Source organism: Onychomys torridus, chromosome 1 (genome assembly GCF_903995425.1).
Source record: "Onychomys torridus chromosome 1, mOncTor1.1, whole genome shotgun sequence".
Classification (NCBI taxonomy): Eukaryota; Metazoa; Chordata; class Mammalia; order Rodentia; family Cricetidae; genus Onychomys; species Onychomys torridus.
The window spans coordinates 82,046,841-82,118,929 of record NC_050443.1 but is presented as its reverse complement, the minus strand read 5'-3'; the positions used below and the strand labels follow the sequence as shown (position 1 = coordinate 82,118,929).

Below are 72,089 nucleotides of genomic sequence, written 5' to 3'. Positions count from 1 at the left end.
CAGAAACTAGGAAAATGTATGAATATTTATCAGTTGGTCATGGAGATACACTATAAAATTGGTAACATATTAGTCATTATACAGTATAATTTTTATTTGTATATATCTGTATGTTTTGTTATCTATAAAATATTCAGATATTCATTATATGGTACTGTATAACATAAACTGTATGCTGTCACACAGTCTACATCACACATTTACAACATCACCATCATGCTCTTCTAACCTGTCCTTTCTCACTACTCCACTTCTAACTAGTCCCCTTTACTGCACTAGGCAGTTTTGCTTCTGTTGTCTTATGATGTATACATACATGATTTTATATATATATATATATATATATATATATATATATAAAATCTAGAAACCACAACTAAGAGAAATACAATATTTTTCCTTCTGAGATTGGGTGAATTTGTTTAATATTGAGAATTCCAGTTGCATGCATTTTTCTGCAAACTATAACTTTGTTCTTCATTATTAAAAGAGAGTCCATTGTGTATATACAGCACATTTTCTTTATCCATGCTGTTATTAAACATATAGGTTATTCTATAATTTCACTATTATAAATAGTGTAGCAATAAACTTTGAAGAGGAGAGATGCATTTCTTTCCATAAAGGAGATATATAAGCTACTTAACAGATATGTCTCTTCTTCCACTTAAATAGAAACATTCTACACTGCAAAACAAAGCTAAATGATTGTTTATCTAAGTTACTGATTACAATCTGAAAATGTTCCTAATATCATGAAAAATATTTGAGGAAACAGTAATATCTCTAAAAATCTGTGGCTCATATTACTATCTCTTAACTCACTGTCTTCCTGTTTAAATCTGAAGCTAACTTTTTATACACTTGCAGCACAAGCATCAAAGTACATATTATAACCTCTTTTAATGGCATTTCCTTCATTCACAAAATGACAATAGAAAACAGTGAAATGACCATTTAGTTCTTTGCTATGCTGGAATGGAGAACTTTCAGCACAGCCTTCTGTATCTGCTTGGTCTTCACACTGTAGATGATGGGGTTCATCACAGGAGGGATCAGCAGGTAGGCATTGGCAATCAGAGTATGGACATAGGGTGGAGCTCGTTTCCCAAATCTGTGAACAAAGGACAGACTGATCAGCGGAATATAGAACACAGCCACAGCCCCAATATGGGAGATGCACGTGCTGAAGGCTTTCTTCATCTCTTCTGGGGAGGCAATGCTGAGGACGGTTCTTATGATCAAGACATAGGAAAGGATGATGAAGACAGAGTCCACTCCAGCAGTGGAGATCAGGGCAGTGAGCCCAACTGCACTGTTGATCCTGGTGTCTGTGCATGAGAGCTTCATGACGTCGGGGTGGAAGCAGTAGGAGTGGTGGAGCACATGGCTGCTACAGTAGGACAATCTTTTCAGAAGGACAACCATAGGAGTCAGTATCAGTGTTCCCCGAGTAATAATTGCTATTCCAATCTGAGCTATTTTAAGGTCAGTTAAGACAGAAGCATATCTAAGGGGATTAGAGATGGCCACATAACGATCAAAAGCCATGGCCAGCAACACTGAGGATTCCATGACAGTAAAGAGTTGAATGAAGAACATCTGGGACAAGCAGGCATTGAAGCTGATCTCTCTGGCATTGAACCAGAATATCCCCAACATGGTGGCCAGAGTGGATATGGGCAGCCCGAGGTCAGTGGTGGACAGCATGGAAAGGAAATAATACATGGGCTCATGGAGGCTGGGCTGAGTGATAATGGCAAAGAGAATCAGGCTGTTCCCTGAGAGGGCAGTTGCATAGAGAATGCAGAAGGGAATGGAGATCCAGGAGTGGAAGGCTTCCAGCCCGGGCACACCAGTAAGCAGGAAAATGATGGAAGAAGTTGTGGTATTCTGGAAAGTTGACATATTAAATTCAAACTTCAGTATTTTCAGCTGAGTGTCCTGCAACAACAAATTTGATGGTTCAAAGACTGAATATTTGCTATATGTGAGAAATTTCCATATAACATAGTCATTATGAGCAACTATGTATTATGTAAGTTTTAGAAAAAGTTTGATGTCATCATTTTTTTATTCTGTTTCTCAGACCAATTTTCTTAAAACTGCATGCTCTATATTTGATGGGTTTCAAATGTTTTGCCATGTACTAAGTTGCCAGATAACAAATTACTGAAGTGAGTGTGTCTCAGTTTCATGACCTCTATCATAATAATGATGTCCTGTGGGCTGGTCTCTGGGTCTCAGGAAGTGGCTGGGGTCTCTGGCAGATGGGTGTGGGGGCAGGGTGTGGAGATGGGAATGGAGGGGAGGGGCTGGGGGAAAGTGGGGGTGGGGCGGGAGGGGGGAGGACATGGGAACCCATGGCTAATGTGTAAAATTAAAACACAAATATAATAAATTTTTAAAAAAAGATTGAACATAACAATACCACAAAAAAAATGATAATGATGTCCTCCCCTGACAAGATTGTTATAAGGAAGAAACTAGGTAATACAAGAAAAGCTCAGGAGAGTGGCCCACTGGCATAAAGCTCTAAAAACACTAGCTCTTGCTTATTGTGACCCATCCATAATAAGCATTATAGGGGATCACCTGGATGACCATCAACAGATGGATGGACAATCAAAATGTGGCATAGTGATACACAATGGAGTTTTACATAGTCACAGAGAAAAATGAAACTACAACATTTGCAGAGAAGTAAATGAAATCAACTGCCATTATTTCAAGTGAACTAAGCCAGATTCACAAAGATAATGCCACACTTTTCTCTCCTAGGCCTAGATACATGTATGTATACTTATCTATTCATAAATAGACATATATATGTATGAAAGTTAACTATGGAAGAACTATTTTGGTGAGAAAGGAGACAAAGGAGTTAGAGAAGAAAAAGAATCAAAAGAAGGAAAAATATTGTGTTTTCTCCTCTGTGTAGAAATTAGTTTCTGTCTGTTTGCTGGAGGAAGGGTATCACTCTGTTGTCCTGGCCTGAAACTCACTATGTAGACCAGGTTGGACTCAAAATCACTGCCTCTGCTTCCCAAGTGCTGGGATTAAAGCCATGAGTTATGATGCCTAGAAGAATCTAGTTTTAATGTGTGTGTGTGTGTGTGTGTGTGTGTGTGTGTGTGTGTGTATAGAACATGAAAGCAGAAAGGGAACTATTAGAGGAAAAAGACAACTGAGCAAGGATGGAGACCATAGGATGATGTGAATGGTGCATAAAAGAAGAATGCAATGATATATTATAATATATATGTATATATATATATATATATATATATATATATATATATATATATTAAAAGGTCATAGCATGGGCCATTAGTTTGTATACTAATTAAAATTCTAATCATTTAATTTATTTCTAAAAACAAAACCTACCTAGAAAGAGCTCTCCTTAGCTGAGAGGCTAATTAACACATCTTTTAAGGATGAGCAACTTTAAGTGAGATGTCTTTATTTCCTTGTCTAATGCTTTCTTTCCCCATAATCATTAGCAATGTGAGTAATAAGCTCCTTGCATACTGTGATTTTCCTGGGTGATGGCATGTAAAGTTACAGAATTTTGGTTTGTTTCTTATTCCTTCAATTTAGGTCTATTTTTAAGTGGCTGCTGCTTTATTCCTCAGTACTAGAATTTTAAAGCTTACAGTCCAGTAACAGACATGAAAAGGCTATCTGGAGCACTCTTGCCTTTGAAACTGTTCTCAATCATTTACATAAAATATATAGACAAATATATTTTTAAATAAAATGAAACAAATATTTATTTTTTTTATTTTAAATTCTTCTTTCTTTAATTTTTTCTTCTTTTTATTTTTTTATAATTTAATTTAAATTTACATATCAGCCATGGGTTTCCCTGTCCTCCCCCCTCCCACACCCGCACCCTCCCCTGCCTTCCCGCCAGGCCCTCCCCTCCATTCCCATCTCCTCCAGGGCAAAGACTCCCCTAGGGATTCAGCTCAACCTGGCAGATTCAGTTCAGGCAGGTGCAGTCCCCTCCTCCCAGGCTGAGCAAAGTGTCCCTGCGTAAGTCCGAGGTTCCAAACAGCCAGCTCATGCACTAAGGACAGGTCTGGGCCCCACTGCCTGGGTGCTTCCCAAATAGTTCAAACTATTCAACTGTCTCACTTATCCAGAGGGCCTGATCCAGTTGGAGGCTCCTCAGCTTTTGGTTCATAGTTCATGTGTTTACATTAGTTTGGCTATTTGTCCCTGTGCTTTTTCCAATCTTGGTCTCAACAATTCTTGCTCATACAATCCCTCCTCTTTCTCGCCAATTGGATTCCTGGAGTTCCATATGGGGCCTGGCTGAGGATCTCTGCATCCACTTCCACCAGTTATTGGATGAGAGTTGTAGCGACAGTTAGGGTGTTTGGCCATCTGATCACCAGCCTAGGTCAGATCAGACTTTCTCTCGACCATTGCCAGTAGCCTACAGTGGAGGTATCATTGTGGATTTCTGGGGACCTTCCTATTCTCATGTGGTCTTCATTTATCATGGTCTGTTATTCCTTGTTCTCCCTCTCTGTTCTTGATCCAGCTGGGATCTCCTGCTCCCCTAGGCTCTCTTTCCCTTGAAACTTGCCCTTCAGTACCCTGACTCACATCCAGGTTGTTCATGTAGATCTTATCTATTTCTCTGTCATTGGTCAATCCCTGTGTCTTTCTTAGGGTCCTATTTTCTAGGTAGACTTCCTGGAGTTGTGAGTAGCAGTCTAGTTATCTTTGTTTTACATCTAGTATCCTACTATGAGTGAGTACCTACCATGTTTGTCCTTCTGAGTCTGGGTTACCTCACTCAGGATGATTTTTTCTAGATCCCTCCATTTGCCTGCAAACCTCATGATGTCATTGTTTTTCTCTGCTGAGTAGTACTCCATTGTGTATATGGACCACATTTTCTTTATCCATTCTTCAGTTGAGGGGCATCTAGGTTGTTTCAGGTTCTGGCTATTACAAACAATGCTGATATGAACATAGCTGAGCAAATGACCTTGTGGTATGATTGAGCATTCCTTGGGTATATGCCCAAGAGTGCTATAGCTGGGTCTCGGGGGAGATGGATTCCCAATTTTCTAAGAAAGCACCATATTGATTTCCAAAGTGGCTGAAACAAATATTTCTTACCCTTCCTTTACTTATGCTTCTTCCTCTCACTCTCCCACTCTGGTAGTGTAGACAAAGATGTGAGCATATAACCTAAAACTGGCCTTGTTTCCCAACACCAAGACTTTTGGTATGGTATCTTTATACTTCTGTTCCATCACCACTGCTTTAAAGAGCGCTCATGCTCATCTCACTGGCATTGGACTATTCCAATGATGATTTAAATAACTTGTCTGCCCTATAGCTGAAAGGTTTCTAGACTTTTTCTGTATTGATTCCAGTGAGCTCAACAGAAAATCAATCACCATTTTATTCCTCAAATGCAGCTCTTTGTTGCCCTCATCATAAACTCCAGCTTTTTATCTCTGTATCACAATATAGGGTCTTCCCGAACTGTCCAATGTCCAATTTTATTGTCACCTGCTCACTTCTCTACCTCCAGAATCCATCTTAACTAACAGCCTGGATGTCCCCTTCACTAGAATATCAACTAAGGCAAGTTCCCTCACACAGATATACTTTCCTCAATTCATGTGGCTTCCTCTTCTTTGAAATGTAACTAAATTTCTTGAACTCCTTTTCTGATACATCATGCCATTTGTAATTTAGGAAGCAGTCAGCAATACCATCTTTACTAAACAACAACACAAGAAATTACTACTGGTGCAATTGTTTTCTCTCTCTCTCTCTCTCTCTCTCTCTCTCTCTCTCTCTCTCTCTGTGTGTGTGTGTGTGTGTGTGTGTGTGTGTGTGTGTGTGTGTGTGTGTGTTACAGTTGGGATATTTGAGTAGAGATGCAGTATTCTTTCCTAAACAGAAGCCTAGCATGAATATTCTCTCCCATTTATTAACACTAATCTTATGTGAAGATACTATCCCAAACCCACATCAGAGCAAGCTGCTAGTTCAGTGCTGAGATGCTTTCAGTCTCTCTCTGACTACTGGTCTTTAACATTGGTGTGGTGTCAAGTAAACCTGGGTTGTATTGCTGTTCAGCCACCAATTGGACTGAGCTCTCCCAAATGAGCACCTTATAACAGATGCCACTTCTGTGACCTTGAGAATTCAAAACTAGGATGTGGAAAATAAAACTGAAAGCATTTGTAAATAACCTAGCATGCTCACTAGTGTGTAGGACATAATAGACACTTGGCAACAGTCAGTGAAGATGGTGGCAGCAGTAGATAGAGGTGACAGTGACCACTGATTGTAAGTGACGGTTTTTAAATAATACTAACCAGAAACTAGAGTGACAAAAGCTCTTTAGACTTCCCTAAGGAGCAGAACAGAAAGACCCTGCAATAACTAAACACCGCCTCATACAGAATAGAACACCCAGAAATTATATACTGTACAAAGAAACTTTCCAGTTTTCATTAGGGATCAGGGACCCCTTTGAAGTTACTGAAATCTTTAAGATGCAGCCTGGGTAGAATCTATTGTTTCCCTGAATACAGTACTTTACTTACAAATCACACAGATGTGTTCTTTCCTGCCTTCCTTTTCAGATGTGGGTTGAGGAACTGGGGAAGTGGTAGGGAGCATATATCAGGAGTTGTGTCTCAGATTCTGAAATCTCCTTGTTAGAAAACTCCTCAAGGAGAAGACACAGACCCCAGAGAGTGAGACTTCCCACACACTGATGACAGAGGACCACAGAGGGTGGGGAATCCCAGGGGCTCTTTCTATTTTCTGGTTTCCTTTCCATCTACTTCATTTCATAGTTTCTTTGAAGAGACTAGTATTCTAATTATTTCACCCATGCTCTAAGAAAATGTCCCCAAATAAGGACAGAATCTTTATCTACCACCTCACTCACTCCTCATCCCCACACTACTGCCCAACCCAGCAGGTAAATGTATCTTCCTCTTGTATTAAATTCAATTCTATGATTTTGTTGAAACTTTTCACTTCTTTTTTACCTGCAACCAATTCATCTTTTTCTATTTTTATTATTTTTAATTAAAATGCAATTATCTCATTTCCCCTCCTATTCCTCCCTCCAGTTCCTCCCACACACCCCTCCACTTGCTCCCTGTCAAAATTATGATCACTTTTTCATTAATTGTTATTATTTCACATAACTATATGTATGCCTGAAAATATGAATACAATCAGAGCATTCATTCATTGTTACTTGTACATACATGATTTCAGAGTTGACTGTTTGGTGTTGGAAAAACTATTGGCACACTCATCACTGAGAAAAACTATTTCTCAAATTCTCAGAATTTCTTAGTTGCCTGTAGCTGTCTATGGGTGAGGCTATGTTAGCTGTCTATTTCTCCCTTTTGTGCAACATTTCTATTGGTACTATACTTTTTATTTAGGCAAACATATTGTTGAAATGTGTATTGTGGGTGAGTCTTTCTGGTCATTTCTGACAGATATAGTCTCATAGAAGATTCCTTGTTTTTCTGGCTCTTACTATCTTTCTCTTCCTCCACAAATATCCCTGAGCAGGATGCAGGAAACAAATAATCTTTATTAATTCTTTCATAAAACACTGTAAGTATGTACATGTTAATTGCAGAGATTAGCCCCGATAATATAGGAGGGGGAAACAGAATCTCCTACTCATAGCTTTAAAACCCCAGAGGGCAAACAGATATCAAATACAAGCATTATAACAGACAGACACACTCTTACTGCTTATTGTCCATGCGTGCACCTGTAGGATTCAATGTCATAATTCAGAATATTTATATGGTGATGTGTTTATCTAATTATCTTTTATCAATAAAAAATCAGGAGCCAGATATTGGGGTAAGGACCTGAATGATCAGAGAAGCAGTGGAGAAGCCACCAGTGACCTCCAATCTCTTCTATTCCTCCATCCAAAAGGGCTGAGATCTCAATCTAAAGAACACAGTGCCCACATTCCCAAGAGGTGGAGTGTGTAGTTTTTGGTCATTGAGTGAGTTATAGATATTTGTCATCATTTTGGGGGGGAGGGGTTGGTTACAAAGTTGTTATTAGTAATGATCAGGAAAAAAGCTGAACACAGGAGATTAGATTCAGGGATCTCATTCTGAAAAGAAAAAGAGGGGATACAGAAATAATAGTATAAAAGGGTAGATTGTTGAATCTAATTTTTTAAATTAAAAAAAACAACTACTAGTCTTAAATATTTTATATTGGTATGGATTTTTGCATATTGATACAAATTTGAGGTTATACTGTATATGTTTCTACTTTTGTCTAAGATATTTTTGTATACTGATATAGATTTAAGGTTATTTGTGTTAGAACATACTACACAGATATTTCTACTCTTGTTTAAGGTATTGTACCTATGCAGCTCATTTAACAAAGTAATATAAATTTTAGTCCTTGAAAGTTAGGATAGTAAAGAAATACAAGTCGGTAGTTAGTCACTTATTACAATCAAACTTGTAGCCATGTTAGGTATGTTTTCAGGTCAAAACAAGAGATATATTTTAGATAGACAGGTGGCCTTGAAACACTTCTAAGATCTACAGAATATGATATTTAAGATGTTTTAATAATATTAGACTTTTATTGTAGTTGGAGATCTTCTCTCCAGGTTCCACCAAGCCCCCACAGTCCCACAACCCAGGTATAAAATAATCACTCAAACGATTATATTACTTATAAACTGTATGGCTGTGGCAGGCTTCTTGTTATCTACTTCTATCTTAAATTAACCCATTTCTATTAATCTATAACTTGCCACATGGCTCATGGCTTACCAGTACCTTACATCTTGAATGTCATGGCGGCAGCTGGCAGTGTCTCCCCACCTCCACCTTCCACTTCCCAGACTTCTCCTCACTCTTTGTCCCACCTATACTTCCTGCCTGACTCCTGGCCAATAAGTGTTTTATTTTAACCAATTAGAGCAACACATTTGACATACCTGAACACCCCACAACAGTTTATGGCAATGAGACATGTCTGCCTATGGCAGCACCAATCTATTTCAGAGAAGATATAGGCATTGAAGAAATCCATATGGAATTTACTTTCTTTTTGACAAAGGTTAGCCACTGGGCAAGAAACTGCCCTTGACTCAACTGTTGACAGCATGTTGTCTAAATTGGACAAACAGAACACAAAAGAAAATGACTGCCAAGTCCTGCTTCACAGATAAGTCTGTCACATATTCTAGGACTGTAAGCCAAAGATGGATGGCCCAACATTATAAGAAACCATGAATGACTGTACAAGCAACTGTTTCTGTCATTTCTTAGTATTGGAAGTTGTTTGCTTTGAACTTCATATTTACTCAGGTAATATTCACCATAAGGAATAGGTTCCAAACAGCCAGCTCATATGCCAGGGACAGATCCTGGTCCCACTGCTAGGGGAACCACAAATATACCAAGCTACACAACTGTCACCCACATGCAGGGTGCCTATTTCTATTGCATGGAGGCTCCCTGGCTATCAGTCTAGAGTCTGTAAGCTCCCGCAAGCTCAGGTCATCTGTCTCTGGGTTTCCACTTCGTGATCTTGACACCCCTTGCTTACATAATCCCTCCTCTCTCTCTTCAATTGGACTCCAGGAGCTTGGCCCAGAGCTTGGTTGTGGATCTCTGTATCTGTCCACCAGTTGCTGGACAAAGGTTCTAGGATGACAGAGTAGTCACCAATCTGATTACAGGAGAAGGCCAGCTCAAGGACCTTCTCCACTATTACTAGGAGTCTTAGCTGGGGTCATCCTTATGGACTCCAGGAAGTTTCCCTGACACCAGGTTTCTCTCTATCCCCACAATATAAAAGGCCTTTCTCTTATATATTTATATTTATATCTATATATTTATATAAATATATCTATGTGTTTATATTTATATAAAGATAGTCATATATTTATACCTATATAAATATATTTATAAAAGTATTTAAGGAGAGGAAAGTAGATGAGGTCCTCCTGTTTCCTTTTTAACAACTCAAGTCTATATCCATGGAAAATCCTCTTTTCACTCATGACAAATGAACTGTAATAAGGAAATACCTCTTCTTCTGAAGTTGGGTCTTGACTCTAGATGACCCATTATCTAAGTCCCTGAAGTACAAGGATGGACCTGACAATAACATACAATTACAGGATGTAGCCTTAGCTCTGGGGAAAATTACTATTAAAAGATCTTAATGATGCTAAAATCTTCACTTTGTTCTCAAAGAAACTATAGAGAAGAAACATCCCAGTTATTATTTTATTGTTTCCATTCCCTTTGCATTTTTTTTGTCCTCTAATGCCTGCTGTCCAATGTGTTGAATTAAATAATCCCTGTGTTCATCAAGGATACGATTTCTACCTTCCAATCTAAACTCTCAGAGATATACTCACTAACTAAAATTTTTCCTGGAGAAGGATCCAAAACAAATACAAAATGCATATGAAAATTATTTTTCTCCTGCCCATCAATGTCTGAGGCAGATGGGAGAGCTGGCCTTGTGGTCATAAGAACAGGAGAGCTATCCCTGACCCCCACCAACTGCAAAAATCGGGAGAACGGGACCTGTACCTTGCCTGGGCAACACAATGGAGTCCTTGTTGGTGCAGTTGTGGGTGAGCCAGCTCCGAACTAGTCAACAAGGGAGAGCTGTCACCATCATCCATCTATCCTGTAGTGGCATGGATGGGGGAGAGCTTCCCTACTCTCCCTACCATCCATTAATGCGTGAGGCAGGTGTAAGAACTGGCCCTGAAGCCACCAGAGCAGGAGGGCTGTCCCTGGCCCTCACCAGCTGCAGCACTAGGAGAGTGGCCTCTGTACCTTACCGGGGAAACACAGTAGAGCTGACCCTAATGGTGTAGTTGCTGGAGAGCCAAACCTGAGAGGGTGAAAGCAAGAGAACTGGCCCCACCCCTCGCTCATTGCTGCAAGAGGTGAATTAGCCCGGACAATGCTAGAGAGCTCAACCAGGTGTTGAAGACAAAGAACTGGTGAGCAGACCAACCCTGCAGCTGCCCAGGCCCAGAACCAGGATTATAACTTGGCTGGCCCCAACATCCACCCCACCTATGATCTGCTAGAGCATGTGAAGGGACCTGACCTACAGACCCAAAGCTGTAGGATCTCCACAATACAGGGCAACAACAGGATACCCAAAAAGAGTCCCAGTGAGGGCTCAGCATCAATAATGTAACAGAAACCAGAGGCGTCGAACCAGACCAATGACTCTTTGCAATGAACATTTGTGAGTACGCAAAGTGCACAAGGGGGTTTACTGCGTGACTCACTGTGTCACACAACAGATTCCATGAGGAGGTTTTTAATTTTCCCGGGTTTTTTTTTTTTTTTTCCTTTTTTTCTATTAAATTTTGTTTTATTTTGGGGGAAATGCAGGGCCAGAGGACAGATGCCAAGGAACGGGAAAATGAAAGATCAAGATACACGATGTGAAAGACCCACAGAATAAATAAAAAGAAAGAGAAAAAATATTTTTACACTTGTTTATTAGGTCATATAATATTACAATTGCAACTAGATAAATCTGCCTTTGTCTTGGGTAAAAATCATCTCCAAATAATTTACTTTTCTTTGATGTCTCAAAACAACCTGAATGATCTATCTGAACTTCTGGTCTTCTTCCCTTTAACAGAGCAGTACTGGGAGTGCAGGGGTATACACCATACCCAGTTTATGCAGGGCTGTGAATATAAACTATATAAAAGAGTTGAATTTAAAAGTTATTTTTCCTTTATTTTTCATCTTCAAATAAATATCTTTCTTTTGTATTATTAAGAAATTTTCTATTCATTTTATATACCAACCACAGATCCCCCCCTCCCTCTTCCCACCTCCAGCTACCCCCACAACCCACTCTCAATAAAAGTTATTTTTCATAGGTGGCATACATAAAAATCTTCTCTGAAGAGATGAAAATATGAATGTTTGACCAAAATGTTACATTCCTGATGGCAACATTACCTGTTCAATAAGAGGACTGAGACTCATAGAAAAAGAGATAAAGTAGAGGTATTTATACAATTAAGTAATAATGGACAAGCCTGGGCATCAAGTTATATCTAGATACTTAAATTTGGTAATTTGGCATGATAACAAATATTATTCTCACTTATGAATAGATATGATGCTATTTCTCTCAGTAAGGAAGAAATTTAAGTCAATGAGCAGACACATTCCCTCTTACAATTTAAAAAAATAAGTGATAAATCCACATTGGAAGTCTTTAATGAGACATTGGTTATCAACATTATTGAAAGCTTTCACTCTATGAAATATCACTAATATGATGGCATTTTAGGGAACACTGATATATTGAAAATCTGAAGTTTACCTTAGTCTTTCTTGGATCATACCATCTTTCTTGCAAATAAATCTATGGCTTTGCTAACTCTCAACACAGGCATAGCTCTCAACATTGTAACCTCTTTAAAAGTCACTTTCCTCATCCTCAAAGTGACAAAGAGTAAAAAACATGTGTGAAACAACCAGCTAACTCTTTGCCATTCCAGAATGTAGAATTTTCAACACAGCCTTGCGTATCTGCTTGGTCTTCACACTGTAGATGATGGGGTTCATCACAGGAGGGATCAGCAGGTAGGCATTGGCAATCAGAGTATGGACATATGGGGGAGCTTGTTTCCCAAATCTGTGAACAAAGGACAGACTGAGCAGTGGAATATAGAACACAGCCACAGCCCCAATATGGGAGATGCACGTGCTGAAGGCTTTCTTCCTCTCTTCTGGGGAGGCAATGCTGAGGACAGTTCTTATGATCAAGACATAGGAAAGGATGATGAAGACAGAGTCCACTCCAGCAGTGGAGATCAGGGCAGTGAGCCCAACTGCACTGTTGACCCTGGTGTCTGTGCATGAGAGCTTCATGACATCGGGGTGGAAGCAGTAGGAGTGGTGGAGCACATGGCTGCTACAGTAGGACAATCTTTTCAGGAGCACTGCCAGGGGAGTCTGTATCAGGGTTCCACGCGTAATGATTGCTACTCCAATCACTACTATTTTAACATCAGTTAAGACAGAAGCATATCTAAGGGGATTAGAGATGGCCACATAACGATCAAAAGCCATGGCCAACAGCACTGAGGATTCCATGACAGTGAAGAGTTGAATGAAAAACATCTGGGACAAGCAGGCATTGAAGCTGATCTCTCTGGCATTGAACCAGAATATCCCCAACATGGTGGCCAGAGTGGATATGGACAGCCCGAGGTCAGTGGTGGACAACATGGAGAGGAAATAATACATGGGCTCGTGGAGGCTGGGCTGAGTGATAATGGCAAAGAGAATCAGGCTGTTCCCTGAGAGGGCAGTTGCATAGAGAAAGCAGAAGGGAATGGAGATCCAGGAGTGGAAGGCTTCCAGCCCGGGCACACCAGTGAGCAGGAAAATGATGGAAGAAGTTGTGGTGTTCTGGAAAGTTGACATATTAAATTCAAACTTCAATATTTTCAGCTGAGTGTCCTGCAAAGATGTATATACTTATTTTTGATGCACTCAGCCCAAAGTGGGTCCCTTCCCTAGTGAACATTTCTGAAGGTAATAGCTGTTGAAATGGCTTATTTAAAATGGAGTAAGAGGGGTTGGAATTTAACTCAGTGGTAGAACGTTTGCCTAGCAAGCACAAGGCCCTGGGTTCAGTCCTCAGCTCTGAAAAAAAAAAAAGAAAAAGAAAAAAAGAAAAGAAAATAGAGTAAGAAAACTAAGGGACCAACCGCAATAATGCCTTAAGGGACCAGTCATGAAATGAAGAATTACACTAGGATGATACTTTATTAAAAATAATAATAATAATAATATACTAAGTGAATTAAGCCAAATTCAGAAAGATGCAAATCACATGTTTTCTTTCCCTTGTGGAATCATTTTAGAAGCATATGAAAACATAAGAATGAGCATAAGGCTATGTGTTTTAGGAAAGTATGACTAATACACCAGCAAAAGTGATAAGAACAGATAAAGAGAGAATATAAAAATACACTGTATTCCTGTGTGACAATACCATGCTGAAAGCCTCTATTTTATAGAAATAATACAAATAACAATGTAAAAACAATAAAGGCATTCCATATTATTTATATTCACAAATTTGATAAACAATGAATGAGATGTTTGCTTATTTCTTCCTAAATAAAATTAGCAATAAATTAATAAATATTTAAATTTGAAATAGGTGAAAATGGTTATGGAATTTCATATGTGTAGTGAACAGTATATGCAATGATTCTGAGATGGTCCATTTACAATGTTAAAAGTTCATCTGTACCTGAGCAGTTTCAAACATAATGTATGTATGAGGAATTAAGACACACAACCAACCAGAACGGAGTATGGAGCATTCTCAATATAAATATAACTATAACACAGTATTAAAGAGTCTATGCTGAGCTATATCTTGAGTCGTCTCCTCCCTGGCTAATGATTCACCAAAACTGTTAGAATTCTGGGCAATCCTAGGTCCCATGAAACTTTTGCCATCAACTACACTAAGTTTTCCAAATGAGTACGTGACATTCCACTTTTAAGAAGTTTGGTAGGTCAGCAATTGTACGTGGGGGTTAAAAATGGCAGCATTTGTAAAGAATCAATGTGATAGCAAGCAACAGAATATGGGAGGTGTATGATAATGGCAAAGGAAGATGGCAGTGATGGGAGCAGTGCATATAGGGTAGGAGCGCAGCTGACATTAGATTCAGTTTTGAATGTTCCAAAACTACCCAGAAAACTCTGAATTGTAAGAGAGCATTTACCTGTACAATGCAGCAAGACAATTGTGACGTAGCACAAATAAACTCAGAATAGATCGGGCAAAGTTACAAATTTCTGATTTTCCTGGATTTCCTTAGGAATCAAGAAGACTTGCATGAAGTTAACAGAATCTTTTAATTCTTACAAGAAATCTCAGAGGTAAAGTATATTGTTTTCCTGAATGCAACAGCTTTACTTACAAGCACACAGGTTGTTCTTTGGTGTCTTTCTGAAGAAGATGGCTGAGGAGTGGAGGGCTTCTTCTCAAGGATACAGAGCATATGTGGAAAGACCTGCCTCGGGCCTTCTGAAATCTCTTCATTAGAAACCCCAGATGGAGATGATGTAGACCCCAGAGGATGAGGCGCCCCATGGGCTCATTCTACTTCATGGTTTCCTTTCCCTGGGATTCACTGCATACTTCTTTAGTTTCTGTGAAGAAACTCATGCTGTAATTCTTTCTCCCCATGTCTGAGAACCATCCTATAAAAGCACATTTGTAAAAGTCCCCCCATCTATGCTGGAATGCTGTGTGTCCTGAGTTTGTGTAGGTCTAGTGCAGGGAAACATAGCTGCTGTGAGTTCATGATTCTGTAAACTTCAGAAAGATGTCATCATTACTGGCCCATAGACAACCAAATAGCTATGCTAATTCTTTCAAAAAGCACTGTAAAGATTTAATATATTCCAAAATTTTCACTACAGTAATACAGAGAACAGAGAAGTCTTTCTCCCACAGAATCCACAGCCCAGTTAGAAAATAGATATCAAAATCAGACTTTATCACAATAATTAGTTTTCATTAATCATTTTAATTAAGATATTATAGGGTACAGGATGATAATTTAGTATATGTACCCAATGCATAATGATAAAATTAGGTTAGCATTTTGATCTCCTAAATATTATTTTTAAATTTCATATTAAGCTGAAATACTTGTATAGTTATGTGATACAATGTCTGTTTCTTTGTATAACTCCATTGTGTGATGGCCAAATCAGTAGAAGTTTCCTTATAGATCCACTTTAGACAATACATCACCATATCTTGTAAGATTGAAATACTAATTTATTTAACAAAGAGAGCTCAAGGCTTATTTTTTTATTTTATTTAAATAATATTTTTTTCATTTATTGTAACACTGACCTCAGTTCCCCCTCCCTCATTTCCTCCCCATTCCCCCTTACTTCACATCTACCCCCCCACCCTTTCCACTCCTCTTTCATCTCTATTCAGAGAAAGGAAGGCCTCCCATAGGCTTGAACAAAGTATGGCACATCAAGTCAGGCAGGACCTAGCTCCTCCCCTTGCCTCAAGGCTGGGTAAGGTAATCCAGCATGGGGAACAGGTTCCCAAAAGCCAGTGAAATGCCAGGGACAGGTCCTGATCTCACTGCTAGGAGCCTTACAATGAAATCAAGCTATGCTACTGCCACACACATGCAGAGGACTTAGATAGGTCCCAAGGCTCCATAACTGTTGGTCCAGAATCCATAAGCTCCCACAAACTCAGATAAGCTGTATCTGTCAGTTCCCCTGTCATGGTCCTGACCCCACACATATGCAACTCCCCGGCTCATACAATCCCTCCTTCCTTTCATCACTCCAGGCATTCAGCCCAGTGCTTGGCTGTGGATCTCTGCATCTGCTTCCAGCAGTTACTAGACAAAGTATCTCTGATGACAATTAGGGAAGTCACCAATCTGATTACAGTAGATGACCAGGCCAGGCACCCTCTCCATTATTGCTAGGAGTCTTAGCTGGGATCATCCTTGTGGAATCCTGGGGGTTTCCCTGGCACCAGGTTTCCCCCAACCCAAAAATGGTCCCCCTATCAAGACATCTCTATTGTTACTCTCCCCCTCCTCATGCATCCAACCCACATCCCACACCCAGCCTATGCAACATGCTCCCTCAAGTTTCCATCCTCCATCACCCCTTCTTTGCCCCCAGTTTACCTGGAGATCTCTTCTATTTCCCCTTCCCTGGGAAATCCATGCCTCCTTCTTTGAGCCCTCATTATCTAGCCTGGCTATTATGAATAATGCTGCTGTGGACATAGTATGTGTCCTTGTGGTATGACTGAGCATTACTTGGGTATATACCAAGATTAGTATAGCTAGGTCTTGAGGTAAATTGATTCCCAAATTTCTGAGAAACCACCATATTGATTTCCCAAGTGGCTGTACAAGTTTGAAACTTCCACCATCAGTAGAGGAGTGTACCCCCTTACTCCACATCCTCTCCAATATAAGCTGTGATCAGTGTTTCTCATCTTAGCCATTCTGACAGGTGTAAGATGGTATCTCAGAGTTGTTTTGATTTTCATTTCCCTGATGGCTAAGGATGTTGAGCAATTCCTTAAATGTCTTTTGGCCATTTGAGATTTTTCTGTTGAGAATTCTCTGTTGAGATCTATAGCCCATTTTTTCAATTGAATTATTTGGTATTTTGACATCTATTTTCTTGGCTTCATTATATATTTTGGAGATAATCCCTCTGTCAGATGTGGAGTTGGTTAAGCTCTTTTCCCATTCTGTATGCTGTAGTTTTGTCTTAACTTATTAACATTAAAATGTTTGCCTTATAGAAAGTTTTCAGCTTCAGGAGATCCGATTTATTAATTGTCAACCTCAGTGTCTACTGGTATTCTATTTTGAAGTAGTCTCCTTTGCCAATGTGTTCAAGACTACTTCCCACTTTCATTTCTATCAGGTTCAGTGTAACTGGATTTATGTTGAGGTCTTTGATCCACTTGGACTTGAGTTTTGTGCAGGGTGACAGATATGGATCTACTTGCATTCTTCTACACGTCAACATCCTTTATGCCAGCACCATTTGTTGAAGATGCTTTTTTTTCTAATTGTATAATTTTGGCTTCTTTGTCAAAAATCAGGTGTTCATAGGTGTGTGGATTTATGTCAGGGTATTCAATGCAATTCCATTGTTATATGTGTCTGTTTTTATACCAAAACTAATCTGTTTTTAATACTATAGCTCTATAGTAGAACTTGAGGTCAGGGATGGTGATACCTCTGGAAGTTCCTTTATTGTATGGAATTGTTTTAGTTATCTTGGTTTTTTTTTTCATATGAAGTTGAGTATTGTTCTTTTGAGGACTGTGAAGAATTGTGTTGGGATTTTGATGGGTATTGCATTGAATCTGTAGATTACTTTTGGTAAGATTGCCATTTTTACTATGTTAATCCTACCTATCGATCAGCATGGGAGATATTTCCATTTTCTGATATATTCTTTTCAATTTCTTTCTTTAAAGACTTAAAGTTATTGTCATATAGGTCTTTAACTTTTTTAGTTAAAGTTACACCAAGATATTTTATATTATTTGTGGCATTGAAAATGGTGTTATTTCACTGATTTCTTTCTCAGCCCATTTATCATTTGTATATAGGAGGACTACTGATTTTTTTTTCCATTAATCTTGTATCATGCCACACTATTGAAGGTATTTATCAGCTGTAGGAGTTTCCTGGTAGAATTTTTGGGGTCACTTGTGTATACTATCATATCATCTACAAATAGTGAAAATGTGACTTCTCTTCCTTTCCACTTTATATCCACCTGATCTCCTTTTGTTACTTTATTGCTCTAGCTAAGACTTCAAGTACTATATTGAATAGATATATAGAGAGGGAACAGCTTTCTCTTGTTTCTGAATTTAGTGGAATTGATTTGAGCTTCTATTTAGTTTGATGTTGGCTGGTGGCTTGCAATATATTGTTTGTATTATTTTTAGATATGTTCCTTGTACTCCTGATCTCTCCAAGACCTTTATCATGAAGGGGTGTTGGCTTTTGTCAAAGGCTTTTTCAGCATCTAATGAGATGATCATGTGTTTTTTTTTTCTTTCAGTTTGTTTATATGGCGGATTACATTGACAAGATTTTTGTATGTTGAACCATCCCTACATCTCTGAAATAAAGCCTATTTAGTCATGGTGGATTCTTTTATGTACTCTTGGATTCAATTTGCCAGTATTTTATTGAGTATTTTTGGATCAATGTTCATGAGGGAGATTGATCTATAATTCTATTTTTTTGTTACATCTTTGTGTGGTTTGGGTATCAGTGTAACTGTAGACTCATTAAAAAAATTGGGCAATGTTTCTTCCGTTTCTATTGTGTGGAACAACTTGAGGAGTATTGGTATTAGCTCTTCTTTGAAATTCTGGTAGTATTCTGCTCTGAAACCCTCTGGCCCTGAGCTTTTTTGGTTGGGATATTTTTAATGACTGCTTCTTTTCCACGGGTGTAATAGATCTATTTAAATTGTTTATCTCATCTTGATTTAATTTTGGTATGCAGTAATAATCAAGAAAATTGTCCATTTCTTTTAGATTTTCCAATTTTGTAGAGTACTTGTTTTTGAAGTATGACCTGAGGATTCTCTGAATTTCCTTAATGTCTGTTGTTATATCCCACTTTTCATTTCTGATTTTGTTAATTTGAATACTCTCTCTGCCTTTGATTAGTTTGGATAAGGTTTTGTTGATCTTGTTGATTTTCTCAAAGAACCAACTGTTTCATTGACTCTTTGTATTGTTCTCTTCATTTCTATTTTATTGATTTCAGCCCTTAATTTGATTATCCTGCCATCTATTCCTCCTGAGTGAGTTTGCTTCTTTTTGTTTTAGAACTTTCAGGTGTGCTGTTAAGTGGCTAGTGTGAGATTTCTCCAACTTCTTTATGTAGGCATTTAGCACTATGAACTTTCCTCTTAGCACTGCTTTCATGGTGTTCCATAAGTTTGAGTATGTTGTGCATTCATTTCCATTGAATTCTAGAAATGCTTTAACTTCTTTCATTTTTTTCCTTCCTTGACCCAGTGGTAATTCAGTTGTGAGTTGTTCAGTTTCCATAAGTTTGTAGGCTTTCTGTAGTTTGTGTTGATGTTGAATTCTAATTTTAACCCATGGTGATCCTATAAGATACATGGGGTTATTCAAAATTTTTTGTATCTGTTGAGATTTGTTTTGTGACAGAGTATGTGGCCAATTTTACAGAAGGTTCCATGAGGTGCTGAGAAGTTATATTCTTTGGTGTTTGGGTGAAATGTTCTGTAGATATCTGTTAAGTACATTTGAGTCATAACATCTGTTAGTTCCCTTATTTCTCTGTTAAGTTTCTGCCTGGCAGACCTGTCCATTGGTGAGAGTGGGGTGTTGAAGTCTCCCACTATTAATATATATAGTTTGATTTTTGATATAAGCTTTAGTAATGTTTCTTTTACAAATGTGGATGCCCTTGAATTGGGGGCATGAATGTTCATTTTGATGGATTTTTCCTTTGATGAATATGAAATGTCTTTCTTCATCTCTTTTGATTAATTTTAGTTTGAAGTCTATATTGTTAAGAGATTAGGATAGCTACACCAGCTTGTTTCCTAGGTCCTTTGACTGGAAAAGCTTTTCCCAACCCTTTACTCTGAGGTAATGCCTGTCTTGGATGTTGAGGTGTGTTTCTTGTATGCAGCAGAAGGATGGACCCTCTCTGTTAGCCTGTGTCTTTGTATAGGTGAATTGAGTCCATTGATATTAAGGGACATTAATGACAAGTGATTGTTAATTCCTGTTATTTTTTGTTTGTTTGTTTTGGTGGTGGTGGTGGTACTGTGTGTGTGCTTCCTTCTTTGGGTTTTGTTGGTGTGAGACTACATATTGCCTGTGTTTTTATGGGTGCAACTAACTTCCTTGAGTTGGAGTTTTCCTTCTTGTATTTTGTGTAGGGCTAGATTTGTGGATAGGTATTGTTTAAATCTGGTTTTGTCATGGAATATTTTGCTTTCTCCATCTATGATAATTGAAAGCCATGCTGTGTAATTGAAAGCCATTCTGTGATCTCTTAGTGTCTGCATAATGTCTATCCAGGACCTTCTGGCTTTTAGAGTCTCCACTGAGAAGTCAGATGTAATTCTGATAGGTCTACCTTTATATGTTACTTGGCCTTTTTCCTTTGCAGCTCTTAATATTGTTACTTTATTTTGTATGTTTAGTGTTTTGATTATTATGTGGCAAGAAGACTTTTTGGGAGTCCAGTCTATTTGGTGTTCTGTAAGCTTTTTGTACCTTCATAGACATGTCCTTCTTTAGGCTGTAAATGTTTTTTGTCTATGATTTTGTTGAATATATTTTCTGGTCCATTGAGATATTCTTCTGTCCTTATTATTCTTAGGTTTGGTCTTTTCGTGATGTCCCAGATTTCCTCAATGTTTTGTGTTAGGAAGTTTTTAAATTTAACATTTTCTTTGACCATTAAATCTATTTCCTCTATTATATCTTCAACACCTGAGATTTTCTCTTCCATCTCTTGTATTCTGCTGGAGATGCTTATATTTGTAGTTCCTGTTTGCTTATCCAGATTTTTCTTTTCCAAAATTCCCTTGATTTGTGTTTTCTTTATTGCCTCTATTTCAATTTTCAGGCTCTTAAACTGTTTTCTTCACCTGTTTGATTGTTTTTTCTTGGCTTCTTGGTTTTCTTTAAGGGATTTATTGATTTCTTCCAGATTTTTTGTTTGCCTTTTCCTCAATTTCTTTAAAGAAATTTTTCATTTCCTCTTTAAGGACCTCTATAATCTTCATAAACTTATTTTTAAGGTTGTTTTCTTCTGCTTCATCTGTGTTGGGATGTTCAGGTCTTGCTGTTGTAGAGCCACTGGGTTCTGGGGTGGTGCCATATTGCCCTTTATGTTGTTGAATGTATTTACATGGCCATTTACCCATCTAGGTTTGGGACAGTTATAGGTACAGGTGTTGATTCTTGTGAAGTCTTTGTAGGATGGATTCTTTGTTCCTTTATTGTCTTTTGGTCTGAGTGGCCAAAGGGTTGGCTGGACCTCAGGTCCAGTAGGGTTGTCTCAGCTGAGGTTGGTGGAGGTTAGGGTGCCTAAATGTAGTATATCCTCCAGTTCCTCTTGCTTGTGTGGGCTTTATTTGTGCTAGTGGGTCTGTTTTTCCTACTGGTGTAGGTTGTGCCTGTGGCAATAGAGACTGGTCTTCCAGCTTGTGTAGGTGTTGCTGGTGCCTATGGGGGCTGCTGCTCTTCCAGCTGGTGTGGGTGGCCATGGTACCTATAGGGGCTGCTGTTCTTCCAACAGGTATAGGTAGTGCTTGCATCTATGGTAGCTTCTGATGTTATGGTAGATGGTTGGCCAATGGAAGTATGATGTGGCCAGTGGTATAGGTAGTGGAGTGGGTCATAGAGGTTATAGAATCCAGTGAGTGTCCAGGTGGTGGTGCAGCCTGTCCACAGGTTGCCTGTTGGCCAGATGCTGAGGACTGCTCTGTAGCAATGGAGATCCACCAAAGGCTTATTTAAAGAACTAGAAATGTACTCATTCCAATTGCTTTTTTTCTCACTGATTAATTAATGATTCTACTATTTCATCTTATTCAACCATGAATATTTGATTAGCAATAATCATTTTAGCAGTATTATGTTAATTATACAATTACTGAAATACATATTTCTTAGTACCTGTATTATATAAACCATTAATAGATACATTATCTAGAGGCCTAAAATCAATTTAACAATAACCATAAGATTAATTTAACCATATTGTACCAGGTACAGAAGTAATAATAAGATAATAACTATACAACATGATATCGCTGTCATTAGGGAAACAATGGTCTAAAATTTTGTAGACAGGAAATTACAAGATCATCAGAATAAAAAAATTAATTAATTAACAGGCTCTTTCAAGCTACAGAGTAAATCACATGAGTGAATAATCAAGTATAGAAATTCAAGGAAGAGTTTTTTAATTTTACTTATTTATTTTTTCATCCCGACCATGGCCTCCACTTCCTCCTCTCCTCCCACTGCAATCTCCACTTCCCTTCTGCCCTCCCTTAATCCATGCTTCCTCCATATTCCCTCGGAAAAGAGCAAGCTTCTGATGAGCATCAAAAGCATGGCATATCAAAGCTGCCATAAGACCAAGAATTCTAAAATTACCCTAAGATGGTTTAATGAAGAAAATCTTAAGCATAGTCTTGCGAATTTCTTTGGTCTTCAAGCTATAGATTATGGGATTCATTACAGGAGGAATGAGCAGATAAACGTTGGCAATTAGAGTGTGCACAAATGGAGGAGCATGCTTCCCAAATCTATGCACCAATGACAAGCTGATCATAGGGACGTAGAAGATGGCAACAGCACTGAGATGGGAGACACAGGTGCCAAAGGCCTTTTTCCGCTCCTCCTTGGATGCAATACAGAGCACAGAGTGGATGATCAGAACGTAAGAGAGAAGGATCAAGACAGAGTCCAAGCCTGCAGTAGAGATGACAGTGGCCAGGCCAAAGGCACTGTTGATCTTGGTGTCTGAGCATGAAAGCTTCATCACATCAGGATGAAAGCAATAGGAATGATGGAGCACATGACTATGACAAAAAGACAGACGCTTGAGGAGCAGGAGTAAAGGAACAAGAGCTGTGGTTCCCCTAATTACAATTGCAAAGCCCACCGCAATGATCCGTGAATTGGTTAAGATCATAGCATATACCTCAGGGGGTTCCAGATGGCAATGAAGCGGTCAAAGGCCATCACCAGGAGGACTGAAGATTCCATGAATGTAAAGCCGTGGATAAAGAACATCTGGCCAATGCAGGCATCAAAGCTAATTTCTCGAACATTGAACCAGAAGATACCCAACACAGTTACCAACGTGGAAAGGCACAGACCCAGGTCTGTGAAGGACAGCATGGACAGGAAATAGTACATGGGTTCGTGGAGGCTTGACTCAGTGATGATGACAAAGAGGATCATGCTGTTCCCAGAGATGGCGATGGCATATAGACAGCAGAAAGGGATGGAGATCCAGGCTTGAGAGGTCTCAAGACCAGGAATTCCAGTGAGGAAGAAGACTATTGGGTGGGCAGTGCTCTGGTTGAAGGGTGGCATAGTGACTTAAGGAAGCAGATGCTCTTGGGGGAAAGGCACACATCCTGTAATGACAAGAACAGAAATGCTTCCAATCTCTACTACATACCATGCAGTTTAGAAACACTAAAAAACCAGTTCCTGTCCCTCATCTTCAATGGAAAGGCTAAGCCACTTACTGTTGTATTAGATGTCAAATTGAACACAAATGAAGTGGGGGAAGAAACAGCAGTAACATCTGTGAAGAGACCCAGGTTTTCAGAAGATCTATATTGTATTATGTATGTCTGTCTGTGTACTGACATTAAAAAGGAGACTAAACTAGGCTGGCAAGATGGCTCTGTGGATAAAGGCAAGTGGAGTCAAGCCTGTTGACCTAAATTCAATGTAAGAACCCACAGGGTGGAAGGACATTACCTACTTCAGCAAGTTGTCATTTGAACTTCTTCCACATGTATGATACATGTTCAAGTATACAAATACATGTGCACACATACACACACACACACACACACACACACACACACACACACGACAAACATGTAATAAAGTTTTCAAAGGTAGTAAAAGTATCTTCTGGTTCTATGGCGTTAGACATAGCTGACAGAGTATCTCTGCGCAACAAGCTAATTTGACTTCCTTTTCACCACTTCTCAGTTTCTGATCCAAAATCCTAGGAGCCATTACAGTTTGCCAGTCCATTAATGCCCAGGGAAACAGGAGAGTAAGACCATATTAAAGCTTTTTTACAGTCGTGATTGAATACATATACAACAACTGCCAATGTAAAAAAAAATCTAAATGTTTGAAAAGAACCAATAAGTCTACACAAGCAAACCACCCTGGGTGATAGAAGGAAAAGGTTTGTTTACACAGGTAGCAATTGGAAACCTAATTATGTTTAAGGAAAATTCTGCCTGCAGAAAGATGATTTAGAGATGACCTCACTAAGAACTAACAACTCATTGGAAGCCTGTGGAAAATCACTGAAGCAGAATCACCTTAGCAAATGCCATGGTTTCCTACTTTTCAAAGGAGTGTTAATGTTAGAGTGAGGAGGAGTCTCCTTTCTCTGTAGAGATGTAAATCTGAAGGATTGAAGGAACTGCTTTAAATTGCTTCTGAAGCTTTCTATGGTCACATTTTTTTCTTCAGCATGCTTGATTTTAATGTAAGTGAGTGCCAATTCCATTCATTGATGCGTATGTTAGTGTCCACACATGTGATGGATATGAGTTAAAATCAGACATGTCTCAGCAATAAAGCCTGCAAATGACCCTGAGAAAGGAAACATTGGAAAGGTGTGTCTGTAGACTTAAGCAGAAGAATCAGCTACAGGTGTGACATTTCTATGATCCTGGAGTAGAGGAAATGATCAAAACTGACAGCCTTTTGAGTATTGTGATAATTGCCTTTCCATGAGGTTTATGAAGAAACGAGGTTTACCTAGGCTGTTTTAGAGGTTTCAGTCCAGGGCTAAGCACCTGTGTTGTTTTAGTACCGTGCTCAACATAGTAGGAGCATTTCATGAAAAATAAGCGAGAATCAAAAGAAAATGGGGGAGGAATACTCTATGATCAGCCTTAAGGACATGTCACTAAGACACAAATCCCTCTTGCCACAGCCCACACCTTAAAGTTCCTACCACCTCCTATGAGCGTCAAGCTGACACCCTACAGGATAGTTCAGGTCTGAACACAAATCTCTCCATCTCTCTCTGTCTCTCTCTGAGGAATCATAACATAGAGGCAAATTGAGTATTCAGGCTCTACTGTTATTTTTCAGAAGCAATTCATTCGTGTATTTGACAAGTGCTGTCATAGATCTTGTCAGGCATCTTCAAGGGCTTTAGGTTTAGGTCTGAGGAAAGAGGTGACTGTGTGTCCCTCAGTCATTTTCATCTTGTGACTCTGCAGTTACAATAGAAAGTGTTTCTTTTGCTTTTTCCTTAAATTCTAAACCTTCCCAGTGCTCTGCTCCCAGTGGTTATATGACCATTTTTCCCACCAGTCCTGTGACTCAGGCCAAATCAATCACTTTGGCAAATGTCAAACACTGAGAGCAGGGCAGAAATTACTTCCCCTGGTATTCAAGGATAGGCTCTTGTCTATCAATTCTTCCAGGAAAAGTTGCAAATAAAAATGACACACAAAAAAATAAATAAATAAATAAAAATAAAAAATAATAGCCATCAAAGAGAACTCTTAAAAATTGTGATAAGGCATATCAAGTTGAGGCAGGACAAGCCCCTTCCCCCTTGTATCAAGACTGGCGAGGTTTCCCTCCATAGGGAATGGGCTCCAAAAAGCCAATTAATGCACTAGGGATAAATCCTGCTCCCACTGCCAGTGGCTTCACAAACTGCCCAAGCCATACAACTGTCACCCACATTCAGAGGGCCTAGTTCAGGTCCATGCAGGTTCTCCAGCTGTCAGTCCAGAATTAGTGAGCTCCAAATAGCTCAGGTCAGCTGTGTCTGTGGGTTTCCCCATCATAATCTTGACCTCTTTGCTCATATGATCCCTCCTCCCTTTCTTCGACTGGACTCCAGGAGCTCCATCAGTGCTTATTAGCTGGATCTCTGATCCTGTTTCCATCAGTTACTGGATGAAGGCTCTATGATGACAGTTAGGATAATCATCAATCTGATTACAGGGGAAAGCCAGTTCAGATGCCCTCTCGACTATTGCTTGATATGCCAGGATTGGTTGACTCCCCATGGGAGACCTTACCCTCTCTAAGGGGTAGATGGGGGTGGGGTGGGGGGAAGGTAGTGAGTGAGCAAGAGGAAGGAAGGGAGAGGGAACTATGGTTGGTATGCAAAATGGAAAAACAATTCTTTTAAATGAAAAAAATTGTGATAAAGATGCTGAAGTGTAGCCCTCCACAACTGATAGCTTACAGTAGGGTACCAGTGGAGAAAGACGCAGTTTTTTATAAGGGGCTAGCCACTGGGAGTTTGACAATGTCCCAGTGAGTATGTAGTCATCACAAATTGGACTTGTTTCTTCTTCCACTTCTTATTCTTGTGCTTATTCTTTTGAGGGGAGGTTGAAAGGGGGGGAGTGGACCTGGGAGGACTGGGAAGTGATTGTGATGGAGGTACCTGATGTGTGAAATTCCCAAATAATCAATAAAAATATTATCTTTCATCTGATGTCAAAGACCCTGAAATCCACAGATATTTGTTTTGATTGGCATTACCTCTCAATTCAGCATTCCCTCTCTCTCTCTCTCTCTCTCTCTCTCTCTCTCTCTCTCTCTGTCTGTCTGCCTCTCTGTGTGTGTATGTGTGTGAGAGAGACAGAGACAGAGGGAGACAGGGAGATCTTCATTTGTAAATATTTATGGAAACTTATTGGAGTATTTGTAGGCGGGAGGAAAGTAAGTTTTCAAACTACTTTCAAATTAAGATTAAGACTTCACTTGGACTCAGACCTGGAAAGAAGAGCTATTATTTTCTTAGAAAAAGTGGAGATATTTTAAGGAACTTAAAATTATGTCTACTTTGTTTTAAAGATGGTGAATTAAAATCTCAGTTCTTGTTTTCTTTCTTTTTTTTTTTTGATTCTGTGGTTTTCTCACTTGTTTACTTTTTGACAATTATTTGATTACTATTCAGAGAACTTCATACATGAGTACTGTGTTTACATCATTCCCACCTCACATTTGCACCCTTCTAAATCGTCCATGTTCCCTCCCAATTTCATAACCTCCTCTACAGTAAATGATTGAGACCTCACTTACAATTGGCATTCAGAAGACAGCACACCGTGGAGATGCTACTCCTCAAAAGCACAGGCAGCACATTCCTATCATCCCAGAATTTAGGAAGTGGGGACAGCAGGATCAGAAGTTCAAGGTTATCCTCAACCATCCAGCATGGACTAGAGATTCCATTTATAAAACAAAAGATAAAAACAGGTAAAGAATTTGTAATCACTGCACATAATTGGAGAAAATGTGAAAAACATGCACTCTTGAGAGAAATATTGTAGAACTTTATTATAAAACTAAAATGATAACTCCTTGAGACTGAGTAATCCCACATCTCAGTGAACAACCAGAAAAAAGTAGACGTTGAGGAGACATTTGCATTCCAATGTTCCTTTCAACATTATTTGTAAATAGCAAAATATGGAGACATCCAAATGCCCATTGACAGATAAAGGAATTTTTAAAATACAGCATACACCATGGACTTTAAAAGGTAATAAAATTCTGAAACATGCTACAATGTAGAGGGACCTGGAGAACATTATGTTTGGTGAAATGAGCCAGCCACAGGGGGGATAAATATTGCAGGATTCTACCTACAAGTGAGGTGTTGTAGTTATAGTCATAGAAATGGAGTGTGGAATGGTGGTTACCAGGGTCTGGAGACATAAAAAATGGGAAGATTTTGTTCAGAGGGTATAAACATGCAGTTGTTCAAGTTGAATACTTTTTAGATACTGTTGATTTTAAGAATTCTAACCACAATTAATAACACCCAAAATATTCTATGTGTGTAGATTTCCTATGTAGTGCCATAGCTAAAATAAAAATAATAGGATGACTATGCTGTAGACACTAAAAACACATAAATAAAATTAAAGTGTGAAAGACTCCAATGGGTTATATAAGCAGTCAAGCTATATTTCTCCCTAACAACAATGGTGATAATATTTCTGAAAGCGTTGTTCTTGATGTTTGTTTGTGGCAAGGTTTTATTAAGCAGGCCTAGACAATGTCATTTCAAAATGCTCTACCACTGCTTTCCGACTGCCAAGTTCACAGGCAGTACTATAATATTACATAGTATTATAAATAATATTATAAATAATTCCTAAATTCCAAGCAATTTACTTCACTTAATTTGAAGTATTTTTATTCTAGTGTGAAATCCTTGGAGTGCTAAAATCAAAGATAAGCACAAAGGAATCTATTCGCAAACAAGGAAGGAAGAATAAATAACTTTTGGGGAAAAAATTATGATTCCTAATTCACTTCTAGAACAAATGAGAAAACATTAAATAGCTATTCTTTCTAAATCTCGTGAATTTTTATTTATGTGTATGCATGAATGCCTCTGTGAATTTCTGTTCGCCACGTATATACAGATTCCCATAGAGCACAGAGGCTGTAGAACCCCCTAGAACTGGAGTTATAGATGGTTGTGAGCTAAGTGCTTTTAACCACTGAGCCCAGAATAACTATTTTAGGACATAATAAAACATCTCCCCTATACCAAGAACCCCCATGACAAGGACTCTGAGTTAAATCCCCGTCTAATCAGACCACCAGGAGCATCAAGTGGACAGCCCTTACCACAAAGCCTTACACATATCACTGTCCCAACAGTGTCAGTGAGAGCTACAGCTCCTCCATCTTACAGATGACAAGGAGATCTAGGCTGAGAGGAGCCAAGTACTTTTCCACATTCACCCAACAACCTAATGGTAGATAGACCCAGAAAATGAACTCTCACCTCAATGGCTCCAAACTCCTTGGTCTCGCATCTAGCTTTTAAAAAAAAAACGGTTTATTTAATTTGAATTATTTTATTTTAATTATTCTTCTTAAACCTTACAAAGTAATAAGCTTCTGTATGGGGTTTTCATTTGGTTGATTCCATCTCCCCTCACGGTCCAGTCCCCTTTCCTCACTGTACCCTTTTGTCCAAAGTGTGCCCTTTTCTATTTTGTTCTATTGTCTTCTCCGTTCCATCCCTTACAGTCTCTTTTTGGTCCAGTCACATGGGATCCTTTCACGTTTCTTCTCCTTTACCTCCACCTGGATCACATGCTTAAATGTTAGCCGCTAGACACACATATGAGGGAGAACATATGTTTGTCTTTCTGAGCTGAGGTTACTTCACTTGGTAGAACATTTTCATGAAAATTTATGATTTCAATTTTTTTTCTTTAAAGTTCTAATTATAGGCTGAATTAGTAAGTATTTAAAATTATAGTCTATATTTGTAGTAACTATTTTGAGTGTTGCATTTTTAAGTTGACATAACATATTAAGTTGTTATACACTATAAGTTACTGAGAACTTCTGGGTTTTTATTAACCATTCCTCTAAACAAAATAAGTTTTTATAAATAATCTGAATAATATACATTGCCTGATGGATTCATAAAGTCTTCATTACTCTCAAACTGTGACATCCTGTACACAGTTTTCAGAGTGGGTCTAGAATGGAAGCATTGGCCATGCTACCTGGTCTTTAAAGAATCATCAGAGAAGAGGGGAGAAGAGATGAGAGGAGAGGAGAAGAGGCAAGTCAAGAGGAGAGGAGACAAGAGGAAAGGAGATTAATCTCAAAACTTACAGGCCAAGGTGTTCTTCTGTATTAAGGGTAGAGGATCAATCCCAGCACTGCCTTCTGACACTGGTTCCAAAATGGTTCTGTTTTTCTAGAAGAACCCAAAAGAGAAAAATCTTGCAACATGAACACTCTAAGGCTTGAGATGGGGAGGTTTTATGAGGATTCCAGAACCTGTTTGATGAGAGCCCTTTACCCAGCAGAAAAACATGAATTCCTGGGAGGAAACTCTGCAGAGCTGTGTCCTGCTAACCCTTTGTGCTCCAGATGACAAATTGATAATTAAATATGCTTTTAGGCTAACTTTACTCTTACTTCTTCAAAGCCCCTGTAGATGAGTTATAATTTCCAAGCTCATTCAAGATCAATGTGAGTCCCAAGGAACTATAGTACAAAGCTCTGCATAAGGCCATAGCCTAGGAGAAATGGTTTAATGGCCTGACCATGAGTCTGTCATTCACCTGTTTCATAAGCATCATGAGACACAGAACCCACATAGAAGAGGATCTGTTAAATAACTATGGTTACTGAAGGCAAGTATAGTGACTTGATTAGAAGTTCAAGTCTTTCCCTGTGTATTCAATATTACTTTGAAATTATGAACCATGTGCACAGTGCCACTGAAAAATAATAATTTAAATTGAAATAACTAAAGGAAGACCACAAAATTCTGTGATCCCTCTGTGTATCATTTGTCAGTTTTATAAAAATGATCTGATAACTTGCCCTAATCTGTTATTAGAATATTTACCATTATGGAGAATGTCCTATATGAAGACAAATACTTCTTATTTAAAAGTGATTCTTGGTCCAAGCCCACACCTTCCTTGCTAGTCCCTGTCCCCCTATTGGGCTTCCCCCCAGCCCCAGAAGACTTCCACTAAGCAGACCCAGGCCACACAGGCCAGAACTGGTGAGTTACCTGCCTGGCCATGGAACTATACCCCTCCCTGGATTCTGTCTCCCAAGACCCTTCCCCAAGCCAGTGCCATCCCAGCTCATCCCTAGCCTTACTGCTATTGGGCCCTACCTGAGGCACAGACCATACTAGCCACAACTGTCCTCACCAGTTGACAAGCAGCCCTTCCACAGAACTCCAGAAGATTCTATAGGCCCAGATACATACCATATCGGTTGAAAGAACATAAACCATAGCCCCATGTAGAGTCCACACAAGTCTTAAGAACAGCCCCAGCACCTCCACCAGAGGCCAGGCTGGTCCTAGATACCACAGAAGAAGACTCAGGCTTTACCAGAGGATCTAGATCTAGAGGCCAAATCTAGAAAGCAAAAAAGATTTTACCAGAAGCCAGACCAGATCAATGGACCCAAGACTCCACAAACCCCAGTGGAGACACACTACTGCACCTGAAGACTCACCAATCACCAGAACCCTTTGCCACTTAGGCCAGAAGACCAGAGAGGAAACAGAAACCAAGGAACAAAACACCCAGCCAACAAGAACAAACAAAGGAATCAATACCTAGACTTATTGTCATCCCAAATCCAAATGTGTAAACACCAGTATAAGAACACAATCACTAACAGAAATGGCGATATGTCACCACCAGAGCCCAACTATCCTATGGCAGCATGACCTGAATATCGCAACACAGCTGACACACAAGAAAATGAGTTAAAAATAACTTTCTAAAGATGATAGAGGGTCTTAAAGAGGTAATGGAAAAAATCCTTAAATAAATGGAGGGAAAGACAACCAAAAATTTAGAGGAAATCAATAAATCTCTTAAGGAATGTCAAGAAACAAAGAAAAAAACAACCAAACTGTTGACAGAAACAAAGCTGTTCGAGATCTGAAATAGAAATAGAAGCAATGAAAAAAAAAAAACTGAAGGAATTCTGGAAATGGAAAACCTGAGTACATGAACAAGAACTACAGATGCAAGCATCACTAAAAGAGATGGAAAAGAGGATATCAGGCAGGTATTGAAGATGTGATAGAGGAAATAGATTTAACAGTCAAAGAAAATGTTAAATCTAAAAACTTCCTAACACAATGCACCCAGGAAATCTGGGATGCTACGAAAAGACTAACCCTAAGAATAATAGGAATAGAAGAAGGGGAAGAATCCCTGCTCAAAGGCCCAGAAAATATATTCAACAAAATCATAGAAGAAAATTTCCCCCACCTAAAGAAGAACATACCTCTAAAGGTATGAGAAGCTTTCAGAACACCAAGCAGGCTGGATCAAGAAAAAAAGTTGCCTTGCCACATAATAATCAAAACACTAAACAGAATAAAGAAGGACTAATAAAAGTGGATCTGGGAAAACAAACTCATATGACTTGGCTTTACCACCTGAGTGATGTTACTGGTCCTTTTGGATATTTGTAATGCATTTTCTGAGTCTATTGAATTTGTGATGTTCTCTGTTTTTATACAATTTTATGTGTCACAATTGTTTTTTATAATATTAAGCCAACCTTGCATTCTTGGAATAAATTCCATTTGCTCATGTAATATCACAATTGAAATTTATTAAATGTATTTATAACCTTAAAAGAAAGCAAAGGCAAAAGGCCAAATAACAAAGAAAGGCAGATGTATTAGAATTATACCTGACTTCTCAATGGAGACTATAAAAGCCAGAAGAGCCTGGACAGAAGATGTCTTGCAGACTCTAAGAGATCATGGATGTGAGCCTAGACTACTATATCCTGAAAAATTTCAGTCACAATAAATGGAGAAAACAATATATTTTATGACAAAGCCAAATTTAATCAATATCTATCCACAAATTCAGCTCTACAGAAAATACTAGAAGGAAAACTCCAACCAAGATAGTTAACTACACCCATGAAAACACAGGCAATAGATAATCCCATACCAGCAAAGCCAAAGAAGAGAACCACAAACACAACAACAACAACAAATAACAGGAATTAACAATCATCAGTCATTAATATTTCTCAATATCAATGGACTCAATTCACCAATAAAAAGACACAGGCTAACAGAATGGATATGAAAACAGTATCCATCCTTCTGTTGTATACAATAAACATGCCTCAACATCTAAGACAGATATTATCTTAGGGTAAAGGGTTTAAAAAAGATTTTACAATCAAGTGAACTTAAGAGACAAGCTGGTGTAACCATCTTAATATCTAACAAAATAGACTTCAAACCAAAATTAATCAAAAGAGATGGAGAAGGACATTTCGTATTCATCAGAGGACAAATGTACCAAAATGATGTTTCAATTCTGAACATCTATGTCCCCAAATACAAGGGCAATCTCATTTGTAAAAGAAATATTATTAAAGCTTAAATCACATATCGAGCCCTACACATTAATAGTGGGAGACTTCAACACTCCATTCTCACCAATGGACAGGTCATCCAAATAGAAGCTAAACAGAGAAATAATACAACTAACAGATGTTGTGACTCAAATGAATCTAGCAAATATTCACAAAACATTTCACTCAAACGCCAAAGAATGTACCCTCTTTTAAGTACCTCATGGAACCATCTCCAAAATTGACCATATACTCAGACATAAAATAAGCATTAACAGAGACAGAAAAATTGGAATAAAGCTGATAGTTGAGCAAGTGTCCTTTGGTATGATGTAGCATCCTTTGGGTACATGTCCCGGAGTAGTATTGCTGACTCTTAAGGTAACTTGAGTCTCAGTTTTCTGATAAACTGCCATGTTGATTTCCAAAGTGACTGTACAAGTTTGCACTCCCACCAGCATTGGAAGAGTGTTCCCCTTGCACCACATCCTTCCAGCATAAGCTGTCATTAGTGTTTTTTATCTTAGCCATTCTGACTGGTGTAAGATGGAATCTGAGTCATTTTTGTTTGCATATTCCTAATGGCTAAGGATGTTGAATAATTCTTTAAATGTATCTTGGCCATTTGAGATTCTTCTGTTGAGAATTGTCTATTTAGATATGTACCCCCATTTAAATTGGATTATTTGGTTTTTTGATGTCTAGTTTCTTGAATTCTTTAGAGGGTTTGGCAATCAGCTCCCTGTCAGATGTGGGCTTGCTGAAGATCATTTCCATTCTGGAGGCTGTCATTTTGCCTTGTTGACAATGTTTTGGGCATCATCTTGGCTAACAGTAACACTCCTTCCCTAGACAGTACTTCAACAGATAGTAAGGCATTTTCCCAGATTTTGACAAATATACCAAGAAATGCATGACACTCCATGGGAAAAATGTACAGTTCAAACGGTTGCTTACAAGACACTGAACTAAAAAGAGATGCCTAGACTGTTACAGGACATAAATGTGAAAAATCTTACTGCCCTGCTGAATACACTAATCCTGAGAGAACAGTTGTAGGGTATAGAATACAGTAATCAAAATGCCAAGATTTATTTCAGTACAAACCACAAAGATTGAAAGTATTCAGTAGCTGAAGAAGTTACATGAGTAGGCACCCAGACAAAGGACACAGTGATTACTGTTCATTTTGACAAGATAAGCCTCTATTTAAACAGCCTGTCCCAGGATTTGAATGTTTTGAATATGGCCAGTACATAACAAATTCCCCAACACATTTAGCCATGGGAAAGAGTAAATCAGACTGAGATTCCACATCACTGTCAGAATGGCTGTCACTTAAAATCAAATAACAGTAAGTGTGGCAAGGATGTAGAGGAAAATAAGATCTTATACACGGACAATGGTGATGTAAGGTTCAGTAACTATGGAAATCAGTATGGAAGTTCAAAAAGAACCTAAAAATACAGATAGCACATGATCTAGCTACATCATTTCTGTGTATACTCAAAGGAGCCTAGGGACACACACTGCAGAGAAAGCTGCTCGTTCATGATTACCATAGCACTAAGCATGAAAGCCAAATTATGGAATTGATTTGGGTGTCCATTAACAGAAAAATGGAAATGGAAAATGTGGCTCATATGTATCCACAAAGAAGCTTAATTCTGTCCTAAAGAAAAATGAAAGTATATCATTTGCTGGAAATGAACTGAAGTTTCATCTTGTCAACAAAAGTAATCTGGGCCAAGAATGATATGCATAGTTACAAATTATATAGATTATAGGTGATAAGTGATAAGTAGATAAATGATAGACAGACAGATGATAGACTGATTGATAGATAGATAGATAGATAGATAGAAAGGAAGGAAGAAAGAAAGAAAGATAAATAAACATTAACATAGAAAGGTAAAGGGAAAACTATTTGAAAAATGAGGATGGACCAGTAGAAGGGAGATAGAGGGCAGAAGACAATGACTTAATATGGTCAAAGTATATGATTACTCTTGAACAAAAAATTGCCAAGGAACATACATGATAAAAATTGTAACTTGTGAACACTTCATTAAGTTACAAACTTAACTATATTAGGTTAATAATACTTTATTAAGTAATAAGTAATTTTTAAGTTTATAAAAATATTTGGCAGAAGATAGCCTTTATCCAAAACTTAGCCCTGTCATCTATCATGTGACCATGGGCTAACAGGGTTTCTGAACTTCTATTTTTATATTCTAATACAGTGAAATAATTATATATGTTTTATAAGTATATTTTGTAAAATAAATAAGATGTTCTAATATATATCCATGAGAAGGTCTACTCAACTCATTCAAAACATGTTACTAATGACTGTGTTATTACCTATTATTATTTCATGCCTATAGTTCTCAATATACCAATTAGGTAAATTATAATCCATTGCCTATTACATATAAAATTCTGTGTTCCTGACTTTTGAGGAAGATATAGCATATACTCTCAAGAAGTGCATAATTCCAAGAGATAAAGCCACCATCATATAAAAGGCAAATCTGGTCTGTACATGACTGTTTTCAATGCTTTGTCATCCTACAGTCCTTGTAATTCTGACCTTGTAGCCTCTCAATATCTCCTTAGAAACACTGGGGAGGTATCTGCTTTGTTCACTTTTATACCCTCAACATCTTTTCAATATAAAATATGAGGTGGGGCCAGGTTATTCTGTGTATCAGTATGGACAGAATTGAGGGCCTACTAGGGGCTAACCCAATTCTGTAATGAGAAATAAGCTTTGTTCCTTGAATACACAAAGCTTGGTGAGAACAGAGAGGAGATAGATGGAATATTCAGAATAGCCACTAGAGGCTCATGGAAGAGGGAAGTGTGGGCTATGTTTCTATATGCACTAGAACTGCATGGTCACTGCTGGCTAGAACAATAGCAGAGGAAATCCTCTAATCATGCAACATGGCCCGATGGAGGGAAGGAGATGGATTGTGCTGCTCTCAGACGAGGAGCCAGGAAGTGAAGAGAGCTTGTATTTTTGTAAATAGTGGGCTAAGTGGAGAGGCTTTTGTTACAGTAACCAGTTTTCATTGCCGTTGTCATTTAATTCTACAATTTAGACACATTAAATCTATATTGTCCAACTTGCCTTTGGAGCTTGGAACATGATTCTTATTTCCTGATCTGTCACAGCATCTATATGATCAGTCGTGCATGAAGTTTAAAGGTGGAAGAGGACTGACTAGCAGTAGTTTATATTTTCCATATATTGAAAATTTTACTTATACTTTGATTACTATAATTAATAATACTGTATTCAATGTTCCTGTGCATACAATCTAGCCTGCATACTTTTTGTGTTTTCTCTTCAATAAATTTTTAGAAATGGAACAGATGGGAAATTTAGAACAGTAGTAACAACTGGAAAAAAACCACTCTTTATTTATTTATTTATTCTTTCTATGTGTTTTTCACATCATGTATCTTGACCACATTCATTCCCAGTCCCTTCCCATCCTCCACCCCTGCAATCCCTCCACACACCAAATGAAACAAAATTTAAGAGGAAAAAATGAAGAAAATAAAATGGGAAATATTTAAAAACAAAAATGGGAAGAAATTGAAAATCTCTTCATGAAAGCTGCAGGGCAACCTTATAAGTAACACCATATAATCCTTGATCCGTGTTCCTGCAACTACTTGCACGTGTTCATTGTAAAGAGTCATTGGTCTGCTTTGAGGACCCTGGTCTCCACTACACTTTCAATGCTGGGCCCCTATTAGGACTCTTCCAGGATATCTCTCTAGCACCCTGTGTTGTGGCAATCCTGCAGCTTTGGGTCTGTCATTCAGTTCCCTACACGTGCTCCAGCAGATCATGGATGAGGTGGATGTTGGGGCAGGCCAAGTCATAACCCCGGGCCTGAAGTGGGGCAGCTGTAGGGTTGGTCTACCAGATGGGAAATGGGGACAACTATGCCATGCTCATGATTTTGGGGATGGCTCACCCACACCTCCACTAACAGGGTTGAATCTGCTGTGCAGCCCTCGCGGGGTAAAGGACATGCTCTCCTGAGTGTTGTAGCTGGTGGGGTCAAGATCAGCTCTCCTGCTCTTATGACCCCAAGGCCAGCTCTCTCACTTCCCCCAAGCATTGATGGGGGGAGGCTTTGCTCCCCTGCCCATGCTACCACAAGACAGATAACAAATGAGGGGGGCTCTCCTGTGCTCACAACTTCAGGGTTGGCTCCTCACCCCTGCACTAACAGAGTTGGCTCAATCATGCTGTCCTGGCAAGGTGCAGGGCCTGCTGTCCAGAGTGTTGCAGCTGGTGGGGGTCAAGGAGAGTTCTCCCACTCTTTTGACCACAGGGTCAGCTCTCACACCTGCCCCAGGAGTTGATGGGCAGGGAAGAGGGCATCTTTCCCCAGCCCATTATGCCATAAGACAGATGAGAAATTCGGGTCACTCTCCCATGCTCCCAACATCAGGGCTGGGCTACTACACAGTGAGGTCCTGTCTCAGAGACAGAGAGACAGACAGACAGAGACAGACAGACAGAGATAGAGAGGGGAAAGGAGGGGGAAGGAGGGAGAGAGAGAGAGAGAGAGACTTTTGTAAGGGAATTTTAAATCAAGTATAAGACACTGTCTACTCCTCGAGTCTGCCCACAGGTCTTGGCTGATGGACTCCTTTTGTGATCTCCAATAGCAGAGAAGAGGGTGAAAAGCCCTTTGTATACAACCATCTGTTCAGTTCTCTATTTTCAATGGTTATACAAATAGATTAGGCCAACCCAAAGGACCTCCTCCAAACCTTTTAACTTTCATCACAATCTACAAAGCTCAAACTCCCTTTGACATGTAAATTATCACACGCAGATTCTAGGCATTAAGATATGGGCATCAGGGGACATTACTCCATCCACAAACACTAGCCACAGCATCTTTGAAAAATAAGACCCAGTAAAATAGTGTAGTTAATATTGTTTTAAAAAAACTTATTTCAAATGAATGAATAAATAAATAAATAAATAAATAAATAAATAAATAAATAAAAATAGTATCCCAGGATAAGATATTTTGGTGGTGAAAATATTTGGTGGAAGGCAAGAATGAAAAAGGGGGAAGAAGCTGCTCACATTGGGCTAGTGAGTACAAAATAAGACTTAGTAAAGGTGGCACTTGTGGAGAAGATAAGTAAGAAACAAGTTCTACAGACATTTTCAAATATAGAGAGATTCTATAAATATAATGGATACAGAATATAAGAGGCAGAAACCAAGAATAACTGAAAAACCTATAAACCGAAAAGTGGTCCAGAAATGGTGGGACTGCAGGAGCAACTAAAGAAGCCATGTATATAACCAATGTGGAGGAAATGCTTACCAAAGACTGAGGAGGGCAGTAGTCAGCCCCCCATAGATGACATCATTGCCTAAAGACATGGCCTACCTGCCCTGATTCCTCAACAAAATAGTCTCATAACTGGAACACAGTACAGATGCCCCAAAATTATCCCAGTTATTCCCCACATGGTCAGTTTCCATATCACACTAGGAAGTAAGTAAAATTAGACAAAAAAATAAACAAAACGGTATTTATTTCCTGTGTAGCTCAATTATGGACTGAGACATTTTACCACTGTGTTTACCAAGCACCTGCCTTATGCTTGCTTCTAAGGTAACTTTGTCATTGATTAGCATGTGAAAGCCACTTAACCTGTCTCTCTCCTAAACGAAAAGTCGGGGTAGTGAGGTTTATTGCTGTCTTCTTCTTCTTTTTACTAACTTCTAGGACTTATAGTATAGTTAGAATATACAGTGTCATTAGGAAATATTTACCAAATATATGGATGGATGTACAAGTGAGTTCTAAAGAAGTTGCTAGTGCACCAATGCATTCTCAGTAAGCTAATGATCCAGTGCTACTGTGAGTAAGGCCAGATTCTAAGGGGTTAAAATGTTACAGAGTGAAGTATACCTTATAGCGGGAAATGTTTTTAAACATACTATATTTTATTTTTTAATCAATTCAAATTACCTTATAATGGTTATGGCATTTTTGAGGTGATGAAATTTTCTAAATTGGATTGTGATGATGGTTACTGCATAATTCCATGACTGTTCTAAAAAGTATTGAATTATACACTATAAATGGATCAATTTTATTGTATGTGTACTATATCTCAATAAAGCTGTTTTTTAAAAAAAACTCTCCAATGAACTATCACAAGGGTAAAATTTTACATCAGCCCATAAAGCATGTAGCCATAATCACATTCTGGAAGAGATATAAAAAGCTTGTATCAGGCAAGTCAAATCCTCTGGGAGTGTCCACACCCTGGAGGCACAGTAAATTAGCTCTGCCACAGGGAACTGGTCCCTCCACTCTGTGCTTATCCTCAAACAAGCTGGATGAGACTCAGCATAAGCTCAGCCCTCCTCTGGAATCTGAAGCTCCCTACACCTTCTGAGTTAGCCTGAGAGAGACTCATTGCTGCTGGATGGGATCTGTGAGTAAAGCTGTGTTCAGTGGAAGGTCCTGCCTCTGGGTGAGCTGTGCTGTCTTAGCAGTGAGGAAGGATTGCATTGTGATGTGCAGAATTAGATAAGATCATGGAGTAGAGGGCTGTAGAAGACTGGAAATTTTGAATTATGGGTTCCCAGGAAGCCTGCAGAGAATGAGTGCTTTGTTCTGACTGCTAGGGGCCTAGATAACCTGTCTTCAAAGTCAAATGCTTTAATTAGTGTTTTGATACATTTATCATGATCAGTTAAACTCATTTCTAAGTCCAATGACTCATGCAAAAAATGAAAGTTTGTAGTTGGTCATAGTGATACACGTCTGCAATACCAGCACTTGGGATGTAGAGGTAAGAGGATCAGAGGCTCAGGGTGACCAATGGCTGCACACTAAGCTCAAAGTCAGCCTGTAATACACGAGACTCTGTATCAAAAAATTTATGTGAATAAATCAGATGTAATTTAAAATAAAAGTGAAATTACTTGTTGTGAAGAGATTTTGACTGACAGAGCTCTATTAAGTAGTTTCTTATCCAGTCCTATAGTTGAGTAAACTAGATGAAAGGAAGTTTACATAGCTTATCATTTTCCGTGCGATAAGCCTTTTTTGAGAATATGAACATTGGAATTAAAGATAACTGGGTTCAAAATATCAGCTATAGTACTCATTAGCTCTATGTGACCCTGAATATGCTTCATAAACTCTCTCATATTTGTTTTTATCATTTTCATTAAAAAATAACTTTAAATCTGTTAATGCCTATTACTTGTTGATACAATAAGAACCTCAAGCTAGAACACAATAACTCTTGCTGATCTGATATATATGATATATCAGTATGAATAATTTGTACTGCTGTACAAGCTTCCAAACTAGTGTTTCTGAGCACAGATCCAGTCCTGGCCCACTACACGCTATAGACCATGAGCAGCAGCTTGGAGAATACTGATGATGCCACATGGTCTAAATCAGCACCTAAAGGCAGATGGGCTGCAGCTTTCATTATTGCAGGGAAAACGAACATTGTCTAAATAGGAAAGTCCACACAAGAAAGAATGAAGTCGTTGGAGAAGGTGAGTCTCACAGATCTGAGAGTGAGGGCACACTGAAGACTTGTTTGGAAGAAGCAGAAATGATGAAGAAGACTTGTGATCTTGCCGCTTAGGAGGCCAAGGCAATAGCATCTTGAATTCCAGGCTAGCTATGGGATACATAATAAAATCTTGCCTCAGTGAGTACTAGCATCTGAGACATTGGAGAACTAGAGTCAATAATGAATAAACAATAAATGAATTTTTTGCAGAAAAATAACTTTTATTGTGTTGAAATTATGTAATTGATTCCTAGCATTACAAAAGAAGTATATAAAATGCAAATTTATTCACAGTGGTCCAACTAACTGAGGCCAGCTGTGCCAAGGAAAGCTAGACATTGTTTGTTCTGGGGCTCTTTTTGTCCTCCCCATCCCCTCCAAAGGCACTTCCCATCAGTCAGTAAATCCAAACAGGATCCTAAGTGTCAATAAGATGTAAAAAACAAATAGATAAATAAATAAAAATGATTCACAATTTATAGATGCCCGCAGAGAAAATGTTCCCAAAAGTTCATAAAATTTTAATCTATCAAAATGAAAAGTGTAGCTACTCTATAAAACATGTTTTTGTTAAAGTCAACCAGTATTTTATCAGAGAAGTAGAAGTGTTTTTTAGATCTTAGAGATTTGAACTGATGAAATTTTAGTGTGCTGGCACAACATATGTGACAGGGCAGTCTGGAAGGAGAGAGAAGATATTGACTTTGTGGAAGGAAGAATTAACTGGGACCTGGAGGCTGAATCTGAAATAATGGGGAAGAATAAAAATCAACATTAGTCTCCCACCACTGATCCCCTCACTTGTGGTCGAGGTTTTCTAGATATGGAGCTGGAACCTGTCAGCATAGAACCAAACCTTAGACTTGCCCAGAAGCAGGCAAAGCTGAAGGGAATGTTCAGCTCCTGCCTGGTGCTGGTCATCTGAGCAAAGACAAAAGCATGCACATGAATGACCTCCCATTGCTGGGCTCAACACTATCCACCCCCAAGTGTGAACTGTGACTCCTACTGACCTCCACCTTCCAAGCCCCGAATACCACCTCTTGAAGAGCCCATAAGTGAATATTCTAATGGAACAAGAGAGATATAAGACAAGGATGAGAGAAGGTGATAAATTTTAATTAGACAATTGCTAGAAACCACTTACAGATATGTGAAAGAAACAGGGAGTAGCCAGGTCTGGAATAGTGAGGAGATGAGTCTGTTGCAGTCTCTGAGGAATGAGATGATATCTCTCAGAAACAGGTTTGTATTCACTTTGATTAGCACTGGAGGCAAGGAGCTCTTATTTGTTCTCCAAACTGTGGCTTGAGTGTCTCTAAAACACAGATTTCACTACGTTACTCTGTCCCATGTTTCAATGTTGCCTTCATGTTTAACCCTTCCATGATTCTGCTAACTTTCAAAATACAGAATTAGGAGACGCTATCATTAAAGAGTAGATTCATGAGTCAGGTGGATGTGTTTGTTTAAAGCTGTGGTCATAACTAGGTCATCTCAAGGAGAGGATGTGCACTGCCAAACTTTCTACAACACCACAGTTAATAAGACAGAGAACAGTATTTTCTGAAAAACGGTGGACAGGGATATCAGAGGAACCATCACTGAAGCAATTGAAAGGGAAAGTAACAAGGAAGAGAGAATCAAATTTTGAGGTAAGGGAGAGAACACACATCTGGAATTTATACAGAATATTTAGAAATTCACTAGTCCCTGAGTTGAAGGATTTTCTGGGAGTTCTCAATGAGGGAAATATCCTGCTTGTTACCAAGGGTGAAGGAAAAAATAAACAAAAGCAGATTGTTCTTCAGATTCTTTTTCTTTGCTCATTATAAACTATGCAACAGAAAACTGAAGGAAGAATGGTATTTATGACTGATCCCTCTACTGTCTAAGCACTGTGGTTGATAATGACAGATAGATGAGTCCTCCTAGTTGAGATGAGTATTTTGGAAACATCCTCAGTAAAGTGTGTAAAGCTTTCATTATTGAGTTGTGGTGGAACTTGTGAAAAGGAACCAATGATGTCCAGAAAAATACTAAAGAAGGAAAGGAATCTTGCTGGAGATAAAAGAGATAGAGAATGGCCTGTTTGCTTATTCACAAAATATTCGGAAATGCCTGGCTCTTGATGCTTTGCAGTGCAAAATCTAACACATTATCTTTTCCAAGAAACCCGAGATTCTTATGCTCTCATCTACTTATTTCTCCTTCAGCACCCAGACTCATAGTAAGACCCTTTTGTGTGATCTTTCTTATCGTTACCTATTTCTCTTCTCACTTCTCATGTTATCTATGTCAAGAGCACAATTATCTTGTTTTCACCATTGTAAACTCATATCTACTCATCAAAAGATTAGTTCAATTCATCTACTTTCTTTATATTCCTTAGAATTAATTCCTAAATACTTGACACAGACCCATTCATATATACAAAACACAGACACTGAGAGACTGCTGCCCTGTGCTTTCTCACTTTTATCTCCTAGACATCTCCTACCTTAGCGCATTCTACAATTAGTAGCACATCTCTTTGTCTATGACCCTACGGTTCTCACCACATATATACAGTATCTGATATGCCATTCATATTCAAAATTAGTCAATTTTAATTGTTAATAAGAGTCCTGGTAATACAGAGCCCTGATAATACAAAAACAAAACACATTTGATAATATAGAAAACAAACTGTCTTCTGTCCATCAGGTTAAAAATCCAGAGGGCAAGCAGATTATCAAACACAGGCATTACAACAGACAGACAGACTTTTACTACTTATTTTCCGTGCATGTACCTGTAAGATTCCATGTTATAATTCAGTATATTTATATAGCGCATTTTATTCTAATATCTTATAATGATTATATATTTTTATGTTACAGGGTCAATTTCAATAAATGCCCCTGTTATACTTATATCCATTTAGGGTAATTTTCCCTTTTAGACACATATTCATACAAATACTGACCTCAGTGACCTTAACAATTAGAAATGTATTCTTTTATTCACAACATAATTGATTTATTAAGTTTATTCCCAATCCAATTAAACTATAAACAATTTATATTTGTAATAACAAATTATTCCATCAAAATTATGAATTAATAAAACTTAGACTTTACCCAGGGATGTAACTATATTAAACATCAGAGGGATATTATATTACATTCTAGAGTCAATAAGATGCCCATGACTGGAAAGAGTGATTTAATTTTTCCATGCTGAAGGGACATAGGTCTGTATTATACCAGGCACAGATTCATCAGAGGGAACAAACTGCACAAGATGTTTCTGTCTAGGGCTGAGCATTCTATAGTCTCTCATTCTCTGCACCTAGGCCCCTTGAGGAGTCTCTGTGTAATCATCAGCTACTGCAAACAAAAGATTCTCTGATTTGGGTTGAAAGATGCATCAGTAATCTTGGGCATAACAATGAGTGATTTAGAGTCAGTTTACTACTGTATCCCTTTAACAGAATAAAATAGTGGGTCCTTCCCTAGGGCCTGTGACCTATCTATCCATTTATTCTTGGCCTCATGATTGTGCCAAATAAGGGTTTTATTTTATCTGGAAGAGGCTGGTGGAAGGATATGAATGTGAACAAAACACATTGTACAAAATTCTGAAAGAACTAATAAAATACATTTTAATTAATTTAAAAAGGAATCAGGGACACTTTGCTCAGGCTGGAAGGAGAGGACTAGACCTGCCTGTACCAAATCTATCAGGTTGAGCTGAATCCCCAGGGAAGTCTTGGCCCTGGAGGAGATGGGAATGGAGGGGAGGGGCTGGGGGGAAGGTGAGGGGGTGAGAGGGGGGAGTACAGGGGAACCCATGGCTGATACGTAAAATTAAAACACAAATATAATAAAAAAAGGAATCCAACTTAATACTATAAAGATAGTAAATTACTGAATCATCAAAAGAGATAAAAAACACATATTAGCAAAGTATAAAAAAATTATAGTATACTATTCACACTAGTGAATGACCAGATTTGAGCCAAGGAACACCTAAAGATGGATGACCTAAAACTTCCTAAAATATCTTGTGAAGGGAATTTTTAGCACAGCCTTTGATTTTCAAGTCTATTATGGTGTAAATTATGTTTCATTACATGAAAAATAGATAGGAGACAGACATCCACAATGAAAATGTACAAAAAAGGAGCATCATGCTTCCCAAATCTCTGCACCAGAGACAAAGAGATGATGCAGGTGTAGAATATGGCAGCAGCCCTGAGATGGTACCAAGTACCTTTCCCCATCTCTCTCTGGATGCAATGCAGGGTATAGGCTGGACAATCAGAACATAAGAATGATGACGCATGTGACTCTGGCAAGAAGACAGATGCTTGAAGAGCAGCAGTAAAGGAACAAGAGCTGTGATCCTCATGATGACATGTGCAAAGCCCACTGTGATGATCCGAGCTGGTTAAGATCATGGCATACCTCAGTGAGTTGCTGATGACAGTGAAGTGGTCAAAGACTATCACTAAGAGAACTGAAGATTCCATGAAAATGAATACATGGATAAGAACGTTTGGACAATGCAGGCATCAAAGCTGACTTCTCTTTCTTGGGGCTCCTTTCCCATTCATGTTGTAAGTTTGACTTGCTTGATTTTATGTAAGTTTTATGCAAGTACCCATAGTTCCAATGCATTGGTGTGTGTGATAGCCATGTCCTGTCCATCATTCATACCATTCATCTTCATCAGCCAGCTCTTACATTCTTTCCAAAGCTAGGAGGAAGTAGAGCGCTTGGAAGCAGGTGGTACTAGATGGATATGATCAAAGGACATTGTATATATATACAAATTTTCCAAAAAATTAAATATTGTTTTTAAAAGGATAATTTCTCAAGCCTCAAACCAGATGACAGCCAGCACAATGATTAACACAGCACAGATCCAGGTTTGTGAAGGACAGTATGGGTAGGAAATAGTACATGGGTTCACAGAGGCTTGACTTGGTGAGGATGACAAAGAGATGGTGAAGGCATATAGATAGAAAAAAAAAGTATAGATATTCAGGTGTGAGAAGTCTTGAGACCAAGAATGCCAGTGAGGGAGAAGAATGTAGGGAGGAGGGCAGACAGTGCTCTAGTTGAAGGATGGCATAGTGATAGAAGGAAGCAGATGCCCTTAGGGGAAAGGTACACATCCTGCAACAAGAGAGAACAGAAATGCTTCCAATCTCTGTTACATACCTCACAATTTAAGAACATTAATGAACTAGATACTACCCTGTTCTTCAATGGAAATGCATGGACTTTGCATGGTTTTTCTGCTGTGTCATGACATATAAACTAGGGAAAGAAACAAAAGTGACCTCTGTGAAGTGTCACATTCTTTCAGAAGATCCACAGTGTACTCTATCTAGGCCTCTGTGTATTTATATGAACACACTTAAAAGAAGAGATTAAATAGGTTATAGAAAATATCATCCAGTTCTATGATAATTGGCACAGCAGACAAGATATCTCTGGGCAACAATAAACCAGCACATAAGACAATTTGCCCTGCTTTTTACTACTTCTAAACTTCTGAGACCAAAAATTCTTAGTCATTGTTATTTATAAATGATTGTGTAAATGAGAATAGGTGAATAAAATAATATAAAGTAAGTGCTTATGGTTGAACAAATACATAGGAACTGCTAAGCAGAAAAAAATCTAAATACTAAGATGAAATGTGACCCTAATTAGTCTTATTTTTAAAAAAAACCTGGAGTCAGATATTAGGGTGTAAGCTGAAAGATCAGAGAAGCAAAGCAGCAGCTTTTTTAGAGACATCTTACCTCTACAAAATCTCTGACTGAATGGGCAATCCTGTCTCAGATTGAATGGGGGGGAAGGGATCCTGTCTCTACAAACCCTCAGACTGAACAGCAACAGATCCTGTCTCTACCCTCCTTATGTTCAAGTTTCCACCAACATAGTGCTGTGATTAAAGGCATGAGATCCCAAGTGCTGAGATTAAAGGTGTGCACCACCACCACCCAGTTCTGTTTCTTTTTAGACTGGTTCAGTCTAGTATATCCAAGGGTGTTCTTGAACTCCTGATCTTCCTGCTTCCTTATCCCAAATGTTAGGATTAAAGGTGTGTGCCACCACTGCCTGGCTTCTCTGGTTAACTAGTGGCTATCTCTGCTCTCTGATCTCCAGGCAAGCTTTATTTGTCAGAATACAAACAAAGTATCATACAACACTAAGTCTCTGAAAATAGACCACACCAATTAATAAGAGGAAAAGTTTTGTTTATAACAGGTAGTGGTTAAGAACCTGATTCTGTTGAAGGGAAATTCTGCCTTCAGAAAGATGACTTGAAAAACCGCCTCAACAAGAACAAATCAACTCATTGAAGTTGGTAAGGGGGAAAAAAATCAATGGAGCAGAATTATCTACACAGCTTTCTTGATTTTCCATTTTGGAAAGGTTGGTTGATATTTAATTGACTAACAGATGGATCTCTCTCTTGTTTTTGTAGATGCACACACCCAAGTTTAAAAAAAAAAAAAAAAAACTTAGTATTGAAATTTCTTGATATTGGTTCTTGTCTCAAATTTGTTGACTTAATTTTTAATCTACAAAAAGAATGCTTGTTTATAATACATGTCCATTTTCAGTGGAATCATTGCTGCTTCTATTTATTCAACAAATATTTAACTATCAGCATTGTGTCAGTGCTTGCAACAGACAAGAAGTGGTACTACAGGATGGTCCATGTATAATATCAAGAAAGTTTTATGGGAGTTAAAGTTCACTTGTAATCTTCATTGATGGTAATCTGAAAATGAAGGAGCATTAGGTTAAATTTCACTATGATAAATGGTCAAACAGAAAGGTGTTTTTCAAATTGCAAAAGAGTAATATTGTACAAAAGACTTATATGGTACTCCTCAAAATGGCTGGCTATGATGGTATATTCCTGGGATCTCAGCACTTGGGAGGTAGAGGCAGAAGGATCAGAGTTCAAGGCCATCCTTAGCTACATAGCAAATCTAAAGCTAAGCTGGACTGCATAAGTTTTTGTTTTAAATACCAATACAGTTCAGGCTTTCTCTCGACCATTGACAGTAGTCTACAGTGGAGGTATCATTGTGGATTTCTGGGGGCCTCTCTAGCACTTTGCTTCTTCCTGTTCTCATGTGGTCTTCATTTATCATGGTCTGTTATTCCTTGTTCTCCCTTTCTGTCCTTGATCCAGCTGGGATCTCCTGCTCCCCTAAGCTCTCTTTCCCTCAAACCTTGCCCTTCATTACCCCAACTCACATCCAGGTTGTTCATGTAGATCTCATCCATTTCTCTGTCATTGGGCAATCCCTGTGTCTTTTTTAGGGTCCTATTTTCTAGGTAGCCTCCCTGGAGTTGTGAGTAGCAGTCTAGTCATCTTTGTTTTACATCTAGCATCCTCCTATGAGTGAGTACAAGCCCAAACTGACCTAACACCCTAACAGTCGTGCTGGAAATCTTATCCAATAAGTGATGGAAGTGAATGCAAAGATCCTCAGCCAGGCTCCAGCTGGAGCTCCAGGAGTCCAATTGGCGAGAAAGAGAAGGGATTGTATGAGCGAGAATTGTTGAGACCAAGATTGGAAAAAGCACAGCGACAAATAGCCAAACTAATGGAAACACATGAATTATGAACCAAAACCTGTGGAGCCCCCAACTGGATCAGGCCCTCTGGATAAGTGAGACAATTGAATAGCTTGAACTGTTCGGGAGGCATCCAGGCTGTGGGACTGGGACCTGTCCTTAGTGCATGAGCTGACTGTTTGGAACCTGAGGCTTATGCAGGAACACTTTGCTCAGCCTGGAAGGATGAGACTGGACCTGCCTGTACTGAATCTACCAGGTTGAGCTGAATCCCCAGGGGAGTCTTTGCCCTGGAGGAGATGGGAATGAGGGGGAGGGGCTGGGGGGAAGGCAGGGGAGGGGGCAGGAGGGGGGAGTACAGGGGAACCCATGGCTGATATGTAAAATTGAAACACAAATATCCTATTAAAAAATAAAATTTGAAATTAAAAAAAATACAGAATGATCAAATTTGAAAAACATACATACAAGTAACATACAGACTGAGAAGGTTATACTCCTGTATTTATGAATATAAAATGTATATAACAACAGTTAATGAAAAATAGTGCTCACAAATTTGAAAGAAAGCAAAGGTGGGTATATCAGATGGTTTGGAGAGAGGTGAGAGAAGGGGAGTTGTATAATTATTTTATTATCTCAAAAAACAAAAATAATTTTAAAAGCAAAAGATAAACAACAAAAAAACTGTACATTCATTAACAAAGCAAGAGAGCATGGAAAAGTCTTAACCAAAAGAATTTAAACACTACATGGCCATTAATGTACCATTGCCTGGATGTAATTCTAATTCTCAAATAAAAAGGGGGTACTACATCACACACACACACACACACACACACACACACACACGGAAATCTGAGTGATAAGCACTAATGAGTTCCTCTTGCCTTCTTAATGTGTAAAGTGTCCTTCACTGATACAAAACCACTAATGGTCAGGGAGATGGGTGTTGAGCAGTAGGGACTCCCATTGTCTCTAAACTTCTAAGTTTATTTTTAAAATAAATTTATTTTTCAAAATACAGGAATGCCCAGGAATTTGAGACTAGATAGTGCCACAATCCATGGCATATTACAGTGGGTGTCAACTGATATTCATATGGTCCATCCACCAGATGAATAACTCTCTCATGGGCGAACCTCATCAAGCAAGACTTATAGGCCTATGAATGACTGTTTGCTTCTCTCTGTAATTTTCTCAGACACCACTATATTTCTTCCCTAAAAACAGCTATGGATATTTTCCCCACTGCCTGTATGTTTATCTCATGAAAACATTGCATCTACTGGGCACACATATATCTGTGAATGTTCAGGAAGATGATTTCTTCTTAAGCTGTATAATTTTGATCTTAGACTAGGATATTTTTTATAGCTCAGGCTGACATAAGAAAATAACAGTATTCTCAACTCCAAAGATAGCTTTTTACACAATTAGCTGATTTAAAGACTTCAGGGCAAATTCAAAATAGACTAGTTGCCTCTGCAAATGAATTGCACAGGGACAGAATCCCAGGTGTCTGGTTGTTGAACCAAGGTCAGGCATAAAGCAACTTTAGTGCCAGTTCTTTGCTTGCAAAAGTCTGGCTGATAACATTAAAGACATGACACCCTGTACAAATTCTCTCAGCAGCTGACTCTCTGCACAAACTCCTAACCACTCAAGGTTTAGTCAACTAACTGTTTATTGTTCAGGGCCTGAATTTCAATGTCACTCCCCATTAGAAAATGCTGAGCATTGGGTGCTACATGCCTCCTGCCCTAGCTTTACAGGGAGTCTGGCTGACAGCCAAGTGTTGACATGGTTACTCACTCACTGGTCAGCATAAACATTCCAAGTCCAAGAGAAACTGTGTGATTTCTCATGTGTTATCAGAATGGCTCTGACCTCAAAATGTAACTCATCTATGGTCCAGAGGTTTTCTGTTGGAGAAAGATATAACTGGAGAGACAGACAGATTGTCAGAAGAGATTTTTTAAGGTGAAGTAAAAGAGAAAGTTACCATAAGAATGCATGTCTTCCTTTCCTAATGTGCCTCAGACAGAAAAGTTTATCCCTCACTAAACTTTTTCTTTTTTTAAGCTCTTTTAAATCCACAATTATACTTTTCAAATTTTTTCTGTGAGTTTCCAGACACATAGGACAAACCCATGTTACTACAGCACGTATACATTATTGAGTTTTTGATAGCTAGTGAGTTGTTTAGATGTGTGTGTGTGTGTGTGTGAGAGAGAGAGAGAGAGAGAGAGAGAGAGAGAGAGAGAGAGAGAAAGCACATCTGTGTGTCAGAGGGTGGGTTTGAGTATGTGAGTACAGATGGCCACTGAAGCCTGCAGTGACAGATTCCCTAGGAGCTGGAATAACAGTCCAGTGAGTTCACAGAACATTGGAGCTGAGAACTAAATCAGATTCTCTGCAAAGCAGTGTATGCCTGCAACTGCTGAGCCATCTCTCCAGCACCACAAAGGAGTTTTCTTCAGCCACAAAGAATATAATTACGTTATTTTTAAGGAAATTGGAAATTATCATGTTAGAAAATAAGACAAGTTCAAAAAGACAAAAATCACATTTTTTACACTTGAAACACATGCAAAATAAATACACATACGATTATTTTCGTGTTTACTTTTGTTGGATTTGTGTGTGTGTGTGTGTGTGTGTGTGTGTGTGTGTGTGTGTGAGAGAGAGAGAGAGAGAGAGAGAGAGAGAGAGAGAGAGAGATACACAAAGGGTTTTCTGTGTAGCTGTCCTGAAACTCACTATGTAGACTAGGCTGGCCACAAACTCAGAGACCTACCTGCCTCCCAAGTGCCAGGATTAAAGACGAGTATCATCACTGCCAGGCATATGTAGATATGTGTAAATGTGTTTTATGTATATATGTATATACATTTCTAATTAGAAAGAAGCTGTCTGCAATACAAAAAGAGAACCAATGAATATGAGCAAAGTACAATGATAGTCACATATGAAAACATCACAATGATAACCACTGTTCTGTAAGCATATCTTTAAAATCAAAGAACTGTTGCCTCTTTGCAGAGAGCACTGCTATCTATCTTCCCAATTAGCTTCGAATGTGGGTTTAGTTTGATAGCAAATATCAAGGAACGTAATCTGTAATTCATATAAGAAGAAAAAAGCTAATCACATGCTGATCCTGCCCTCAAAGACAGGAAAAATTGGGTTAAGTTATAAGCAAATGTATATGCAAACAAATAAAAATGCAAGGATGCATACAGTGATGGGAATGCGTTATGAACTCAGCAGTTGTAGACGAGAGAAAGTTTCTGAAGAAGCATCAAAAGGCTTCACTGAGTAAAAGAAAATATTTGTACAGAAGCTGTTAGGTTAAAATTCAGAGACAGTGGACATTTAGATGGTTTTAAATACCCTTAGGGTGTAAGAGATACAATATGCCTCAAGGGCAGTATATAAGAGATGAAGTTTGAATCAATCAATGGGACCTGTTGAAACTGAGAAGCTTTTGTAGAGCAAAGGACACGGTCAACAAGACAAAGCGACAGCATACAGAATGGGAAAAGGTCTTCACTAACCCCACATCTAACAGAGGGCTGATATCCAGAATATATAAAGAACTCAAGAAATGAGACATCAAAATGCCCAACAGTCCAATTAAGAAAGTTCAATTAAACAGAGAATTCTCCACAGAGGAATTTCAAATGGCTGAAAGACATTTAAGGAATTGCTCAACATCCCTAATTATCCAGGAAATGCAAATCAAAACAACTCTGAGATACCACCTTACACCTGTCACAATGGTTAAGATCAAAAGCACAGAAGACAGCTTATGCTGGAGAGGATGTGGAGCAAGGGGAACTCTCCTCCACTGCTGGTGGGAATGCAAGCTTGTACAACCACTTTGGAAATCAATATGGCGCTTCCTTAGAAAATTGGGAATCCATCTCCCCCAAGACCCAGCTGTAGCACTCTTGGGCATATACCCAAGGAATGCTCAATCATACCACAAGGGCATTTGCTCAGCTATGTTTGTATCAGCATTGTTTGTAATAGCCAGAACCTGGAAACAACCTAGATGCCCTTCAACTGAAGAATGGATAAAGAAAATATGGTACATATACACAATGGAGTACTACTCAACAGAGAAAAACAATGACATCAGGAGGTTTGCAGGCAAATGGATGGATCTAGAAAAAATCATCCTAAGTGAAGTAACCCAGACTCAGAAGGACAAACATGGTATGTACTGAATCATAGGAGGATACTAGATGTAAAACAAAGATGAATAGACTGCTACACAACTCCAGGCAGGCTACCTAGAAAACGGGACCCTAGGAAAGACCCAGGGATCACCCAATGACAGAGAAATGGATGAGATCTACATGAACAACCTGGACGACAGTGGGAGTAATGAAGGGCAAGGTTTGAGGGAAAGAAAGCTAAGGGGAGCAGGAGATCCCAGCTGGATCAAGAACAGAAAGGGAGAACAAGGAATAACAGACCATGATAAATGAAGACCACATGAGAACAGGAATAGGCAGAGTGCTAGAGAGGTCCCCTTAAATCCACAATGATACATCATCTGTAGACTGCTGGCAATGGTAGAGAAAGCCTGATCTGATCTAGTCTGGTGATCAGATGGCCAAACACCCTAACTGTCGTGCTGGAACTGTCACCAATAACTGATGGAAGTGGATGTATAGATCCTCAGCCAGGCCCCAGGTGGAGCTCCAGGTGTCCAATTGTCGAGAAGGAGGAGGGACTGTAAGAACATGAATTGTTGAATCCAAGATTGCAAAAAGCACAGGGACAAATAGCCAAACGAATGGAAGCACATGAATTATGAACCAAAGGCTGTGGAGCCCCCAACTGGATCAGGCCCTCTGGATAAGTGAGACAACTGAATAGCTTGAACTGTTTGGGAGGCATCCAGGCTGTGGGACCAGAACCTGTCCTTAGTGCATGAGCTGGCTGTTTGGAACCTTGGGCTTACACAGGGACACTTTGCTCAGCCTGGAAGGAGGGGACTGGACCTGCCTGTACTGAATCCACGAGGTTTAAATGAATCCCCAGGGGAGTCTTGGCCCTGGAGGAGATGGGAATGGAGAGGAGGGGATGGGGGGAAGGTGGGAGTGGGGGCGGGAGGGGGGAGGACAGGGGACCCCATGGCTGATGTGTAAAATTAAAACACAAATGTAGTAGTAATAATAATAATAATAATAATAATAATAATAATAAAGAAAAAATATATCACGTTCCAACAAGATAGCCATTTAGTTACCTTTCTTATAGTAATTAAACAAATCCATGAATTATAAATAAATAAATAAATAAATAAATAAATAAATAAATAAATAAATAAATAAAAAGAAAAAAAAAGGAGACTAAATTAGGCTGGCAAGGTGGCTCTGTGGATAAAGGCAAGTGGAGTCAAGCCTGTTGACCTAAATTCAATATAAGAACCCACAGAGTGGAAGGACCTAACCTACTTCAGCAAGTTGTCATTTGACCTTCTTCTGTATGTATGGTACATGTTCAAGTATACACATGCATGTGCACACATGCAGACACAAATATACACACATACATACAAAGTACAAAACCATAATAAACTTTTAACTAAGTAATAGAAGTATCTTCCAGTTCTATGGTGTTTGACACTGCTGACAGGGTATCTCTGGAAAATAAAAGTTAATCTGCCTCACTTTTCACAACTTCTCAATTTCTGATCCAAATTCCTAGAGGCCGTTACAGTTTGCCAGTCCATTAACACCCAGTGAAAAATGGGAGAATAAGATAGAATTGGAGATTTTTCTAACCCTGGCTAAATAATTATATAACAACTGCCAATGTAAAAAAAAAAAATCTAAATGTTTAAAAAGAACCAATAAGTCTACACAAGCAAACCACCCTGGGTGATAGAAGGAAAAGGTTTGTTTACACAGGTAGCAATTGGAAACCTAATTATATTTAAGGAAAATTCTGCCTGCAGAAAAATGATTTAAAGATGACCTCACTAAGAACTAACAACTCATTGGAAGCCTGTGGAAAATCACTGAAGCAGAATCACCTTAGCAAATGCCATGGTTTCCTACTTTTCAAAGGAGTGTTAATGTTAGAGTGAGGAGGAGTCTCCTTTCTCTGTAGAGATGTAAATCTGAAGGATTGAAGGAACTGCTTTAAATTGCTTCTGGAGCTTTCTATGGTCACATTTTTTTCTTCAGCATGCTTGATTTTAATGTAAGTGAGTGCCAATTCCATTCATTGATGCATATGTTAGTGTCCACACATGTGATTGATATGAGTTAAACTCAGACACGTCTCAGCAATAAAGCCTGCAAATGACCCTGAGAAAGGAAACATTAGAAAGGTGTGACTGTAGACTTAAGCAGAAGAATCAGCTACAGGTGTGACATTTCTATGATACTGGAGTAGAGGAAATGATCAAAACTGACAGCCTTTTGAGTAATGTGATAATTGCCTTTCCATGAGGTTTATGAAGAAACGAGGTTTACCTAGGCTGTTTTAGAGGTTTCAGTCCAGGGCTAAGCACCTGTGTTGTTTTAGTCCCATGCTCAACATAGTAGGAGCATTTCATGAAAAATAAGTGAGAATCAAAAGAAAATGGGGGAGGAATACTCTATGATCAGCCTTAAGGACATGTCACTAAGACACAAATCCCTCTTGCCACAACCCACCCCTTAAAGTTCCTACCACCTCCTATGAGCGTCAAGCTGAGGCCCTACAGAATAGTTCAGGTCTCTCTTTCACAAATATCTCTCTCTCTCTCTGGTGGCTGAGAGGAGCCAGGTACTTTTCCACATTCACCCAACAACCTGATGGTAGATAGACCCAGAAAACGAACTCTCACCTTGATGGTGCCAAACTCCTTGGACTTACAACTAGCTATTTAAAAATGGTTTATTTAGTTTGAATTATTTTACTTTAATTATTCTTTTTAAACCTTACAAAGTAATAAGCTTCTGAATGGGGTTTTCATTGGGTCGATTCCATCTCCCCTCACAGTCCAGTCCCCTTTCCTCACTGTACCCTTTTGTCCAAAATGTGCCCCTTTTTATTTTGCTCTATTGTCTTCTCTGCTCCATCCCTTACAGTCTCTTTTTGGTCCAGTCACATGGATCCTTTCACGTTTCTTCTCCTTTACCCAGATTTACCGCCACCTGGATCACATGCTTAAATGTTAGCGGCTAGACACACATATGAGGGAGAACATATGTTTGTCTTTCTGAGCTGAGGTTACTTCACTTGGTAGAACATTTTTGTGAAAATTCATGATTTCATTTTTTTCTTTAAAGTTCTAATTATAGGCTGAATTAGTAAGTATTTATAATTATAGTCTATATTTGCATAACTATTTTGAGTGTTGAATTTTATGTTGACATAACACACTAAGTAGCTATATGTTGTATGTTGCTAGTACTGCTGGGTTAATACTAACCAGTTCCTCTAAACTATATAAATTGTTATAAAAAATCTGAAGGATATACATTGCCTGATGGAATTCTCACGTCTTGCTGCTCTCAAACTGTGACATCATATACAGAATTTCAGAATGGGTCTAGAAGGGAAGCATTGGCCATGCTGCCTGAGCTTTAAAGGCTCATTGGAGAGGAGAGGGGAAAGAGGAGAGGAGAAGAAAGGAGAGGAAAGAAGAGGAGAGGAAAGGAGAGAGGAGATGAAGAGAGGAGATGAAAAGATATTAACTTCAAAACTTACAGGCCAAGGTGTTCTTCTGTATTAAGGGTAGAGGATCAATCCCAGCACTGCCTTCTGACACTGGTTCCAAAATGGTTCCGTTTTTCTAGAAGAACACAAAAGAGAAAAATCTTGCAACATGAACACTCTAAGGCTTGAGACGGGGAGGTTTTATGAGGACTCCAGAACCTGTCTGATGAGAGCCCTTTACCCAGCAGAAAAACATGAATTCCTGGGAGGAAACTCTGCAGAGCTGTGTCCTGCTAACCCTTTGTGCTCCAGATGACAAATTGATAATTAGATATGCTTTTAGGCTAACTTTACTCTTACTTCTTCAAAGCCCCTGTAGATGAGTTATAATTTCCAAATTCATTCAAGATCAATGTCAGGGGGTTGAGGATTTTGCTCAGTGGTAGAGCGCTTACCTAGCAAGCGCAAGGCCCGGGGTTCGATCCTCAGCTCCAAAAAATAAAAATAAAAAAATAAAAAATAATAATAATTTAAAAAAATATCAGTGTCATCCCCAAGGAGCTGTAGTACAAAGTTCTGCATATGGCCAAAACCTAGGAGAAATAGTTTAATGGCTGACCATGAGCCTGTCCAGCTGTCATTCACCTGTTTCATAAGCATCATGAGACATAAAACCCATATAGAAGATCTGAGGAATAACTATGGTTACTGAAGGCAAGTATAGTTACTTGATTAGGAGTTCAAGTCTTTCCCTGTGTATTCCATATCCCTTGGGAATTGTTGACAATATGCCCAGAGGCACAGAAACGAACAACATAAATAGAAATAACTAAAGAAAAGACAGCAAAGTTCTGTGAGTCCCTTGTGCTCACTTGCTAGTTTATAAAAGATGGTCTGATAACTTGCCCTAATATTAGCATATTTACCATTATGGAGAATGTCCTATATGAAGACAAATACCTCTTGTTTAAAAGTGGCTTTTGGTTTTTGTGTGTTAGTATTAAAGCTTTTGATGTTTAATATCAGCTTGGGGATTCAGTAACTTTATAAACAAAAGATATTATTTTGAAAATACACCTACTATTCAGAAGAATATCTCTGTTAAAGCAACTGTAAAACAGATTTTTAAAAGACCTTCTTAAACTCCCCTTTTTGTCTAGATCCCTGAGAAAGACTGTGAAAACATGTTCTTTATTTATCTTGTTCATCGTGGACCTAAGAAAATATGCTCTCCTTTTTGGGCATCTACTTGACTAGCAGAAACACTCCTTCCCTTAGACAGCATTTCAGCAGATGGTAAGGCATTTTCCCAGATTTTTTTAAATGTGCCAAGAAATGCATGACACTCCATGGGAAAAATGTACAGTTCAAACAGTTGCTTACAAGATACTGAACTAAAAAGAGATGCCTAGACTGTTACAGGACATAAATGTGAAAAATCTTACTGCCCTGCTGAATACACTAATCCTGAGAGCACAGTTGTAGGGTATGGGATTTATTTCAAGATTTATTTTGCCAAAATTTATTTCAGTGCAAACCACAAAGATTGAAAGTATTCAGTAGCTGAAGAAGTTACATGAGTAGGCACCCAGACAAAGGACACAGTGATTACTGTTCATTTTGACAAGATAAGCCTCTATTTAAACAGCCTGTTCCAGGATTTGAGTGTTTTGAATATGGCCAGTACATAACAAATTCCCCAACACATTTAGTCATGGGAAAGAGTAAATCAGACTGAGATTCCACATCACTGTCAGAATGGCTGTCACTTAAAATCAAATAACAGTAAGTGTGGCAAGGATGCAGAGGAAAATAAAATCTTATACACGGACAATGGTGATGTAAGGTTCAATAACTATGGAAATCAGTATGGAAGTTCAAAAAGAACCTAAAAATACAGATAGCACATGATCGAGCTACATCATTTCTGTGTATACTCAAAGGAGCCTAAGGACACACACTGCAGAGAAAGCTGCTCGTTCATGATTACCATAGCACTAAGCATAAAAAACAAATTATAGAATCAACTTGGGTGTCCATTAAATAGAAATGGAAAATGTGGCTCACATGTATGCACAAAGAAGCTTAATTCTGTCCTAAAGAAAAATGAAATTATATCATTTGCTGGAAAATGGATGGAACTTCATCATGTTCACAGAAGTAATCTGGGCCAAGAGTGATATGCATAGATACAAATTATCGGGATAGAAGATAGGTGATAAGCAGATGGATAATAGATAGACAGACAGATAGACCGATAACATGAAAATTGAACGGTAGAAGGGAAACTATTTGAGAAATGAAGATGGACCAGTAGTAGGGAGACAGACAGCAGATGACAATGAGCTAATATGGTCAAAGTATATGATACTCTTAAACCAAAAAAAAAAAAAAATGTCAAGGAACATACATGATAAAATTTGTAAGTCATAGACACTGTATTGACTTACTAATACTGTATTAAGTTATTAGGAATTTTGTGTACTAAGCTAATAAAAATATTTGGGAAAAGACAGCTTTTATATAAAACTTAGCTCTGTCATCTATCATGTAACTGTGGGCTAACAGGGTTTCTGCACCTCTATTTTTATATTCTTATATAGCAAAATAATTATAACTGCTTTATAAATTTATTTTATAAAACTAAATAAGATAGTCTAATATATATATATATATATATATATATATATATATATATATCCATGAGAAGGTTGTAACATATATTCTATTCTATTCATTTAAAACATGTTACTAATGATTGTGTTATTGGTTGCTATTATTTTGTGCCTATAATTCTCAATATACCAATTTAATAAGTAATTCTCATTGCCTAGTCTGTGCCACATACCGTTCCCTGACTTTTGAGGTGAAATAGTATGTACTCTCAGGAAGAGATAAAGCCACCATCATATAAAAGGCAAATCTGGTCTGTACATGACTGTTTTCAATGCTTTGTCATCCTACAGTCCTTGTAATTCTGACCTTGTAGCCTCTCAATATCTCCTTAGAAACACTGGGGAGGTATCTGCTTTGTTCACTTTTATACCCTCAACATCTTTTCAATATAAAATATGAGGCCAGGTTATTCTGTGTATCAGCAGGGACAGAATTGAGGGCCTACTAGGGGCTAACCCAATTCTGTAATGAGAAATAAGCTTTGTTCCTTGACTACACAAAGCTTGGTGAGAACAGAGAGGAGATAGATGGAATATTCAGAATAAACACTAGAGGCTCATGGTAGAGGGAAGTGTGGGCTATGTTTCTATATGCACTAGAACTGCATGGTCACTGCTAGCTAGAACAATAGCAGAGGAAATCCTCTAATCATGCAACATGGCCCGATGGAGGGAAGGAGATGGATTGTGCTGCTCTCAGACGAGGAGCCAGGAAGTGAAGAGAGCTTGTATTTTTGTAAATAGTGGGCTAAGTGGAGAGGCTTTTGTTACAGTAACCAGTTTTCATTGCCGTTGTCATTTAATTCTACAATTTAGACACATTAAATCTATATTGTCCAACTTGCCTTTGGAGCTTGGAACATGATTCTTATTTCCTGATCTGTCACAGCATCTATATGATCAGTCGTGCATGAAGTTTAAAGGCGGAAGAGGACTGACTAGCAGTAGTTTATATTTTCCATATATTGAAAATTTTACTTATACTTTGATTATGATAATTAACAATACTGTATTCAATGTTCCTGTGCATACAATCTAGCCTGCATATTTTTTGTGTTTTCTCTTCAATAAATTTTTAGAAATGGAACAGATGGGAAATTTAGAACAGTAGTAACAGCTGGAAAACACTCTCTCTTAAAGTTTATGCAAACACTGTAAGAAAATGCTCAGCCCACTGTCGCACAGCAACAAAATATTGTGCATTGTAAGTTTTAAAAATTCACTGACACAATAAGCAGGAATATCTTATTGTTTACTGCAGTAAAATGCTGATACTAAGTAAATGGGATTTTTCTCAGGTCTGGACAGAACATTTTTTTCATGTTAGAATTCAACTTTCCAGTTTGAGTTACCAAACTTAAGAAACACATTATGAAGTCCAAAGATGGTGCAGACTACATGCTTCCCAGATTCAACAGCATTGTTGATAATATACTAATAAAATGTTTTCTGGTCATTTTATTGATGAACCTTGAGATCCATTTTTCAGAAATCTTAATAAAATTACCATTGACAGTTTTGTTAAACTGATATGAAAACGAGACAAAGAGGCAAGCCCTGTTTTGAAGTCTGTACCAAGGTATGTGTATATCCTTTGCCAAGACACACACTGTTGTTAAATGTATGTATCACATGCTACCTTTGCTGTTAAGTCTGTTGTTTTGGGAGAGCAATTTCAGCCATAGAAAACATAAATGAGATTTTTCCAAATTACTATCTGAGACTCATAGGAAGATAGTCTGAGCTCTAGAATCTGTGCAATGTGGTATAGAAAACCCCTTCGAAGTTCCCAAGAATCTCTCTATAAGGACACACATGAACACACACACACACACACACACACACACACACACACACACACACACACAGTATATGTATATGATACTTACATGAGAGAACTAAGTAGGCTACTTAAACGGAATAATTCTTTGAAACTGCATAAATCATACTGATACTGAATTTTTCCACCAAAGATATTTGGTGTGTAGGGCATAGGTTTATATGATTAGTTCTCACTGCACTAAAGTCAAGGATTCAACAAGCATCATTCTTTCATAAAAGATATAGAATGAAACACTACAGAATTGAGTGTGGAGGATTCTCAAAAGACAAAAACAGGAATTACCATATGACTCAGCTATACCACTCCTGAGTGTATTCCCAAAGGACTCCATATCCTACCACAAAGATACTTCACACTCATGCTTATTGCTGCTTCATTCATAATAGCAAGGAAATGAAATTGACCTAGCTGCCCATCAACTGATGGATAATGAAAATGTGATAGATGATAGATGATAGATAGATAGATAGATAGATAGATAGATAGTGATAGATAGTGAGATAGTGAGATAGTGAGATAGTGAGATAGATAGTGAGATAGATAGATAGTGAGATAGTGAGGTAGTGAGGTAGTGAGATGATACAATGATTGATAACAGTGATAGAGTGATTTTATTCAGGAAAAATAAAATTAAGAAACTTGAGTTTGCCTTGACTCAGAAAGACAATAAAAAATGTTCTGTTTCACATGCAGATATTAGCTTCAAATTTTATGCATTTTTATTTAAGTGGAAGCAAGTGTGTATAGAATGTAGGAAACTACAAAGAGAACCAAGAAAAAGGGGGTCGTCTTTGAGGGACAGTGGTGGCAAAGGTAATAAAACATATGTGACATAAAGTAAGAGTGGGAAGACTGGGGTGAAAGCATCTAAGGAGGCATGGGAGCAGAGAGACAGGAGAGGGCAAGGAGATTGTAATAAATAAAGAATAAGTATATATGAAATATGCCACTTAGCTACTTAGCCAGGCATGATGGCACACATCTTAATCTCAGTACTCAGGAGGCAAAGGAGCATGAGTTTCTATAAATTTGAAGCTAGTATGGTCTATATAGCAAGTTCCAGTGCACTCAGAGCTACACAGTAAGGCCTGTCTCTGAGACAAATAGAGAGACAGAGACAGAGAGACAGAGATGGAGACAGACAGAGAGGGAGGGAGGGAGGGAGGGAAGGAGAGACAGAGACAGAGAAGGAGGGAGAGAAAGAGATGGAAGGAGGGAGAGAGGGGGGAGGGAGAGAAATCTTTGTAAGGGAATTTTAAAACAAGTGTCAGACACTGTCTACTCCTCAAGTCTGTCCACAGTTCTTGGCTGATGGACTCCTTTTGTGATCTCCAAAAGCAGTGAAAAGGGTGAAAAGCCCTTTTCACACAGTCATCTCTTTAGTTCTCCATTTTTAAGAATTATGAGAATAGATTGGGTCAACCCCCCCAAAAAATAAATAAATAAATAAAAACCTCACATCAAAGCTTTTAACTTTCATCACATCTGCAAAGTTCAAACTCCCTTTGACATGTGAACTAACCACATTCAGATTCTAGACATTAAGATATGGGCGACTTCGGGGGATAATACTCCACCCACAAACCCTTCTCACAGTATCTTTGACATATAAGACCCAATGAAATAGTAAGAAACAAATTCTACAGATATTTTCAAATATGGAAAGACTCTGTCAAGGTAATGGAGACAGGATATAAGAGAGAGAAATCAAAAATAACTCTGTAGATTTCTATCATGGTCTTGACACACATACCCCTTGCTCATAGAATCCCTCTTCCCTCTCTTTTACTGGACTCCCAGAGCTCGGCCTGGTGCTTGGCTATGGATATCAGTATCTACTTCCATCAGTTACTGGATGAAGGCTCTATGATGACATTTAGGGTATTCACACCCTCTGCATGAGCAAGACAGTTGTGTAGCTTGATCTGCTTACAGGGCCCCTTGGAGTAGGATCAGGATCTGTCCCTGGAGCATGAGCTGGCTTTTTGGAGCCCATTACTTATGCTGGGACACCTTGCACAGCCTTGATGGAGGGGGGAGGGGCTTGGACCTGTATCAACTGAATGTACCAGGCTTTGCTGACTCCCCATAGGAGGCCTTACTTTGTCAAAGGAGAGAATGGAGTGTGGGTTGATGAGGGGAAGCTGAGGGGTGGGAGAGCCAGAGAAGGAAAGAGAGGGGGATCTATGGTTAGTATGTAAAATGAAATTAAAAATTATTAATGAAAAAATAAGATATGTTTTTAAAAGAATAACTGAAAAATCTGATCTATAAACTGAAAAGTGGTCCAGAAATGGTGGGCCTGCAGGAGCAACTAAAGAAGCCATGTATATAACCAATGTGGAGGAAATGCTTACCAAAGACTGAGGAGGGCAGTAGTCAGCCCCCCATAGATGACATCATTGCCTAAAGACATCGCCTACCTGCCCTGATTCCTCAACAAAATAGTCTCATAACTGGAACACAGTACAGATGCCCAAAAATTATCCCAGTTTTTCGCCACATTGTTAGTTTCAATATCACACTAGGAAGCAAGTAAAATTAGACAAAAATAAACAAATCGGTATTTATTTCCTGTATAGCTCAATTATGGACTGAGACATTTTACCACTGTGTTTACCAAGCACCTGCCTTCTGCTTCTAAGGTAACTTGGTCATTGATTAGCATGTGAATGTCAGTTAGCCTGTCTCTCTCCTAAATGAAAAGTCTGGGCATTGAGGCCTATGCTGTCTTCTTTTTATTAACCTCTAAGACTTACAGTATAGTTAGAATATACAGTGTCATTAGAAAATATTTACCAAATATATGGATGGATGCATAAGTGAGTTCTTAAGAGGTTGCTAGTGCACCAATGCTTTCCCAGTAAGCTACTGTGAGTAAGGCCAGATTCTAAGGGGTTAAAATGTTATAGAGTGAAATATAACTTATAGTAGGAGATGTTTTTAAAACATAGAATATTCATTTTTTTAATCCACCTCAAATGGCCTGCTAATGGTTATGGCATTTCTAAGGTGGTGAAATTTCCCCAAATTGGATTGTGGTGATGGTTGCTGCATAATTCTGTGATTGTTCTAAAAAGTATTGAATTATACACTATAAATGGATCAATTTTATTGTATGTGTACTATATCTCAATAAAGCTGTTTAAAAAAAAAAAAAACTCTCCAATGAACTATCACAAGGGTAAAATTTTACATCAGCCCATAAAGCATGTAGCCATAATCACATTCTGGAAGAGATATAAAAAGCTTGTATCAGGCAAGTCAAATCCTCTGGGAGTGTCCACACCCTGGAGGCACAGTAAATTAGCTCTGCCACAGGGAACTGGTCCCTCCACTCTGTGCTTATCCTCAAACAAGCTGGATGAGACTCAGCATAAGCTCAGCCCTCCTCTGGAATCTGAAGCTCCCTACACCTTCTGAGTTAGCCTGAGAGAGACTCATTGCTGCTGGATGGGCTCTGTGAGTAAAACTGTTCAGTGGAAGGTCCTGCCTCTGGGTGAGCTGTGCTGTCTTAGCAGTGAGGAAGGATTGCATTGTGATGTGCAGAATTAGATAAGATTATGGAGTAGAGGGCTGTAGAAGACTGGAAATTTTGAATTATGGGTTCCCAGGAAGCCTGCAGAGAATGAGTGCTTTGTTCTGACTGCTAGGGGCCTAGATAACCTGTCTTCAAAGTCAAATGCTTTCATTAGTGTTTTGATGTATTTATCATGATCAGTTAAACTCATTTCTAAGTCCAATGACTCATGCAAAAAAATGAAAGTTTGTAGTTGGTCATAGTGATACACGTCTGCAATACCAGCACTTGGGATGTAGAGGTAAGAGGATCAGAGGCTCAGGGTGACCAATGGCTGCATACTAAGCTCAAAATCATCCTGTGATACAGGAGACTCTGTATCAAAAAATATGAGTGAATAAATAAAATTTAATTTGAAATTAAAGTGAAATACCTATTGTGAAGAGATTTTGAATGACAGAGCTCTATTAAGTAGTTTATTATCCAGGCCTTATAGATAAGTAAACTGGATTAAAGGAAGTTTACATATGTTATAGTTTTCCATGAAATAAGCCTTTTTTGAGAATACAAACATTGGAATTAAAGATAACTGTGTTCAGAATACTGACTATGCTACTCACCAGTTCTATGTGACCCTGAATATGCTTCATAACCTCTCTCATACCTATTTTTATTATTTTCATTTAAAAAGTAATTCTAAAGGAAATCCATTAATACCTGTTACATGGAAGCCTTGTACAGCAATGCCTAAGGCTAGAGCACAATAGCTCTTGCTGATTTGATACTTGTGATATATCATTATGAATAATCTGCATTGCTGTACAAGGCTTCCAAACTAGTGTTTCTGAGCACAGATCAAGCAAGCCCTGACCCACCACAGGCTATAGACCATGAGCAGCAGCTTGGAGAATACTGATGATGCCACATGGTCTAAATCAACACCTAAAGGCAGACGGGCTACAGCTCTCATTATTGCAGGGAAAACCAACATTGTCTAAATAGGAAAGTCCACACAAGGAAGAATGAAGTTGTTGGAGAAGGTGAGTCTCACAGATCTGAGAGTGAGGGCACACTGAAGAGTTGTTTGGAAGAAGCAGAAATGATGAAGAAGACTTGTGATCTTGCCGCTTAGGAGGCCAAGGCAATAGCATCTTGAATTCCAGGCTAGCTATGGGGCTACATAATAAAATCTTGCCTCAGTGAAAGAAAAAATAAAGTTGTAGAATAATGTCAGGAAAATCTCATGTCCTGTTGTTTTCTAATATTAGCAGGTGAATTTTTAATGTATCAAAAGTATGTGGTAAATTATAATCTCAAGTACCAACTAGCATCCGAGACATTGGAGAACTAGAGTCAGAAATGATAATTAATTAATTAATTAATATTTTAGTGGAACAAGAGAGATCTAAGACAAGGATGAGAGAAGGTGATAAATTTTAGTTAGACAATTGCTAGAAACCACTTGTAGATAAGAGAAAGAAACGGGGAGTAGCCAGGTCTGGAATGGGAAGGAAATGAGTTCTGTTGCAGTCTCTGAGGAATGAGATGATATCTCTCAGAAACAGGTTTGTATTCACTTTGATTAGCACTGGAGGCAAGGAGCTCTTATTTGTTCTCCAAACTGTGGCTTGAGTGTCTCTAAAACACAGATTTCACTACATTACTCTGTCCCACGTTTCAATGTTGCCTTCATGTTTAACCCTTCCATGATTCTGCTAACTTTCAAAATACAGAATTAGGAGACGCTATCATTAAAGAGTAGATTCATGAGTCAGGGGGATGTGTTTGTTTAAAGCCGTGGTCATAACTAGGTCATCTCAAGGAGAGGATGTGCACTGCCAAACTTTCTACAACACCACAGTTAATAAGACAGAGAACAGTATTTTCTGAAAAACGGTGGATATCAGAGGAACCATCACTGAAGCAATTGAAAGGGAAAGTAACAAGGAAGAGAGAATCAAATTTTGAGATAAGGGAGAGAACACATATCTGGAATTTATACAGAATATGTGAAATTCACTAGTCCCTGAGTTGAAGGATTTTCTGGGAGTTCTCAGTGGGGGAAATATCCTGCTTGTTACCAAGGGTGAAGGAAAAAATAAACAAAAGCAGATTGTTCTTCAGATTCTTTTTCTTTGCTCATTATAAACTATGCAACAGAAAACTGAAGGAAGAATGGTATTTATGACTGATCCCTCTACTGTCTAAGCACTGTGGTTGACAATGACAGATAGATGAGTCCTCCTAGTTGAGATGAGTATTTTAGAAACATCCTCAGTAAAGTGTGTAAAGCTTTCATTATTGAGTTGGGGTGGAACTTGTGAAAAGGAACCAATGATGTCCAGCAAAATCCTAAAGAATAAAAGGAATCTTGTTGGAGATAAATTAGAAGAGATAGAGAATGGCTTGTTTGCTTATTCACAAAATATTTGGAAATGCCTGGCTCTTGATGCTTTGCAATGCAAAATCTGACACATTATCTTTTCCAAGAAACCCGAGATTCTTATGCTCTCATCTACTTATTTCTCCTTCAGCACCCAGGCTCATAGTAAGACCCTTTTGTGTGATCTTTCTTATTGTTACCTATTTCTCTTCTCATTTCTCATGTTATCTACATCAACAGCACATTTCTCCTATTTTCACTCTTGTAAACTCACATTTACTGATCAAAAGATTAGTTACAATTCATCTACTTTCTTTATATTTTTTAGAATTAATTCCCAAACACTTAACACAGACCCACCCATTCACATATACAGAACACAGACACTGGGAGGCTGCTGCCCTGTGTTTTCTCAGTTTTATCTCTTAGACATCTCCTACCCTCGTGCACTCATGATTAGTATGCATCTCTTTGTCTATGACCCTATGGTTCTCCCACACCTATACAGTATCTGATAGGCCATTCATGTTCAAAATCAGTCATTTTTATTGTTGATAAGTCACTGGAGTCTTATTGAAGAGGATGTTTTGAGACTTTAAGAGTGTGGTATATAGTCTATGTCAACTTCTTTGGCTTCCTCAGTCACAAAATCATCAGACTCTCATCACATCTTAGTCGCTAACAGGACTCTGTGAGTATCCTATATCTGTCTACCATTGAGCTGACCTAAAGGTATATGATAGATAGTCAACTGCTTATAAAGAATTCCTGGTTGTAGAACAGAACGTGCAGTCCTCTCTGGGTCTAGTATGGATGAAGAGAAATGATGAGAAATTCTGGTTTGAGAGTGAAGAATGGCCCGGCTCAAAGCAGGCAATTTGAGTTCTCTGCTGACAGAGCAGGTACGGATCAGGTCAAACTCTACTGTACAATTTGTTTTGTTTCATCATTTTTCACCAACAAGGAGATTGAAGAAATTATCAAGGAGAATGAAAATTGGCCATGAATAAAGTAAATCATTGACAAACAGGTCATTAGGAAATCAGGAAATTCTTCAAGTAGTAATTTAAAGTCATCATTTGTAAAATTTACTGGAACTCAATGACAGGAATAACAAATAAGTCACTACATGTCAAATAAAAGGCATGGTTGCCAGAACTGGTAGACACACATGATGGCCTTCTGCCTTCCAGGGCCATTATTATTGTTATATGGGAGTTACTGAAAAGCATCAAGGGTGTTTCTCCCTCACTTGGTTACAAACTATTAAAGGGAAAATTTTGTGTTATTCTTTAGCTTTTAATACTGAACTCTGCAAAAAGCTTTAACTTGAAAAATATTCCTACGGCATCTTGAAAATCTCAGCATTCTTCATTTCAATGTATACAGTACACAGAAAATTTTTACTGCTTTTTCTATAATCCTTTCTCCTGGTCTCCAAACCTGCTGCCTGACCACATTCTGATAATCCCTCTTCTGCCTTTCTTATCTTTCTTTGATATTTAAAATTCTTGTTTGGATTTTTGAATGATTTTAAGTGATAAACTATGATTGTGTGTATTTATGAAATACAATGTGCTGTTTCCCTAAATGTATACATACAGGAATGATCAAATCAAGTTAGTTAGTATTCTACCACCTCAATTTGTTATCATTTAGGGGTGTTTATAATAGTTAAAATACCTTCCTGAAGCATTTGGAAGTATATAGTACAACAATATCAACACTTAATTCTCTTCATTATAGTGATCATACATTTCTGACATTAATTTCATCACTTCCCTGAGGACACTCACAACTAAAAATGTCAGAGTCTCAAGATATACTCAATTCAACTTACTTTTGCCTTTCCCCCCTGATATTCCAGTAATTTCAATTATGTTCCCAATTTATTTTTAGTAAAGTTCCCTAGGATGACCCCAAAAATAGAACTTATTTGAGTGCATGTGTGTGCTCTGGAAGCATCTAGGTGTCCATCTGTGCCCTTTCGTATGCTTGCTGTCTGTTACTCAGTGGCTTTCTTTCTCATCAAGAACCTGCCCCAAACTGGCTACTTCCCATTGAGCCGTCTCCAACCATAGCCTTAATGCTTTCCCCAAACCCCCATTTCCAAGTCATGCATACTTATCTGCCTGGCCTAAATTTTCTACTAAGAGGAAGAAGAAAATATGATATTTTCAATAAAGATTCATCTTCCTCTGCAAAACAAGACAGAAACATTTCATTATATCTCACAGGCAGTATGTTTCCACAAAATGCAGAAAATCTGTTTTAGAGAACTGGTCATTCAAAAATTTAGAACACAAATAATTGGCTATGGTAACATGTTATATCAAGTGGGTACTAGTGCCCTGTGTCATCTACAGCTGAAAGAGTGAAAGACAGATCACACAGTACAAGTGCACCTAGCAGCAAAGAATCTCAGAGAAGAAAAGTTGTGGGCTGAGAAAACTGTTTCAAATATATGTGTGTATATATATATATATATATATATATATATATATATATATATTTGAAACATACAAATTTTTTTAACTTAAAGGTGTCATTCCTATTTTCATATAATGTATAGATGCTCACCTTTGGTCAAGTAAGTGTTGGATAAAAATGTATAAATAGAATACACAAAGAAATATAGGTTTTTTTGTTTCAGATCTGTTCTGTACTTTTAATCTAGCATGTCAACTTTCCAGAACACCACAACTTCTTCTATCATTTTCCTGCTTACTGGTGTGCCCGGGCTGGAAGTCTTCCACTCCTGGATCTCCATCCCCTTCTGCATTCTCTATGCAACTGCCCTCTCAGGGAACAGCCTGATTCTCTTCGCCATTATCACTCAGCCCAACCTCCACGAGCCCATGTATTATTTCCTCTCCATGCTGTCCACCACTGACCTCGGGCTGTCCATATCCACTCTGGCCACCATGTTGGGGATATTCTGGTTCAATGCCAGAGAGATCAGCTTCAATGCCTGCTTGTCCCAGATGTTCTTCATCAAACTCTTCACTGTCATGGAATCCTCAGTGTTGCTGGCCATGGCTTTTGATCGTTATGTGGCCATCTCTAATCCCCTTAGGTATGCCACTATTTTAACTGATTCCAGAATAGCTCAAATTGGGGTAGCAATTGTCATCAGAGGGACTGTAATGCTGACACCAATGGTTGCACTTCTTAAGAGACTAACCTTCTGCAACAGCCATGTGCTCCACCACTCCTACTGCTTCCACCCTGATGTTATGAAGCTCTCATGCACAGACACCAGGATCAACAATGTAGTTGGATTGACTGCCATGATTTCTACTGTTGGTGTGGACTCAGTCCTCATCCTCCTTTCTTATGTCCTGATTATTAGGACCGTCCTCAGCATTGCTTCTCCAGAAGAGAGGAAGAAAGCCTTCAGCACGTGCATCTCCCATATAGGGGCTGTAGCTATATTCTATATTCCATTGATCAGTCTGTCCTTTGTTCACAGATTTGGGAAACGAGCTCCACCCTATGTCCATACCATGATTGCTAACACCTACCTGCTGATCCCTCCTGTCATGAACCCCATCATCTACAGTGTGAAGACCAAGCAGATACGTAAAGCTGTGATAAAAGTTCTCCATTCTAAGAAAATATAGACTCACAAAAGTGTAGAGATGGATGGCTTGTTTCAGGCCATGTAGTCAGTTAATGTTAGAATACAAAGAATGTCAGCTACTTTAACCCCTTATTTCACAGATGAGGAGGCACTCATATATAAATAGGAAGCAAGAACAGTAGATAGCTTTATGTCTAGAGTTTTTCTTGCTATTTTTTGTTCTAAGCTAGTATTTCTATACTTATCAACAGCCCTTTTATTCTCACCTCATTGTAGCAGTTAAAATTTTCATATTAAATCATCCCTTTGTAGAAAAATAGGTAGCATTTTCTAAATATCTGCCATCCACTGTTCAAAGGAACTTCTCTGGTGAAGACTGAGAGCTTCTATGTAAATAGAGATATGTATTTAGAAGGTAGTTTGATAGTATGTCTATTTAGCAAACTAATAGTAGTAAGCTGATCCTAGGGCCTATGATCTCCAACCATGAGTTCTTGGCCAGATTTACATCAGATATAAATAAATTCTGTGGTGTCTTCTTTAAACCAGATCACAAATCAGTTGGTCATCCCAAAACATTTTACCACAGTTCCACCCATGAGTAAATCTTGCCAGCTCTATCATCCTTGGAATTTGTGATGTTCATAGCTGGGTAAGACAATCAACGACTTTTGTTCCCCAGCAGCCTGGATAGTACCTTTTGCTGCTATGGGAGCCAGTCAGCAAGCTCCCAGGTCAGTACTAGCTTTATTTCTCTAGGTCCTATTACTAAAGCATGTGGCATCTTCAGAAATAATGTCTTGCCATCAACTAAGAGCAATGAAAGTAGCCTGCTCTATACTGAGTTTTCTGAGAGGTTCCTTACCAACAACTAGAGGGGAAGAATCCTACACCTAGCACTGGGATTCTTACAACCTATGGCTTCTGGGAGGAACATCATCCTTTCTCTTGATGATTACTAGTCTTGACTTACATGTGTTGAAATATGCCAGAACTTTGTTCTCAGACCTCTTCTTCCTATTATGCTTCTTTTTCTGGTCATTTCATATCATATTATGACATTAAATGTCCTGTGCTGAACAACCACAAGTAGTCCACCCTCCTCTAACATGCATTAATGTTTACATCCAGATGTCTCACAATCATCTTAGATGTCTTAATAGTCCCATCAATAAAAATGTATGCTCTCTACAGGCTTCTATAACCAGGAACTCTGTTTTCCAAATATCTAAGATGAAACACTTGCAGTGAATTCTCATGCCTTTCTGTTACTCCTGTTCCATGCCTAACTGTTTATCAACAAACCCAGAATCCAACCACTTACATTGCTTCCACTGCTATCATCAGGATGCCAGCCATCACCTTGAATCTGAAATTATCTATGAATAGCTTTCTGGAGAATCTTCCTTCATGCATTTTACAGTTAAGAATGCTTATTCTAGTACACATGGCAGGTCCTCTCACTCCCTCTGTAGCACACTCTCATGGGTTCTTATCTGACTAATGGGGGAAAATTTAGTGATTGTAGTAGTTCTACATGTTCTGAGTATCCACCACTATTCTGGTTCCATTTCCTACTGTCTTTTGATTCACCCTAGTAAATCTACATTAGCCTCTAGATAGTTTCTTATATCGTCAAGAACATTCCAGTATCATACTTCATACTCACCTTTTTTTTTTTTTGCCTGTGATGTTTTTCTCTCAGAGATCAACTGCTAACTTACATCCTCTCTTCATGCAAGATCCTACCCAGTGTACCTTACTGCAGGATCCCTAAAATTATAAGGATAATAATCATAATAACAATACTTCTCCATCAGTTCCTGACAGTATTTATCCCTATCCCTACCTGCCCTTTTTTTAATTCCTAGTACTTTCAACACCCAACCTATTATATACTGG

At 38.5% G+C, this 72,089-nt stretch overlaps 4 protein-coding genes and 1 pseudogene across 4 annotated transcripts; 1 reads left to right on the top strand and 4 right to left on the bottom strand.

Annotated features, from left to right (window-relative positions):
* Positions 1-957: 957 nt before the first annotated feature.
* LOC118570852 (olfactory receptor 51F2-like) lies at positions 958-1,908 on the bottom strand. Its single transcript, XM_036169512.1, has one exon. It carries the CDS (start codon positions 1,906-1,908, stop codon positions 958-960), a length of 951 nt encoding a protein of 316 aa, XP_036025405.1.
* Positions 1,909-12,551: 10,643 nt separating this feature from the next.
* On the bottom strand, positions 12,552-13,502 carry LOC118570477 (olfactory receptor 51F2-like). Its single transcript, XM_036169002.1, has one exon. It carries the CDS (start codon positions 13,500-13,502, stop codon positions 12,552-12,554), a length of 951 nt encoding a protein of 316 aa, XP_036024895.1.
* A 9,302-nt stretch (positions 13,503-22,804) lies between these two features.
* LOC118569621 (olfactory receptor 51F2-like) lies at positions 22,805-23,751 on the bottom strand. The gene is given in 2 exon segments (XM_036167675.1): positions 22,805-23,350; positions 23,353-23,751. Coding segments are annotated over 2 exon segments (945 nt in total).
* A 16,977-nt stretch (positions 23,752-40,728) lies between these two features.
* Positions 40,729-46,035, bottom strand: LOC118575931 (annotated as a pseudogene).
* Positions 46,036-69,282: 23,247 nt separating this feature from the next.
* On the top strand, positions 69,283-70,227 carry LOC118572838 (olfactory receptor 51F2-like). Its single transcript, XM_036172699.1, has one exon. The coding sequence runs from the start codon at positions 69,283-69,285 to the stop codon at positions 70,225-70,227; it is 945 nt and encodes a 314-aa protein (XP_036028592.1).
* Positions 70,228-72,089: the final 1,862 nt, after the last annotated feature.

What these genes read in the sequence shown, in the direction of transcription:
- LOC118572838 (XM_036172699.1), top strand. Translation starts at nt 69,283, where the DNA reads ATGTCAACTTTCCAGAACACCACAACTTCTTCTATCATTTTCCTGCTT.
- LOC118570477 (XM_036169002.1), bottom strand. Translation starts at nt 13,502, where the DNA reads ATGTCAACTTTCCAGAACACCACAACTTCTTCCATCATTTTCCTGCTC.
- LOC118570852 (XM_036169512.1), bottom strand. Translation starts at nt 1,908, where the DNA reads ATGTCAACTTTCCAGAATACCACAACTTCTTCCATCATTTTCCTGCTT.